At 33.5% G+C, this 72,089-nt stretch overlaps 1 long non-coding RNA gene across 1 annotated transcript; it reads left to right on the top strand.

The window, feature by feature from the left end:
* The first annotated feature begins 24,259 nt into the window (after window positions 1-24,259).
* On the top strand, window positions 24,260-38,718 carry LOC124360233. The gene is made up of 2 exons (XR_006922224.1): window positions 24,260-24,387; window positions 38,638-38,718. It is a non-coding gene; the product is annotated as an uncharacterized LOC124360233 (long non-coding RNA).
* The last annotated feature ends 33,371 nt before the right edge of the window (window positions 38,719-72,089 follow it).

The following is a 72,089-nucleotide window of genomic DNA, read 5'->3' as shown; positions in this document are numbered from 1 at the left end:
CTACAAAACATACTACTTCAGATTTAATACTATAAATAATTTAACAAAATTGGCTCACTTAAGTGATTCCAATGGTATTTCAATGCACGTTTTATTGATAACATCCAGAACTAGTTTACATCGAACTAGATTACTCTGTAAAACAAGAATGTTGGTTTATTAAAGATACAATCTTTGATGAAGCTAATAAATTCTATTCCGTTTTGACTATAAAATTTATCTGTGGCGACTTTTATAGTTGCAGCAACTTTTAGAGAACAGGTTACGGTGCCAGATGCCTGGCCTAGACCACATCTGCCACTGTAATACGGTCGAAATATCACTTCCTTTGGCACACACGATATTTCTGCGCTATTGGGCATTCAAGCGTTGGGTTTAACATGTCAAAGATACTACTCCATATGCAAGACAAAAGGATCACTTGTACATCAGCTGTACGACAGGGGCGTACTCAGAATCCTAAATTGCGTAGGGGTAACAGAGTTTAACCTAAACTGTCTATATGATATTTCCCCAAATTATTTGTTTTTAATATTATCTTGACAAGGAAAACGTTATTCACAACTAAAAATACTCAAAATATTCCATTAATTTTATTAAAATTTGAAGAGAAGGAAATGAGGCTTGGCATCTTTATTTATACACATCCACCTCTGCACACACCACAGCATTAAATACAGTTCCAATTATTGATTAATAAAGATAAAATGTTGAGTATTAACGGGTTTATCAAACGTCACTGAAACTGCACATATAAAATTGCTCCACTCCCGGACTTTAGATAGCAAACGAAATTTAAATTTACATTTGGAACTTCAAACCCAATGAATGGCTCCTTCAAATATAACAAAGCTTTTTACAATTCATATCTTCAAATCCCAAATAATACTTTAGATCAGATCCACCCCAAACTATCTTTAATATCTAACACTATTTCTTAAATAGATTTCAATCCCTATAATACCATATATTTCTATATACCATTAGGCCAACTATTCTGTATTAACTGTGTGGAACCTACAAGTGCGAAATTTTTATCAGATCTTGAAGAGCTAATTTGTATAACCAATTTTAGAAAGATAAACAACCACAAATTAATTAAGAAACATCGTTCGAAGGCATTGAAGGCCTGTTGCAGGAGTAACTTGATCATTTTGGTAACAAAATTCGACCTAGCCTTGATATCTGATCGTAGTTAATTTTCACGTTTAAACCGCAGCCTCTGTAAAACCTTGCTAATCCAGTTAGACAAGTTCTAATCTCTATTCTACTTCTTAAAGTTGGTCCGTAATAACCCCAGTGAGCAATATAAATATGAGTAGGCCTTTTTCTAGTGATTATCAGAAAGATAATATTAATTATAAAGTCTCTAAAGACCGTCTGATCGTCACGGAGTAACTGATCCCAAGGGTGACCGATCTTTACGAATTACGGATCCCTGAAGGGTAACCGATGTGATTTTGATTTTGAAAAAGTCTGAGTTTGTAAAATACTGTATCTAGGCAAAGGTAATGTTATTGTTTAACCACTCACATCCTGCCCTAAGGTGTGCGAGTCTTGCAGCGAAAATCTGCTGCTTCCACTAATTCTTTGTAAAAGACTGGTTTGTAGAGATCGGTCATCCTCTTGGAATTCGTTACTCCCCGATGAACAGGCGGTCTTTTTTTAAAAAAAACAAACAGTACCAGCTGTAACGTAAACTCCAAAGTTTCATGGTTACTTCGCCATGCTAATGATTCATAATTAGTTGAACGAAAACAAAATCAATCGCATATTGGGTCTGAACCATTTCCCACTTGCACGACAAACACTCTTGAGCGAAAAGATCCTTGTCACAAAGAGGACATTTACCCTTCGTGGGATCCGTTGCTCAGTAACGGCCAAAACTAATTTTTTGAGCTAACGCTCTGAACATTTTGCAAGCACTCTTTCGACTTCGATTCCTCTCTTCAGCTAAAAAGTTCATGCGTTGAAGCAGCAGATTTCGCTGCAACACACACACCTCAGGACAGGATGTTTATGGTTAAAAAGTAAAAATTATAAGTATTTAAGAATAACATCTTTAAATTGTGAATTTTCTCAACATGATATGTAAAATACATTATATTATGTTTTACGTTTATTAAAATACTTTGAAGTAAGTAATGAAAAAGCAATGTTGAGTTCGATACCCAAGTATCGAATCATGCGTAAAAGTATTAACCCTTTTAACCCCGGCCATTATATCAAGTTATGTGCCAAAAATCTTCTCTTAAGAAAATTTGTTTTGTAAAAATGTTGTACCTAGGCTTTGTTTTTACATTTAGAGCTAATTCTTTTTTAATTGTACTTCTTATTAAATGTAGTTCAGTAGAATGTGAAAAAATTAAAATAATCTCCTGAAAATGTTTTATTTTGTAGTAATTAAATAATAAGTATAAATAAAGATTGTAAAATTTCAAGTTTGTTGATTAAAACAATATAGCTAAAATAACATTTTACACACAAATGTATTCATTTTATGTTAAATATAATTCTTGTTATAATGAAAAAAAATTAACCTAATTGACAAGTTGAGTAACATAAATTTTTGTAAGGACGTGTCATTTTTCCTTTTTGTGCTAGAAAATGTAACACGATCTTTGACATTCATAGTCCTTAACATAAAACCAAAGTTATTTGTTATTTCTGATCAAACTGTTAATAGCCTGTATTAAAAAAATAAAAAAACCCCTTTTAATATATTTACATATCTAGAATATGTTTTCAGAAATTTCAAGATAGCTATCACTCAAATCGTAGTCACTGCCCACAGTAACGTGTATTTTCGATTACGGGACACTTCAAACGATTCCTCTTACTCATTTAAAAGTAAAATTAGTAACAATATAATATTTAACTGCCGTACTTTATACTGTTTTAACCTAATAATTTTTAAAAAGTAAAATATTCACAACGTAATGAAATACAGTTGTATGTGACAATCAGTGAGCAGTCAGCTAAGATGAACAGCAATTTCTCAATAGTACGAATAGTACAAAGTACGAAATCAAAGCTTCACGAACAATCACATTTCGATGCAATAGATATGTTTACATAAATCTGTGGAATTTTAAAACGTTTGGTAAAATAGGTTGCCAGTAAAATAATAAAAGTGCACATCTGTACTATACGGATGACGCAATAGTTACGACGTCCGTATAATACGGACGTCGGGGTTAAAAGGGTTAAACTCCAACTTATTTCAGATTATATTTTTCTTAGCTGGACACACTTAAAAATAAACCTTTAGAAAAGTTAAACTGTAAAAGTTTAAAAACCTCGCGTATATGTGAGGGACTTATCACAGCGACTAAATCAAGACTGGAACAAGCCTATAACAAAGTTCGACGACCACATCACTCATTCCTAAGATTACATAGTTAGAACGTCGTAAAATATATTTTTCCATTAAATATATACACAGGCCATTAACTCAGATTGAACTTGTACTATCAGCGATATTACACAACATGGCCGCCAGGGCGTGTGAAATTATCCGTCGTTAAACATAGGCTAATGCTAATGCAGGCCAGCATTGATATGCAAATCGACACATTATTTGAATAATTTTTATGACATTAAGACCCTTATATTTACGAAGCAATTTCGATTAATGGTTGTTTTAGCACGTATACCAATATTCCTATGTCTGAACAAGATACAGTTCCTCAGTCCGGTATTTCTCCTGATATGAAGAAACAAGTCTCAACCTAGAAACTCTGACGTGGTTGGAACAAACCTATTACATCAAATTAGCTTAAAATGTTATTGAACGGAGTGACAGCAGCTGATAGGAATCTAATGCAATCCGTGTTTATACTCCAAAAGCAATAAATTCTATTATTTTATTATATTATACTATCATTGTTTATTTTTACCTTAAGATTGGTTTATTTTACTTAAAGGTGTGTACGAGTACATTATTGTTTATGGAGTTATGATTAGCCTATTATGAAGATAAGTGGACCTTTTAAGATAACTATAAACATTTATTTAACCAAAATATCTTGAAAACTGCGATTGTTGTAAATATAAATTCTAGAGTCCTCTCCTTTTTGAACGATGTTTATACTCATTCAAAATTAATTGAAAAACAAAGTTGGCGTCGGATTTGTTGCAAATTGTTGAAAAATTCAACTGTAGAGATTATCCACATCTACACAAACAACACTACATATGTTTTATATTTGAGCTTTTATGCTTTAAAATGAATAAATATTAATACACTTTTAAGGCTTAAAAAACACGCATTTCAATATACAACTACAATAGTTTAATAGATTTATTATAGCATTAAGACTTACTGTATTTTTTAATTTTAATATTGTCTTGTTAAGAATTTAAATTGAACAATTCAATATGCATGTCATATATATTTGTCATTTTGAGTATGTTTTTAACTTTAATAGCTCCATTATGGATGCCTAAGATTTTAATAATTTTTTTTATTCCTAGTAATGTGGTTTTTATTCCTGTTAATCAGCGGTTAAAGGTGGTCGTCTTTGCCGTTTTCTAGAAAGTAACAAGTAATCTAAAACTTATTTAGAGCAAACCAAAATGTTTTTAAAACGCTGAAAAACGGTACAAAGATTTTTTAGTTATGATCACAGCATTGATAAAATAAATAGAATATAAAACAACATATCGTCTGACCAATTAATTTGTTGCATTGGGCCCCTACATTTTGGAAGTTGTTACCGAACCTTTGTACATGCATGATTATCTATCTACATTGCTACAAACCAAATGCATTAATAAAAATAAATTTTTTATCTATATACTCTCCTTTATAACCCAGTTTTATAACGATGGAAAATGTTAAATGCAAGCTTTTGCCTTATTGTTCTCCATATTAATGTACTTTGAAAATACTATATAACTTATCTAAGTACTGTAGATAGATCATTTATGAAGTTCAAAAAGTGCCAGAAATATATATTGATTGTTACAAATATTCACAATGAACATACTCCAAATATATTAATTTTGTTGTAAGTTTTGTGAACGTTATTACAAAATCCACAAACGTGTTGCCAGGAAGGCTTGAAAGAAGCTAGGCGGCTGCGATGAGTGATTACATTATTTGCGGTTTAGGAGACCTTGTGAGGAAACCTTGATCACGAGACCGACTGAGGTCACCGAGGACGTGACCAACCATCCTTACCTTCACAGGTTATACGCCCCCATCTGGTCTGCGCTTTGCATTACAGCATGTTCGTAGCTGCTTTACCACCAATCCTCACCTCCACACGTCTTCATTACGCATGCTTGCTTCTTGTAACTTTCAAATTACCTTGAAAATCACATAATCCTTTTTTATTTGGAATGTAACATTGTATTCAGACAAAAATCGATATTAGCAATAGGTTGTAATGACCAGAATTACACCTAAATTTTTTGAATCTTACAAAAGACAGTATTTATACACATGCGATAATTGGTATCGTTAAAAAGCTTAAATAGAAAAAAAGAGATGGGCGAAAGTGACTTAAAACGCTCTCTTTGTGTCTGAGTTGTGTATTGTCTGGTCATGTCCACTCTAATTTGGACATTTCATAATTTACTAGCACGTAAACATTGAAATATTTTTTATATTTAAAACCAACAATATTTTATCGAATTAGAGTCAGAGTTTCAGAGATAAAAGTTTTACTGTCCCAAATAAAACAATAAAATAACAGCATCTTGTTTGACGACGCAATTATGAAGGAATTTTTGTCAAAATGGAAATGGGGCCAAATAGTTTAAATAACTTCACAACAAACTTTGAAGCTTAAAATATTATATATAAGCTTAGAATCTAATCCCAGTCATCGGCAGGTGTGAGGCTATATGCCTGCTTATGGCCAGGTGGCTCGGGTTTCGATCAATTTGGCCGGGAAGCCCTTCAAATTAATCCGCGTTGGAACATTAGTGATATCATTTCTGTCTCCGAGGAAGTGGTTTTCGACTGTAGGCTCATGTCTAATCCATCAACGATGTTAGAAAAAACTACTCTGTTCTCTATATCACTTACAATATTGAAAATTCAAAACACAGTTTGAAATAAGTCAACACATACTCGTATATTTCTTCTATAAACTCTCCTCATTAATTCACTTCTCATCATTGAAACAGGTCATTAAATAAAGGGAAATTAAAAGAGACATTGTGGTTTTTATTGACTGTGCTTGGATCAGTCCTTGTTATTGACCACATAAAAAATAATGCCTGAACACGATTCTATAATCATCGCTCAAACAGGTCTCGATTTCCAAGCAAAGATTTTATTCCTCTAGCAAAGATCTTGGGAGAGACTACTTTATGTTGTAAGTGAAGTACCGTATATAATGGATTAGTTATACATCACCTGATGCTTGTCAGCTTGTATAGTGTATGGGCGATGTAAAGAAAAATATCCTGCGTAGCAGGCCGGTCTATCTACTTGTTGCTATAAAATGGTATTTCACATGGATGTCCGAAGATGCGTTTAATACTTTTGGATGAGATCCTGTAGGACAAGACTTGGAGATAAACCAAAGTGGACGTGTTTGCATGATTTATTTTTTTAAGTCGGGCCGGTGCGGTGTTTATAAACATTTATTGCATATCTTGGTTATTTCATCTTCATAAGCTGATCTCAAACTGGTTCAAAGTAGCCTCCTCGTAGATTTTTTCTTTCAATTCTTTTTAATGTTACCACTGCTGACATATAAAATCCCACTCTAAAAATCTTTTTCTTTAGATTGTACTCCGCGGTAACTGAAGAATTGTATAATCACTCGTTTTCTACAGCTTCCCAAAAGTTGTGGAAAGTTAATCATTTAAGACTCTTAGCCAGTTTAAGTCAAATGAATTGAGCTCCAGCTTAGCGAACGAACATGACGAAGATAACGGCGTGCTGATAAAGAAGCAGACTGACGGATGTCAGCAATCGGTTTAATCTTGTGATATAAAAACCCTCGGAGTTTCATTATTTGGCTATACAATGAGAATTTTTCAATGCTCGTTCTCAATAATGGATAGCGGTAGTTTACACAAAATGATGGTCTGCATTTTTTTAGGTTTCTGGTTTGATTACGAACTGTGGTAAACTGGAAGAATTTAATTGAAATGAAATAGATACATTTCATCAACGAAATCTGTAAGAATTCCTTCACGGACAAACCCAATTAATGAGCAGTATAATTGAATTAACCCAGCACGGTATGTATAGTTTTCTTTTTCATGATGCACATCTACGTCAGTAAAAAATAATTAATCCAAAGTCTCTTTGGAAATATTTTCAATTAGTCGGAGGAAGAAATAAGGGCCATAGGAGATTTATATGCAATGCGAGCTTTGCAGACTTCTTCTCTACGACTTCAAATTTTTAACAAATCTGAAATTATATTGAAAAATGTATTAATTTGACGATAAATTTCTGATCAACAGTAAACGTATTTAACGGATAGTTTGTTTATGATTCTTCGTTATCATAAGATTTTCTTCGCCAGTAAAAGTATTTTAACCAAGTAAAATATGTTTGACTGCTATCTAATAGAATGATACTTTTTACAATAATATTCCTAGCATTTTATACTAATGGACAACAATGAAATCCTAACTCCTCATCTGAGAAGTGAGTGCGACATTCTTGTGCATAAAGGATGTGTATGCAGATTGTCCTGTTGAATAGTATTGTGCTCCCGTTTGCTTGAATACATGCACGAGTTTGGTAACAGGGCAGTAACACTACTCGGTGGCAATAATGGCTACCCTCCATTTAACTGATTCCAAACTGTTCAAACAGCTCTTGTGCAAAAGGGAAGTGTATGCAGATTGTCCTGTTGAATAGTATTGTGCTCCCCGTTTGCTTGAATACATGCACGAGTTTTGGTAACAGGGCAGTAACACTACTCAGTGGTAATAATGGCTACCCTCCATTTAACTGATTCCAAACTGTTCAAACAGCTCTTGTGCAAAAGGGAAGTGTATGCAGATTGTCCTGTTGAATAGTATTGTGCTCCCGTTTGCTTGAATACATGCACGAGTTTGGTAACAGGGCAGTAACACTACTCAGTGGCAATAATGGCTACCCTCCATTTAACTGATTCCAAACTGTTCAAACAGCTCTTGTGCAAAAGGGAAGTGTATGCAGATTGTCCTGTTGAATAGTATTGTGCTCCCGTTTGCTTGAATACATGCACGAGTTTTGGTAACAGGGCAGTAACACTACTCAGTGGCAATAATGGCTACCCTCCATTTAACTGATTCCAAACTGTTCAAACAGCTCTTGTGCATAAAGGAAGTGTATGCAGATTGTCCTGTTGAATAGTATTGTGCTCCCGTTTGCTTGAATACATGCACGAGTTTTGGTAACAGGGCAGTAACACTACTCAGTGGCAATAATGGCTACCCTCCATTTAACTGATTCCAAACTGTTCAAACAGCTCTTGTGCAAAAGGGAAGTGTATGCAGATTGTCCTGTTGAATAGTATTGTGCTCCCGTTTGCTTGAATACATGCACGAGTTTTGGTAACAGGGCAGTAACACTACTCAGTGGTAATAATGGCTACCCTCCATTTAACTGATTCCAAACTGTTCAAACAGCTCTTGTGCAAAAGGGAAGTGTATGCAGATTGTCCTGTTGAATAGTATTGTGCTCCCGTTTGCTTGAATACATGCACGAGTTTTGGTAACAGGGCAGTAACACTACTCAGTGGTAATAATGGCTACCCTCCATTTAACTGATTCCAAACTGTTCAAACAGCTCTTGTGCAAAAGGGAAGTGTATGCAGATTGTCCTGTTGAATAGTATTGTGCTCCCGTTTGCTTGAATACATGCACGAGTTTGGTAACAGGGCAGTAAACACTACTCAGTGGCAATAATGGCTACCCTCCATTTAACTGATTCCAAACTGTTCAAACAGCTCTTGTGCAAAAGGGAAGTGTATGCAGATTGTCCTGTTGAATAGTATTGTGCTCCCGTTTGCTTGAATACATGCACGAGTTTTGGTAACAGGGCAGTAACACTACTCAGTGGCAATAATGGCTACCCTCCATTTAACTGATTCCAAACTGTTCAAACAGCTCTTTTTTGTGCAAAAGGGAGATACTGTAATATCCGTTTATATATCTAAATCCAACAATAAAACTGTTTAGCATGAACATGCACGGCATTAATCGCTACCGATCGGATCTAGTTGATATAACAGTTGAATGTTGTAAATGAAAAGGTATTCAGTTATAATAATCACAATCAGGTTTTTTAGGAGGCAGAAGCTCTTAACGAGAAGGGAAGGTAAACATCCTGATTTACATAACTTGTATATCCATAGTTAATACTACATGCATTATCTTTATAATCGTGACCGACAGGTCTTCTGTCGCTGTTTGGTTACGGAAACATTGATACGTATACAATGGAATGTAGAAAACAGAAAATCAAAATAATATATAATAAATAAATAAATATTTTAATTTTCCAACATTTACACACGTTTACAATAAGTGACAAACTTAGGAAGTCACTGACCAAAATTAAGTAGCTGGTCAGTGTAACAGATAAACAATACATAAATAAACAGTTTATAGCTTATAGTTTGCTCTCACATAAAAAAATTATAAAAGTCAACAGACTGCTTTCCGCGACGTCTGCTTAAGACTACAAACTAAACTACAACCAAAAGAAAGACGTATAGTAGATTTTTATACAATATAAAGTGATTATTAGGAAGTAATTAGATAATGTAAAGAATAAAAAACAGTTTTGAAAAAATACAATCTTATGCACTAAAATCATAAATAATTTTTCAAAAAATGTATAAACGAATATATTTAAATAATTGAAAATTTAATTAATATATTATATAAAATTACATACCAATATCAGAAAAATCACATACGTACACATGCATGCATACGATAGAACATCCACCCATTCTAAAACAAACATTCACACGCACACGCTACTACAATTATGATAGTTTTACACAATCAGGTTAAAAATTATGTAAATAATGTAACAAGTGGTTTCATAAAACCAGTAGAATTAGTACACTCGTTAAAGAAGCGATATTAGGTTTTATAAATAGTTAGGATTTTAATAAGGGGCAGAATTTTTTAAAGTTAATACTAGATTTAATTTCATCAGTCATTTGATCAAATAATGTTTGCCTAGTAATGCAGAAAAGCACTAATTACTTACTGATGGGTCACCTGAGCTCAAACACTGTGATCGAGTAGCAGTAGATAGTAGTTATCAAGAGTCTGATTGTGACTGGTCAAACTCTGAGGACGGGAACACATGGGGTGAAGATATAGTATTATCCCATCACTATAACAGAGGTCTTGTGTTTGATACACGAGACAATATCGAGAAAATCGCCAGTTTTATACTGGAAGCAATAATTTCAACCCAGATAAAACCAATAAATCCTGCTAAGATATAATTGTTCCTATTAGCACAAATGACGAAGATTGACTAATGATGCCAACCCAGATAAGACCAATAAACCCTGCTGTGATACCTATGTTACTTTTAGCAAAGATGAAGAAGATTGACTGATCTTAACAAACTGTCAATAAATGGTATTCATCTTCCAAGTGGACGTTCTCAGATACATAGCTTTAACTTATAGCAAATGTTTGACTTAGGATTATCATTTAATTAGTGTTGTACATACAGCCAAATTGACGCCCTTGTGAAACACTGGTTATTAATTCCTGGTATTGGAACCAGTTCTGGCTAAATGGATCTACTTCGCAATCACCAGCTTGTCGAATAAAGACGTTGGCGTTGAGACTGAAATCATGAAAAATAGACGATAGTCATAAAGTCATTCGCTTTCAAATGCAAGATTTTGTTTGTATTTTTGTGACCTTCACCAAAAATTCACTGACGTATTGGAAATGCCGTTATATCTATTGTTTTCTAATACCTTTGTCAAAGCGAAAAGAAATTGCCAATAGATTAGTGATAGTCACCAGCATGTAGTGAGCACCTGCAGTTGACGTTGGTCCTTATTCTGAATTAAACTTGACACCTGAAGTTGAGCAATAAAGAACGCTTTCACCACCTTGCTATAAAAATGAACGAGGAATGCAGTAGCATTCTTAAAAATTCCAAAATAAAATATTTCATTCGCAGGAGCATCTCATTGATTATTCCGATGATTGCGTAATTAGTCCTTGAAAAGGATTTATGACTTTATAAAAAAATATATAATTTTCCAGATATATTATTGCGTCATCTTGTTGTGTGCTTCTTAGGGTTCAGGAAAGAGTATTAAAATAAGCGTATCGTAATCATTTTGATTAGAATTAGAAGAAAAAGTATCGAATATGTTACGCTAAGTGATCCTTCCAGGTATGTCTCAACCTGTTTGCGAGACCTTTCAGACAGCATTGAAAGCCAATATCTATACCCTTATTTAGGAACATAAGATAATCTGCATTCTATTAATGCTAATTTCACTGCAACATTATCCGATTGAAGATCTGACTGAAGAGTATTAATGTACTTTATCCAAGTGTCTTTGCAACCCGACATAATTGCTCTAATTGCTCAGCTGTTTCTTCTTGGGCAAAACGTAGGATCCGCATAAAAACGATCCATCATCATATGGAAACAAATAATTCCTCTTAAGTAAAATTGGTATTACTTAGTAACTAACTCAACTGCTCGCTTCAATATGAATATCGAGAATAGCTCCAATTCCTTCCTCTTAGTGCAGCGCCTGGAAACTGACGTTGTCACAGACTTGACTCCTGGAATCTGTGACCGAGTTCTCTACACATATGAGAATATAATGCAATCTCGGTGAAGAAGTATTTTCATATGTGTAGAAACTCTGTTGCTGCACCGTGATTAGAGATCGCATCTAAAAACATTATAGTACACTCAATTGTGCACCTGAAGAGACAGTGAGAATATCTCCTCACACTGTATTTTTATATTTTGCTGTCTGGGTGTCCCTCATGTCGAAATGATGTTAAGAGTACATTTTGAGCTTCTTTGTCGCCAACTTTTTAAATTTATTTAGATGAATTAATTCCAGATTCCAGGCGTCAAGTCTGTGACACCGTCAGATTTCAGACGCTGCACTAAGAGGAAGGTGAACTGGGGCTAATCTCAACATGCATATTGAATCAGCCCTTCCCACCCTGATTAGTGAAAGAGCTTAGGACTTGCTTAGGCTTGTGTACACTCCCGGATAAGTCTATAAGAAATTTGACCGGACTAACTGTTCTAAGGGTGTTCTGGCTGTATGGGAAAATAAAAATACGCTTACCAGCGTAGGATCTTTCAATCCTTTGCTGCGTGCAGAAGAGATTGCTTTCTGGAATAACATTATGAAAGATGGTTCTGAAGGATCTCCTTGTGGACTGTGACTGAAAAATGCAACTGCTGATTCGGATTTTCTATTAGGGAGTTATCAGCATACATACTATTTTATATAATGTAACAGCTCGTTATTTTTACCCAGTTTTCCTAAGGGTCGATGAGGACTGAGGAGAATACGACAAAAAAACGATACATCTCTTTTCTTGATATATCGTCCCTCGCACATGACACTCGGAATATTCTTCGATTATGAAAGAGTGTGGCTAACCGACTAGGCTCCCTCTCCTTGTAGAACTGTGGTCTTGTGAGCAGAGCCGGACCTAAGGTATTTCATCAGGAGGGGCAAGCTTAAATTTACCACTTGCCGCTATAGCTCCTCCAAATTAAATATACAGTACAATTAAAAGAGTAAATGAGACGTATTAAATTGAGTTAGAAAGGAGGAATGCGAAAAGACCCACTATAACGTTTTTCTAGCCCTTCCTCACATGGCAATACCTCAATTAAAACAGTTATGCCAACCTTGCCTACTGAAAGGACAATAACCACTTGAATGGGGTGAATAAGTAACTCATCTATTCTAACTTACTGTCACTTTAGGATTTTGGTTCTTTTTCTTTGTAGAGCATCACATTCCACAGATGAAAGGAGATGGAGTTTTCTTCATACAACTATGACTGGATTTAGTGAAAAGAATAAATTTCACTGACAATCTCAGGATTCCGCTGTCGTTGTGGTGGCCGCATGAAACCGGTCCTGGGGCTTTGAGACCGGCTAGAGTGCAGAGAGGAAGAATTCTACCATTGGCTACAGTACTCTCATCGAAGTTTGACGTTAAGTTGTAAAGATATATAATAAAAATGTAGTCTTTTGGTCATCGTTAAAAGATATGTTTTTCTAACTTTTGGAATTATGTTAACTGTACCTTGATCAATTACATTTGTTAAGTACGGTAGTAATAGTTATTTTATTTTCTTAAGATATAACTAAGAACAAAGTAAATTCACTTATTCAACTGGGTAATTTTTTACCTTAAAAACAAACCAAAACACATATCTGCCATTATAAAATTTGTGACCTCTAATACGCGTGCCCGTATTTAGGCGCGTACTATTCTGTGCTCACGCTAGATTGGGGGGGGGGAAGAATTTTATTTTTCACATTCATAATAAAATATTTGCAAAGCAAAAACTATATTAAGCTATATACCTTATTAGTCATACAATTATACGGTTGTTTTAATAAGGACTGTTCACCTTAACTTATATAGATTTATGTTCATTAACATGTATTATACTCGTAATTCTAGAGGGAATACACTGCCGGGCGTCACACTGCTCACTATTATATTACTCTAGATTCAAAAAGTATAGAAACCCAACTTTTATCTACTACCAGTTCGAACCATTAAGTAAAATTCAACATCTTTCACTAAAGCTGCAATTAAATCATTTAAAAATTTAGCTAGTTTATTTCTGAGTTTATAAATTTAAAGCAAATAATTTACAAACAATGGCTTCTATTTTTTATTTCGATAACAAAAATTATACAATTTTTGAGCTTTTAAAAACTACACTTTGACTTTGAAAATTCGTATCTTGGAAATTTGTGATCCGATAGTTATAAAAGATAGTTACAATTTTAATATTTTAGAATGTTTAAATTATACGAATAACAGTTTATATGAAATTACCATTCTTGATCGTGCAGTTCATAAATTCAGCATTAGTCTTCTTTATGAAGCTCTTAAAGTCTGTCTTGGGCGTATGATTTTGTAAAGTTCTATTCAAAACCTTTTTTAACACCGGTTATACTGAACATATTTTGTTAAAACTTGCAACCGCCGGACTGCTGAACGGTGTTGCAACGATGTTGCTCGCAACCATGATTCCAAGAAAAAATTAACTGTTGTTTTAATATATTTCACCACTTCTTACGAGGGCTTTGGACCGGAAGTGACATGTTTATAAATTAATTGCTTGCTAAAGAAACCTTTCAAATGTTAATATTAATTACAATATTTATATTTAATCTGGTAGTGCGGCAGTGCTTTGTATTGAATCTGACATAACAAACAGTCATGATGAATTGACGATTTTGCCTATATGCAAGCTAGAAGAAAATCTCACTTAAGTGAGTTAATTCTAAAATTCAAAGATAAAGCTTTTCAAATTCAACAAGTTTTATTTAATTTTTGCTGTAATTATTGTCCTTGTTGTTTATAAAGTTATGGAAATAAAAATATAGGCCTACAACTTAAACAAAACTCGATTTTTATTATAAACTTTAAAACTAACAATCGATTATCGAAGAAGTGTAATTGTAATATTAGAAAACCATGAAGTAAACATATGTTATAGGTATGTTAAATCATAGATGGGTTGCACGTGTGTAATGTGTAAATTAATGTATGTGTTACAGTACGGGGCTGACTGATGGGTGGATAAAGGGAACGGGTAGGTAAGAATGGGGGGGGGGAGTGACGGTGAATGACTGTTGGCACAGGGGCGCTCAGTTACTAAATACGGGCATGCTAAAGTAAAGTAAATACGGGCATGATAATGTGGTACTATGAAAATCAACATTTGAAGATTATTCCTTAAAAGTCTCAATACACTCAATATCTTTCTTTCAAGGTTGATTTTAATTATTGTGAAGGAAACGGGGTTTTCGGACGTTTTCCGTCGTTCAGTGATACAAAAAATCAGTAACACTACGTTTCGAGTTTTGCAATCTGATCTATTCCTCATGTGAATAACTAACCTAACACATAACTGCAATCTAGGTTAAAATAAACAAATCATACAAGAACGTTAGGAGTGTCATGTTCATTTTTATTTACAATACTATAATTTAATGAAAATACGTAAATTGTACAATAAAATGAAACTAGTATGACTGCTGACTAGAGACAACACATGTACTACCCATAAAATGTTTTATGAAAAACACTTATAAATTTACTCTTTTCACAGTCCTGTATAGTAAGTATGCATTTTTCAGACGAACAAAGTCCAGCAACTTATTATATAAAACCAAGGTGTTCTACATAGACAACCATAAACTGCTTTTACAAACTGTCATGTGTTACGGAACGTGTCTCCTGTTCACACGACATTAGGTTTGGACATAACGACGATAGATTAACATATGACTCGGTTCTGCGTGACCTTACCTTTCAATGAAATAAATAGCGATGGTGGAATGCCTCAATGATCCGTCCTCGTACTTATTCTGTTTTTCTATTCATTGATGAATTGCCACCCAGCATTATAATGAGCGTACCGTACTAAAGACGATATCATCTCCTCTGCTGTTTAGTCTAGCTCTGATTGATATGGCCCTGAACAATTACTTGTATAATTCAATGAGGCCACTTGACAAACAATTACTTAGTTTTCATATACTCTAAACCAAAAATGCTCAAGCTCCACTTTATAAGTGACATGTACTAATAATACCATGAAATCAATTATTTCCTGAATTATAATCTCATAAGGTTTGATCAAATTAATTTTAGCACTTGTATCTAGATATTAACCTGAACTTTTTAACTAATTTTTTCAGCATCTCATTTAAATAAAGTAAGTTAAATTTGTTTCAAAAGTTTGCAAATACCGTACTTACTAATTAATTTCCTCATTACCAAGTATCACCATTATTTGATTGTCATAACTAACTCAATACTTAGGAATTAAATCACAAAAACTAACATTTCGTTTCATTTGCAACAGAAAGCAATAAAAGTACAAATTTTGGCATACATAGACAACAATCTTGAGATTTCTTTTCTTTCCACCAATTTGTTGACACTCCCCTCGCATATTATATATGGCCTGTTGTTACACGCTATAAAATTTAAAGATCTTACTTTTTACAATTTACAGCACAACTGATTATAGTTCTAAACTACTCCATGTTGTAAATATAAAGGTATGATGCCAGATTATTTAACATATTTAAAATTTTTTTACTACAATAAAAATTGTACAATAATTCACCATATGCGCTGAAACTGGAGTCAAACTCTGGAAAAGTATATAAAAAGATGTATTAGTAGCTGAAATAAATACATTTGGGATATGCAATTACTTAAAGATGATGTAATAGTGTGCCACAAATAAACAAAAAATAGTGACAAAAACTCATCAAGCAATTGTGGAAACAACCATAGAGGATGAACAACAACATGAAAGAGTAAACAGCTCAATCAAAATCATATGAGATCCATTAATACTTTTAGAAAAAGCACGAACACATAATAAGCAGAGTCTACTTTTCATAAGACAGAGCAGTAGATCATCTACCTGGCTACTGAAACCCTCAATAATGTAACCTATACCACTTTTATAAGAATATATGTGTATCTCGTTCCAATGGCCCACTTGGAATCTTTGTCCTATAGATTCCAGTCAATGGAATTTACTGCCTTATGGGAGCTTCGAGAATCCGGAATTTTCACCTGTACAAACTTCCTGACCTAGGGACATCTAGAGCATTGAAAGCTTCCTGTCTCATTTACCCTGTAAGCTTCTGCAGTTTGGAAGATTCCTGAATCCAGATTTTCTTTGACCACGGAATTTTTTGAGATCTAGGACTTAAGAGGATTTAGGCCATTGGAAACCACCATCCTCTAGGAACCCTAGAGGATTTAGGCACATCTAAATAGTTTGCCGGAGTGATATTTTAGACCCCCTAGCATTGGTATCATTCCAACATTTTTTGGAGTTCTCTGGAACTTCTAAACTCCAAAAAAGTCTCTGACTTTAGAAGCATCCATAAAATCCTCCAATTGAAGGTCATCCTGGATGACTCACCCCAGATGCCACTTGAACAGAATACCAGCCGACTTAGACTACTTTACCACCAAAATGACCAGACTACCGACGAACAAACTTTCAGAACTACAAGAAATGAGAAGTACTACAAGACATCCCACCAACACCTCACTGACTACACAGCATTAATAGTCCCACATGGGACTGGATGCACAGCGGATAAGCAGCCATTCTACTTGTTGCAGAGATGCTGCCGCCAGCAAGGGGCATGAATCCCAGCCTACTCACTACCTGCCTGCCCAGAAACATCTTATCTTTAAAAACTTCCTTCACCTGAGAACTATCAATCTATTGAAGCTAAGTATTTTCTGTCACTGAAGATTTAAAAAGCTGCCGACCTTTAGAATCTTCCAGTCTTTAGGACCTCTAAGTCTATGGGAATTGTAAGCCTCTAGCAGCTTTTGAGCTCTGGCACCTTTCAGATTTGTGCACCTCCCAGAATTTATTGCACTATGGCGGATTCCACCATATGGCTACTCTCAACCCTTTTGGAGCTCTGTTGAGTGGAAATAACAGCCTTTGGGAGTTTCCAGACAATGAGAACAACTCATTGAGCTTACAGCCTCTCGGCAGCTATATGACAGCTCTCAGACTCTTAGAGTTAAATTTTCTTGAAGCTTAAACCTGTGGGACTATTGTTCACCGGGATGCCCCATTTTTGACTGCTCCTGCCCTCCGGCAGTTCCCAGCCTTGAGAATCACACTGCCTTAAGATATCTCCCAGTTAGAAAAGCTCTCTAAGATATCTCAGTCCGAACGAGTCTGAGGTAGTTTTCAGAGATTTTGGGATTTGGGAGTTTTCGATCTTGAGAGCTTCCGGCCGCTGATAAATCTCGATCTCTGGGAGCTATTGGTTTCTGGTGGGTCCCAACCATTGGGTATTCCTGTTCTTTAGAAGTTCTTTGCATGAGAGCAGGAGCTGCCCAAGGCCAGGAGCTGCCAGAGGCTTGGAGATTTCAAAAGTCAGGACTTTCCAGAAGTCAGTAGAGCTCTCAGGCACCAAGAGTTCTCAAATCAGCTGTCAGAGTCTCAAAGCTCTCAGAGTCCAGGAACTGTCAGAGACCAGTAGCTTTCTAGAGGTGTTCTGAAGGTCTGGGAGCTTCCAAACTGAGAACCGCCAGAGATGCAGGGCTTTCAGGAGCTAAAAGCTTATAGTGTTTCAAAATTAGTTTGATTTTCATTCTAGAGAATAAAGAAAATCAGATGAAATAAAAGTGGTTTAGTGCCAACCCCAATACCGTATACCAGTTTCAATATAAGTTAACAGTTCTATGAACTGTTATGAAAATCTAATTGATAATTGTGGCCAAGTCAAGAGATATTGTTTTTCTTCAATTATATTTTTTAGTTCCCATACAGGAACCACAAAGGAGACATATTTTTTGGGAGAGGTGTTCTGAAGGTTATAAATTATTCTCCATTTATGGCACATCATATTTTAATCCTCTTTATTCTTGGTTCACAATATGAGTTTGCTTTTATGACAAATCGGATACATTAAATATATAGATTATTTCGTTTGCAGCATCAAACAAATTATTTAATTCATTCATTGTGGGTTTCCATTTTCATTTTTTCATTCATACCATTAGCTTGCAAACTCTCTCTGTGTGTGTAATAAAATGATAAATAACAAGCAAATATCCTATTGAGAAATATATTTTTGATCTCATTTCGTTTAACATAACCATCTATCTGTGTCTTTCCTTCAACATTTGATAGCTCTGAAATGTTTGAAGGCATAATAGTGTTACAATTTGGTATAAATATTTATTCAATTTCTACCATTAGTTTACTCAATCTCTCTCTTTGTCCATCGCCATGATGCAAAAATCTTTGTTTAAATTGAATTGTTTTCATTACTCAATCAAGCTGATATTTTGCATATAAATTCAAATTCATGATGTATTATTTCTGCAATCTCTAAGAAAATTAAGAATGAATTTCAGATTATAATTAGGAAGCAAACAAGGTGACTTGAAGCTAATAGGTTTAAGGGGATTTCAATGACCCTCGGAGTCAAAATTGTTTAACTTTTTTTGCAAAAATTTCTTCTACATTTATTCACATTTGTTTTAAAAACAAGTTTCATGAAAATCCGTTGAGTACAACTAATTTTATATAAGTTTTTATAAAGCAGTTTATAAAGTTGTTTAGCAGTTGTGTAGCGACAAATCCCAAAAATCAAAAATAAACTATGAAAGTTATGATCGTGATTATTTTCGCATACATGTTACTATCATGACTGAAATAAAGCCTATTTTCAAAGACTTGCCCTCTTCAGAAAGCCTCAAGAAATATGTAAATGGTGGTACACAAAACCCAAGCGAGTCTAAACAATATGATCTGGTCTGGAAGAAAACATTTATTATGAGGAATACACTTGAGTATGGTGTGTACCTGTATGAGACTTTAGCTTGTTTCTATTTGGGAAACATTGCAAGGTGTAAACTCTTGGCAAAGCTAGTATTGTCTGGGAGTGAAATGTGTTAGAGTACTAAAAAAACTTGATGATTCAAAATCGCCAAGACTGAAAAAGCTATAAATGAAATGGAGAGGACGAGTCTACAAAAGTCTACTCCAACAAAAAGGCGGTTGGAGGATGAGTACAAAGCAGAGGAGGGCCCAGACAAACCAGCATATGAAGTTGGAATGCACTGAGGTACATTTATGTTTTGTATTAGTGTAGTATTTAACTTTAAATTCAATTTTCCAAAAGTTTTCAATTTTATTACTTGTGTAACTGTTAATTAAGAACTGCTACAGATATCTTTATAATTTCATTGTACTTTGTAGGATATGTTAAGGTGTACATTTTGACCCGAGCGTTTGGCAAAATATTCAAATTTAATTTTTAATTGTTGATTGTTTTCAAAAAACAACGTTTTTGAGCATTTCGTAAGAAATTTGAAAAACATTTTGTTAAATAAAAATGAAAATCCTCTGGGTGGAAGTTTTAAGAAAAGTGTATTAAAATAAATAAATCATATTCTTATCTTCTATAGTTTTTGAGAAACAGGTATGTAAACTTCAACAATTTAACATTAGAATGGTAGAGCCGGACTCTGCTTAACATTGTTCAATATAAATACAACAATTAGAAATAAATAAGATTATGTACATTTCCTTCATATTTCCAAAATACTTTTGCGTAGCCCTAAAATCTAAAATAATAAAAAAGAGATCAATCTAGCCATTTTCATACTTAATTATGTTATTATAGATTTGCCTTTCCAGAACTCCAATTCTTAATGTACAACTGTTACAGAACAGAATTTACAACTATTAAATTTCACATGGCTCAATCATAGATCTCTTTAATTGTTGTTATACATAAATAGTATTTATAAATTCGGTAATTCTCTTAAGTAACTGGTTTTGATTAGCGGATACCACAAACACAAGAAGCAGTATCCCGTGACAAACATCTTTAAATGTTTTCAAGCTCATCAAAGGCATGATCAAATATTATAATAATCACTATTTTATTTAGATATATTATAATAATTGTCTTATCAGTTTTATATAATTTCAAAATGTATCGTCGTTCAATTTGTTAATTTTTTAAGATTTACAATAAACGTGTGTGTAATAAACCTTTTAGAAATAACCAAATAACTTTAAAATTTAGAAAATGTAGTTTGAATTTAGCTATTTGTACTATGTTATATGTTATGCATTTATTTATAATCATACATCCCAACACATTCTATATTGTCATAATAGATAATCTTAGATAATACATAAGGAATTTAATACTGGAAATGCAAATCTCAGTCATCTTACCTATGTATAATAATTGGATTAGATCTTCAGTGGCTACTTTTTAGATCCAAATGAAGCAAATGCATGCTATTATTAGAAAGATTACATTAACTCTGCATTGTATCATTTATTCACGTTAATTAGATTTTTATGCAGAGAATTTTATTATTCGGATCAATTGTGGTATGAAGTATGGAACAACCTTACTTTTGGTTAGAAGTTTTCATTATGTGACAGAAGAGAGGATTCGTGGGTATTCCCAGAATGATATCTGATATCCACTTAGGATACATCAGGACACATTCAGTGCAGTCAGTCCTTAGAAGTTCATTGTTGCAAGTCTCTCAAGATGATTTCTTTTGTAGTCTTTGATGCTTCGCCACAACAGTAGGGGATTGTGAATTTATTTCAACAGTTCAAAAATGTTCACCACCATGATATTAAAAGTAGACTTATATTTAGTGGGTTCAAAATTTGGCTCCACAGATTTAAGTTTGTATAACATGTTCATTATTAAAAGTCATTATTCTTTATAGTTTCTGTCCGATTAAGTGAAAGATTACATATGATCTTTTACCTGAGCTTCTCCTTCTGGATCTTCGTCAGGCATGAAGTTGCTGATATCTTATTTCTATCCAAATTAATGAACGACTGTCCAATGCTCTTCTCCCAAGTGGATTTTCGTACTACACCAAAGACTCGGTCATTTGATCTGCTCAGTAGGCATCACTGTAGAAAGTAAATAAATAATTGCTGTTGAATGCAATTAAAATGTTAGTGCCAGATAAAATTATCAAATTAGATGTGTAGTGTAGATTAGTGATGATAACTAACAAAAGTTAACAGATCATGTGACATGTATTAATGTCTTCATTAATCTGCATCATGATATCCAATACTTCAGCTTCTTAAAATAAAAAATTTATTTTATTAAAATATTAAACAATATCAACTAATACATAAAACCTAATTGTCAAAATCTAATTTTATTAGAGCAAATTTTAGTTTAAATTCACTGACTATAAAAAAAGCTATTGTAAATCAAAACCTAGTGTCATAACTTAATTATGATAGAGACTGGGTAAATACACTCCAATGGATCAAATACCACAATATGAGAAATAGAAGTGTCATAGAGGTGTTGAACAGTTATTAGAAATTTTTAAATTCTTGGGTTGTAAGGTCAGTTTTAAATTGAGTTGATTTTTATTTTTAGCGACAGCCCTTTAAGACAAGATTTTTTTAAAATTTGATTACTTCACATGGAGTTATCACCATTTAAAGTTGCTATATTGCACTATTTTGTAGTCAGTGCAATGGAAAATGGGTATAAGTAAGAATATAATTGTTTACTCCATGTAAGCTTATATGAATTTAACCCTTTAGTCATATTCCATATTCATACCATGACAAATATACATCCTTCATTTTCTGCTGTTTTGTGTGGGTCTGATTACAAGACAGCATATTAAATTATTATACTAAATATTCACATTTCTTCTAGAATGATAATGTTTTAAATAATTTTCTAAAGTGTAGTGGTTAAAAATGTTAAACAGTTACTCAAATAAAACTTCACTGCTACATCTTAAATGACATTAATTTACAGATAGTCTTTTTCACAAGAAAGATGATAACAGGTGTTGACTATGAGAGTGGTAGCAAGCTTTTCCCTATCAAAATCATTGTTGACAGTCCCTCAAGTGATGGATTTCTCCAGGGTTGAAACCTTAATACAGTTGTAATAATTTACCTTTTTTAACAAAAATTAGTAACAAACACAATAAAGAAACCTGAACAGTACGCACGTTAATTGGGCACGATGATGCTTATAAGATCGAGTCAGTTATTAGCGGCTGTGGTAGAAGTGACGTGAACGAACAGTTTTTTTAATGACATTGGATTCAGTCATATTATAGATTTGTATTTCAGAGTCTATTAATATTTTGAGTTTGCTTTTCAAGAATGCGCATGAATGTTTAAATAAACCATTGTTGTTCGCGATACTTTCTAAAGATTTTTTTATAAGTCAAGAAAAAAATACTATCGTATCATATCCTATAAAACCTATATTTGATAGGGCGAGAACTCTTGGCGTTGTGCTAGACAGTGGCCTCACGTTCTCTGACCATGTCACGCATGCCTGTCAACGAGCACTCGGTAGACTGAGGGGACTCTACAGATTTAGAGATATTTTACCTGAGTCTGCGAAGCTACGTATCATGCAGTCACTAGTCCTGTCCGTTTTCGCCTACTGTTTCCCAGCCTACGGGAATAGCATTTCTGGAGAAGACATGCATCGCATTGAAAAGTTGCAAAACTCTGCTATCCGTTTCATTTTTAATTTGAAACGATTTGAGCATGTCTCTCCTTACAGAGGTGCCGCTGGGATGATGTCGGTAGAGACCGTCTGCAGGGTCATGACGTGTTGCATGGTACACAAGGCTCTTGTTAATCAGGAGCCTCAGTACCTTAGTGAGAAGCTCTCATTTCGGGATGAGGTCTCTCAGCGCAGAACCCGCCATGGGAATCTTCTTCACTTTCCCAAAGTTAGGCTGGAGTTGGGAAGGAGGAGCTTCTCTTATTTCGGCCCGAAATTGTACAACGACCTCCCACCAAACGTGAAACAATGTTCAATAGCTACATTTAAGAATAAGATGAGGCAGAATTTGCTTAATGTATAGATTTTATTTATTTATTTCTATTTAATTTTCATGTATATGTTGTATTTGACGATAGTTGTTCTGAAAAGCAGTTGTTCTGTATTTAACTGAGAAACGCTTGATGAAAATAAAGACAACATTATTATTATAAAAAGAGATATTCTAAAAAGCAAATGTTTTAATATTTAACATAACTAACAATTTTATAGTAGTTTTTTTATATAGTTTGTTTATTTTTAAACACCACGTTACAGAATTTATAACATAACTTATAATACGTTCTGTTTTGTGTGTATAACAAAATACTATTTTATATCATAACTTTGAATTAATGGATGAAAATGCGTTAATAACTTACAACACTCATGTCTCTGAAGTGAACATTTAAGTTAACTTTTTATTTGTTATAATGATGTATATATTTTATTTATATATTGATTAAATTTACTTTAAAAGATTTTTTTTAAGAATATTATATAATGGTTTGCTAAAGCATGTCTACCAACTGTTAGGGCGCAGGTAGGTTCAGCTAGAAAGGAAGTGGGGAAGAAAGAATTCCTTTGCTCTGGGTTGTCGCAGTGAGTAGGTTTTTACCTCACAACCGGTTTCCCCCTCCACATTCTACCTGAGCAACTCGAGACAGGAGCCCTCTCTCTGTTGCGTCGGATGTGGAGTGGGGAACGGACTCGACTGTAGCTTGGCTAGATAGTCAGTGTCTTTTAGTTATGTGATGTGTCTTCGTGTCCTGGACATTTTAATATCAGTTGGACGAATCCACTGCCCAACTTGAAAGGTAAGGATATTCATCAATTTGTTTTTGCATTCCAACATCGCATCCATTTCTGTATTGAACGGTGTCCCATCTCAAGTTTTTCAGGGTTGAGGAAGGGTAGTAAATTGTTTCAACTGGTCAGTTGTTACATTTGTTTAGCAAAGTCTAACTCAAGTTCTTCAATATGGGTTGACTTAATTTATAAATACAATTTTAGATACTTGTTAAAAGTATTGAAATGTATGTTTTAGCTGATTTCGCCGGTTGCCGGCTTTTTCTACTTTATTAGACTAACCACGTGCAGAGTACATTTTTCAGAATCAGGATAGTAGGAAGTAGAAAATCATTATGAGGGATTTATCACTAGGTAGAGCTAGCCTATATCGTTTTCTTATTTCGATATAACTATTCAGAAGTTATTCTTACATTACATAATGTTAAAGTACAACTGCTCTTTGAGGTTAAGTTGCTAACAGATTATGCCTTAATACAGTTACTCTAGGCCTGATAGGATCATGTTCTCATGCTTATAGTCTATCGAAAGGACAAATTAACTTATTTGAGGCAGGTTATCCATTTTAGTATCTAATCGTGTTGTCCAAAGTTTGACAATTTCTTCCTTGAATTAATCGTAGCCTACTAATTTACAAGCAGGCTAGTTTATGTTAGGTTAATGTTAACAGGTTATTACAAATTCAATAACAGATTGATATACAATGAAACTCGTCCTCAGCTTTTTCCATGCTCTAAATCCGTTAACTTAATTACACAGAACTAAGTCTAGTGTGACATTTTTCCAAGGGAAATATGTCTTGCTAAACAAAGTTAACCCTGGACTTGGCAGTTGAAAATCCTGTATTGGACAGACTTCAGTAACCGGTGCATCTAAATAGCTTAATCAGTAACTTAAATGTTGGATTTGTATTAAATAAATAGTTAATATATAATTTACTTTCCCCTCCAATTGTTCACTTTAAGTTATATGTCACATTTGTGCCAAATAAATTTGTAATTGTGAACGTAACAGCCTGGAGTGGCAAAATACGAGTTTCTCATTATTAATTTATTACTATCGTCTCCCTTAGCAAAATGGTCTTAAGGTTTTAAAAGGTGGAAATGACAAATAACAAAGTTATAGAATATTAAAAGTGCATCTAAGAACTTTTTATTATTAAGTGGGAGTCTACTATTCTCCCACAGAGTAATTGTTATTGTTTTGTGGTGGTCTTGTTATGATTGTAAGTCATCATCCTATTGGTTGCTGCTGACATCAGAGCGGTTAGCCTATACCATTTTTAGATGGGTAAAATAATAATCAAGTAAAATTAGACCCAAAAAAGACATTTACGTTAATTTATACTTAAGAATAAAAGTTCATTTCAGCTTGCCACAAGTGCCTCCGGCAATGGTGACATACAAATAACATCCCTCGAGGTAGTTCCTATCAGTAAAAAAATAAATTTCTAAAAGTTCTGATCCCGATTGTCTCTGGCCATTACTGATTTATAGGAAATGCAACTTAAAAAACCAAAGAAATATTGTAAATTCACCTAACCATAACTTCCTACTAATTGTATCAAACTTTTAATAAATATTAAATAGTGTTAAAGAGCAAATATAAGTTTAATAAATAAGCAAAACTAACTTAACCATAACTTCCTACATGTAGGCTACTTAGCCTACTTACCACATGGTAACTTCCGGTTATTTTAAATTAGCTTTACTTGATTTAAAAATAACACACGATTACACATCCAACTTAAAACTCTCACTCAGAAGAAACACGATGACCTACAAGAAAGAATCATTTAATTTCTTCATATTTTAACTGCTCACATAAACAGCAATCACATTAATAACTGTATTAGAGTTAACACGCCACGAATGAGGAGTAATAGACACCGTTGTTATTCAAGAGTCCGAGAAGGGTACTGCATGAAACTGTTGATGGTGCTTCACTAAAATGTTCTGACCGTGGAACACTCAAATAAGCTATCGGGAGCAAATAAAGCTGAATAATAAGAATCACAGTACACAAATATAATCACAAATTTACATTTTAATTATTAACAAACAGTTATTTGTTATTTCCACCCCATAAAACCATATAATTTCTTGTTCAGAGGATGAGCACAATATGTTGGTAACATTGAAATTTTGATTTGGCTACTCAAGTCATTAACCACACTGATACCAATAATTGTTAATGTTCCCCTTTACCCCTCCAATTACTTTGTAATTCCTTGGCTAGAATATTGTGCCTGTCGGTCACTCATCAGATGCTTCACTTCCAACATAAAAAACGGTCTAAAACTGTGTTTTAAATAGAAACTTCCCAAATTCATAAATGTTTTGCTTTAGAGGTTATATAGCTCCATAGTATAATTATCGAGTACAACCAAAGTTGTATTAATAGGCCTAATTATACTAAGCTTGAACTATACTAGAGTTAAGCCTATCAGGGATTAAATATTTTCTTTTGTCACTTTATATTTAGCTATGTAGTTTGTCAACTAACTAATCAAAGTCACGATCTACAAAATCCCGAACTCGTGAATCACCCTGTAGAGAAACCATTTGTAACACTTATACGTGTTGTTTCATAGAGGTGAAATATTCTAGGATCTTGTTTAGCCTATGAAATAAAGTATTCATGTCATGTGGAAAGGATAAGAATTTTTATTATGTTCATAGGAGTGATCCTGTCATAAATCATCCCAAAGCTTCCCTAAATGAAAATACTTGGTTAATAAAAATATTAACTAGAACTCGAATATCACAGCTTAAACTGTGTCATTGTTCCTGAACTTGACATTACCATCAGTCATGAGATAAGGAAGTCACGTGATATGAATAAATAGGAATATTGCAGGTTATTTTCATATCAATGGATCCATCATGAGTGATGTTGAAAATATAACGATGGACGTATTACAGGATAGCTCATTTTCAAGGTATTTTCGGATTTCATATGTTACTGTACTGTAGCTACTAGGACTTCTTAGTATACAAATTTATTTTCTCTTATTCTAATACGTGTGAGTGTGAATTAAGAAATTTAAAAAATATCTGTTTTTTCCAAAGTTAAATCTATTTTCTAATTCCTACAAGAAGCAATTTCTTTAAAAAAAACCTCAAACTAGTTTTACATATAGATACACCAAATATGTAGGTGCACTGTACAGTTATAAGACGCTACGACACATGTTAAGACAAAATGTCAATAAAGAATAAGGACTGGTTTTTATTGTTTTCTTTTATTATACGCAATCCAATTTGTTTCCCAATGGTCATAAATCAGTACATTTACACATTTTTAGCATTATTGTGAATTATAATCCAAACAATAAACTAAAATAAGATAATATGGATATTCCTGTATGCTGCGTTACCACAATTTTGATGATATAGACCGCAGTTTAGGGGTTAAACCCCTAGTTTTATTCTACATAATTTGAACGTGTGATAAGTACTATACTCTGTAGATTTATTTTCTCAAATAAGGTGCTATCGAGGTAATTTGGTGCTATCAAGGTAATTTATAGTGGGGGTTTACCTGATGTACAATAAATAGCATCAACAAACGGCATTTTTATTAAATCAATCTCAATATCTGGATATTGTTACATTTGTGACGATAAATAATCGTGTTTATTATAAAATATTTTGAAAACAATGCCACAGCTTCTAATATTAGCAGAGTATAATTTCCTACCTAATTAAACTGTGTTTTCCCTAATTTTTATCTGCAATACAAGGTCTACTTGATGTTTACATTATTTGAGAAAACGGTCTAGCAAGAGAAGTAAGTGGTGTTGTGGTAGACAAGTCTGAAGATTTTGCTTACTACTTAAATTTAAGCTCATTGCAGGCAATATTTTCATCCTGTTCTTCACTGAACTCATCAAACATTTTCTGATGAGTTGCCTTTTCTCTGATATGGTTTTCTTTTTTTAATGCTGTCTATAGTTCAAGCTTATATGGATAGCCTGTTTAAATGATGGCTTCTCGTTATCGTATGTGAACATTAAATCTTTTATTCTTGTCTTACAAAGTCTGACTTCAAATTAAATTGAGGAACGTTAACACCATCCCGCCTACTTCTAACTTATTGTACCAAACATTACTTCGATATAATGACTAGCATTCTTGACTCCATGACTGGTGGTCCATGTTAAAGGTTCAAAGCAGAGTCCTAAAACAAAGAAAAATAATATAATATATTACTATAATAATTTCTCATAGATGGGTAAATGGACACATAAAATAACCTTTAAGTTAAATAAGACCTCTGTGTTAGTGTTTAATGTACTGTAGGATAACACTACAAACAATCTATCCTCCCAAACCTGAGTACTATTCGGTTTAGCCACACACCTAGAACACAGTTTGACCACACACATATAAACATGGTGGATTTACATAAAGCTAAAGACTTGACTAAACTAGTACAAAAAGCTAAAAACAATTACTTAACCCTATGCACTTAAAGACAGTATTTATAATTTGTCCATAGAGCTTGTATGCTAGCTCTACTGGCCGCCGCTATTTTATTGGGAGCGCAGATTAATTTTTGCTGTAATGTTGTCTCAGCTCGTTTGTCCAGCTGTACTGGCCAAGATATAATACATCCATAGCGTGTATTGCAGCACCACTGGCCACTAAAAATGCAGTTATTTTCTAATATTCTCTTTGTTTTATAATGAATGGTGAGTGCTGAAGTCTTTCGAGCAGCTTTATTTTAATGTAATTATTAAATAAAGCAGTAAATTTTAAATGGGCCTATAATTCTTCTCTTAACATTGACTGCAAATACGACGAATAATGCGTAGTGGGCCTATACACTGAAGTGATAGAAACCTAGAAAATTTTACTAGAAGACTTGTGCTAACTATTCTTGATTACACATAGGTAAACTATTTTTAAATTTTATTCTTAAAAACCGTAAAGGCTTACTTTATAACATTTAATTTACATATGTTAACAATATATGAGTAAGGGTTAAATTTCCCTAATGTATGTTTATCTTTGTATTAGAAAAATTCATTAAAAATACATTCTAAATCATTTTTCATTTCCTCTTTATACATTTTTAATTAATGTGCAAATAACATGGAGGAAATTGAAAAATAATTCCGATCTGGGGAGGCAAATAACAAATATGGCCACCAAGCTGTCAATGAAAGTAGCACTGCCATCTGTACTGGCTGTACAAGTTGTGCAGACAAACTAAGGCAAAACTAACGTGAGCTGTCCGCAACTTTGCAGTCCTGCTTGCCTTACGAGTGCAAAGAGTAAAGATAGTAAAGGTAATACCATGTTTTAAAATGAGAGCTACCTACCTTAACTCACTCTCTTTTGTCTAGAAATGCAGCACAGTATTCAATTATTTTTCAAAATAATAAGCAAAAACCACAAACCGAATTTACTTCACAGTAGGAAAACTGTGTGTGATTACTGAATTTTGGTTGTTGCCACTGCTCCTTCACCAAGTTGTTGTGTAATTCGTCTATTATACGTAAGACCATGATGTTGCTTATAACAGCTAGGAGGAGTGTCTGCTATGTACGGTGGTTTTATACCATATATACCATATGGTTTTATACCACCGTCCTACATATTCCTTGAAAGTAAGATGATAATATTTTACTATAGACTGTAATAAATATTTTTGCTTTATCACACTTACTATAGACTGTAATAAATATTTTTGCTTTATCACACTGAAGCGACCGTACAAATAAAGGTTACTATGCCTTTCTTTGGGTTCTAAAGTAGTGTTCTAAATGGCTGCTGCAATCAACTCTCCTAACAACTCTATATAGCGTCATAAAATTTCTTTTGGTCAAAATACAACCAGTGGAAATTCATTATGAATTGTGTTCTGTGCAAAGAGGAGACATTGTGCGCTTTACTGCAGTTAAAAATAACAGTGCTAAAGTAGTTGAAAAAATCAATCATTAGGTTAGTGAAAATCATAAGTTCACAATTGTACATCTGTCAAAGCATTTTCCATATATGTAAAAAAGTGTATGAAATTATGATTAATTATAAATTTTGTACCCAATTCGTATCCAAACTCTTGACTGATGAACCCAAAACAGAGAATGTGACCGGCTCTTAATTTTCCTATTCAATACCATGAATAAGGTGACAAATTTCTTCACCACATTAGTCACTAGACATGGGAAAACCCAGTCTAACATTGGTTTAACATTTTGAATCAAATACCTTAGATTAAATTGATGGAAATAAAACTTAATTATAAAATGACAAACCAATACTTTTGTCGTGACCATAACATTAACAGAAGTCTTTTTGTTATTTACTGATTAAATTTGAAAGTTAGGAAGCCAAATTTAGAAACAAAAGAGTGTGTTGTTTATTGTCAACTAGGAAAGGTCAATAGTTTAAACTGATAACACAAGATTAATCCTATCTCAGACCTGCCAAGATATGGTGCTCCTGTGATATAGACTGAGAAATTCTAAAATAGACTATTGTTTATAATAGATAATTAACTAAAACTTCTAGAAATATAAGTTTTAAACTCAAATTTCACGTATTTTTAGGTACCCTGGTCCACATTGCAGGCCAACCATCCTATAATTGAGAGTGCTTGTTTTTTTATCCTTTTTAACATTGTATATACTTAAACGTGTCATAAACATCTGAGACATGGTATTAATGTAACATCTCGATTTGAAAGTTGAATGTGATGTGCAATTTGAAAGTGTGAAACTTCAATGTTTAAACGTTCTTTAATAGTTATAGGAATGGAATAGTTCCTTAACCCTCTCCTGGTTGACTTTCATTGATACGCCTTAGGGGCTACAGAGTTTAATTGATTGAGCTACTCAGTTGTGGGAGAACATACTCGTGCTTTTATTATTTTAACAACTCTATTAGAATAAAATTATTATACTATACATAAATGTAAATATTAAACCTAAAGGTAAACTAAACTTAAATGAATACTTATTTGTACAAGAAATGTTTGTACTGTTAAATTAAAATAAAATTACATGTATTATGGAAAGAACTAAAAACAACAACAGTGTATCAGTAAAACGTAGCTGCAGGAATTTACAAGCAGATCTAGTAATTCTATAAAATAGCTAAAGAAGTTGGAAGTTAAAGAGTTGATGAAAGTCAGCTAAATCACTGTCAATGAAGAAAGCAATAAAATGTTTCATATATTATTATTCCTAGGCACAAAATCATGACTAGGCAATGGACAAAGACAATAGTACTGTGATTAGACATTTCCATTATCAATTCCAAAAGTAGCCCTATGATGGCAGCAGAAAGCAAGAGAGCAATGATAAAGCATTTAATGATGATCTGTGGTGATTGGATGTTCGTGGTAAACTCCCCACCATGGCGATTTTGTGTCAACTGCCAAAGTGAGGGTTATGGTAAGAATAAAAACAATGTATATCAACACAAGTTTTGTTGTTATTAACTGCCTCAAAATTTATTTAGCTGATTTCATAATTATTTTTACTTGTTAACCAGCTTAGCCTTTAATTGAATGAAAAACTATAAACAAGATCATAAAAGTGCATGGGGTTTAACATATTTCTTATGGGACTATAATCAAGATGTCCCACATGTACAGAGTGAGTTGGCTCTTAAAATAATGCAAATAGCTCACGACTTCCCCACTTTTTAATTTATACAGCTTCTGCTATATACATCTGTATCTGTTTATTTTTCAGTCTAAATTTAAAAGATCAAACTGATAAGAAGCTCATCATTAAAAACAAAATATAAAATAACACAATATAACTCTGCAACATTGTTTAAATCCAAGTATTTGTTTCTACACTCAATACAAAGGGTTTCATAACAGTTAAAAACATTTAAATTGTGTTCTAACTTAGTAGTAAATGGTAGAATAATTTTGGTACGAGTTATAAAGGAAAAGAAAGAATTGTAATTAAATAGATACTCAATTAATATAAAATATTTTAACAAAGTTATGGAATGATTACGTTTCCTTTCCAGCCCGCTTGAATATATTTTAATACTTAGTCTTAATTTTTGGTTGTAGAATTATGAGAGATGTCTAGTGCATCAAAACGCTTATTAGTTTTTGTTGTTAAAATGTACCTATTCTTTTTAAATATTCAGAATATGTAGAAATTTAGTTATTTGCTATATAGGTAACTAATTAAAATATAAAATTTAAAGTCTTTTGAATGAGGTTTAATATTTAAAATGAGAGATCTCCCCTGATTATGTATTTCTTATTAGAACTTATATAGCAAGATCCTACATCAATTTCGAGCACCAGCACTATTATAAGCTAAGATAGTTGGAGCACTAACCTATCAAGTTATTTCCTGAATGAAGCATGAATTGTTTTCGTATGATGGTGATAATTGAAACTGGGAGAGAGGCCATAAAAACACATCTTTGCTACTGCATTTTGCATGTTTTGGTATAATTTGTGTTACATTTTTTCTATAGTATGAAGAACATTTTTAATTGTTACTAAAATATCCACTACCTGTTGTCTGCCAGTGAATAATGAATTAGTCGCTTAAATTTTCAGGTTTATAAACTATCAATATCATGTAATAAAACTGCTTTGTTATATTTTAAGTGTTGATAAAATTACATATAGTTCCACAGATCTCTAAAACGTAACATTTCATAGACCAAAAACGCAATTTTCACCAGTGAACATAATACATTTAAACGCGTATTTATATAGTTCTTTATAATTTGATCAAATCTAGGCACAATCAGACAACTCAAATCTACGGAAGGAACTGAATTCTGAAATTAAACTTTTTACATTATTATTTAATTTAATATTTTATTCGACGTTTAATAAAGGGGTTTCGTTCAGATAGTACTTTTTTTATTTGGTGTTCATCACGATCGTCATACGTAGATTCCAAGTTAGTCGGTTGGGGAATAAGCGTGTTGCAGATCGGGTGGTGGCACCCCTGGCAGCCTGCAGGTAGGGCGCTCACATCACAATAGATTCCCGCCAGTTTTTGGCGCCACATTCCCTGTTCGTGTTCGCCATCTGTCGGTCGGTACAGTCCGCGCTACAACCTGCCTCACGTTAGTTCACAGTCGGCCTTGCCTTCAGCTTGTCGCTTAGTCCCAACGACTTTCACGCGTGTGAGAATTTGTTATTATTAGACGTGCTTGTAAATGTGCTTCCTGCCTTTTTCGAAATATAATAGACTAATAATATTGGACCATGTGTTGTGTGACTGTTTGTTCTGTGTGATGAATAACTGACGGTAAGTCCCTGCAGGATATTTGTTACACCATTACATCGATTTCTTTTTCATTTCCAATTTGATAATTGCAGTTTTATTTATTATACAATACATATTGTGGATTTCAATTCTATTAAACATGATTAGTGAAAATGCTTACATTTTCAATTCTGTCTACTGTATTCACGTTTTAACTTGTTTGCATTAATTAGATTGAAATATCAAACTAAGTTCCTGTTATAACCAGAATATCTACATGTGCTGCTGCATTATATTAGTCAATTTTATACTGAAAATACAACTAAGAAATTTAGTTCTATCAATAAAAAAGTCTGCTAAGAACAAAATGTGAAACTAGTGTGACCACATTGAGTTAAATTATTTATATAAATTTGAATAGGCTCACAACTATACTATAAACCTACAGCTGGTATTGGCAACATTGTATGACTGCCTTGATTTATTATTTCACATAGCATTCTGTTAAAGAGTTGGTGGGCTTAGGCTATATAAAAAAACTCACTGTTCTTCTTAAATTGTTACTTAAATCTCTTTATTGTCATTATTTAACAATGACACAGTTTAAATTATTTTCAGCTGGTGATAAGCCTTTGTATTGATGGAAATCAACTAAAAAAGTGTAGTTTTAAGTGTATACTGTTTACAATTGGTAGTCAATTTTATAAAACCTACAGGAAAGTGCTGATCCAATGGTGTTGAGTTTTATCAGGAATCATTGTAAAATAAAAATCAACTGTTAGTTAAATTATGAGTATTTGTAGGAAATTATGGTTTAGCTTAAGTTGGTTTAGAATATTTGTTTGAGTTTCTGGCAAACCCCTTAAGAATTTTGTTGATATGGTTTTATATATAAATATATATTTCGCCATCAGTGTAGGACAGGTGCTGCAACCTGAAATGATTGCTTGGATCTGGAAGCTTTTGTAACAGGCTATTCATAAACTATAAACACTTATTAGGCAAAAGGCATTGGTTTGTATTTATATTTCAATAAAGTAGCCTAAAAGTTCTGGAGATAATGAAATGTAACTAGCCATTTTCATTGTTTGTGTTGGCTTTTATTTTGAAATTAAATAAGTTTATAGAATTTAGATTTTTTGTCAACTAACCAAACTTAGAGCAATATAATTGTTGGTCGGTATAACTTGCTGTCAACTATCATAAAGCATTTTGTTGCACAAATGTTCAAACTCTCAACCTTTTATTTCCAGAAGTATGTGGTTGAATCTGTGTAGAACACAGTTACATAGTTTATTTCAAAATTTTGAACATACAACTACAAGTGTGCATTTTTGTTTAGCATGACCTGGCGCTTCATTTTAGTACTGATGGCCCAAATCAGTCCCCAAATTCAAAACACAACCTATTTAATAAAAATAAAACTCAAAAGCAGTTTTGTGTCATAACTTGCTTTTTGTAGTAAGTAGTCCTGTATTATCAACTCTAGAACTGATATATGAATCAACATTTTGTTCTACTTAATTAGGCTATATGAGTTACACTATCGATTTTGTGATCTTTTCAAGTTTAAAGTCCAATGTGAATATAAAGTTTCTTACCCTTATCCAAATATTTGTCTATTACAAAATATGTACTTACACATATAATTTATATTGTAATTTGACAATTCAAAGTATGTTTTGATTATAGTAAAATGTAAGGTTTGAAACCAATGTTTCAGTGTATTTTTGAAAACTCGCATTTTTACTGTTTTTCTCATAGTACCACATACTTTATATTAATTCATAGCTCTGCAAATGTATTATTTAAATTGTTCTTTGTTATTGTTACTCTTCATGTATTGGTTACTTTCAGTGTTATAAATGTAGCCTTTTTTAAATTGGGATGCTAGAACGAAATATGTTGGGTAAAGAATTTCACAATATCTAAATTTCAAACTGTTTTTTGTATATATGTAGGTTTATACCGTTCCTTGAAAAAGACTATCTACACAATAAATATTTGGATATCATATGTTTGGTGATAAATTTGATGGTGATTTTTCAAGGATTAATATACAAACCTAGTTTTCGACAATAAGAAGTTGCAAATTGAAGCAAGCCCGAGACCTAAGTTCAATACAAGGTGATTATTTTTAACTTGACTACCAACGCACTAATATTTCAGATCAGTGAGCACAGGTTACATAATTTAACTATATAAATTGCATTATCCTGTAGGATAAAATATTGTCTACCGGCAGTGGACGGACGGCAAGGTCAAACGGTAGCTTAATGATTGCAGTAGTGGCAGTGGCAGTCGCAGTCTCTCTGATGGGGACAAAGATAGTCTGTACGGCCGCATCCGGTGCGTATATTTAGGTTATGTTGTGGTGCAGAGGTGGGCAGTGAGCGGCCTTGGGCCCTCATGTCGCCAGGCATGCCTGTCCGCCCTGCCATCTGCCGGGTCTCGCTCGGCCCTCGCCGCCGCGCCGGAAGTCTACCAAACAAGGGGGAATGGCCACCCCACCCCACACTGCCATGTGCCCTGTCCGCTCACACTTGAAGCACTTTCTTGGAACTTCACTTCAGCAACGTCTTGTGCAACACTCGGTTTCTGGCTGCCTGCTAGCCTACATTTGTGATCACGTTGTTAATTATGTCGTATATTCTATATGATTGTAAAAGGCAAAGTATTTAAAGTAATCAAATTACTATATTAATTTGGGTCATATTTTAGTAGCAGATCCTGAACTGTAATATTTCTTACTTTGCTGTTTTTAGGACAATTATCAGTAAGATCTTATTAAAAATACAATTAACTAAGTTATCAAGGAGGTAAATATAGATTACGAAAAGATTTTAACTTCTAAATCCCTTATTGGTTTTATTTTGGACAATCACTCAGTATGATGCAGAACAAATTAAAATGGATACCCATATATACAATTCGATATTAATATGACGCGGCGGCCTCTATAAAGATCTCTCGTTACTAGTTACAGACCTCGTTCATACAATTATTTTATTAGGTATTGGTATTACATGGAAAGGCCAGGGTACATTTTGACGATTTGAACGGTTCTTAGCAAAGCAACATTTTTACATACTGGACACGTGTATTTGCAGCAACATCTGTTCTCGGAGAGTTAAGTTCGCGGTAGGTCTGTTATGTTACCTTGAGACACCAGGTATAGAGTGCCGTGGGCTCGTGCCTGTGCACGTGTGTACTACTCAACTTGCCTTTATCGACTTTTCGCATGTTCCACGGTATTTATTAGTTTGAATTATTATAAACTTATTGTCATCAGGAATCGTGAAAGTTTTATATCTATAACAATGTTCGCCGAGTTGGATACTGTAACTACTGTGAACATTTATAAAATAATTCATACGAATCCAATGATATGCAATTGTAATTCGACTGTGAATATCGATTAGGTCGACTGCTGTTAAAGATTGTATGGTTTTAATTGATTCGTCAAGTTTCGGCGCGGTCGGATGACGCGGTGTTATCCCCGGAGTGACGTCATCGCGAGTCACGTGGTCTGAGTTCCCGCTGACTGAGCCGGCCAGCCACCCTCTCCTCTATATAGCGTTCCCTCTGGTCGTGGCGCCAGTCTTGGCGTGGACTGTACCCCGCTGTGCGTGTCTTTGTTTCTATTTGCAGTGTAAGTAAAGATCGTCTGAAAGTAAAGTTTGTCGGTCTCTGTAACATTGGATTATTCATCTCGTACGATACGTCAATTTGTACTGTGTGGCGATATATCTAGAGGTCAACATTTATGTGCATTTTGTATATTTAATCCATTCGTAAATTAATATTATGTCTTTGAAATTTTAATTTACGTAACTTTTCATTTCATTTTTGTGGCATGTTTTAAGCTTTTCTATTGTTTTTTCTAGCCTAGGTTTTAAAGTATAACAAAACTCTTCCTTCAGTGCAGTAATATAAAAACCTATTACTTGCTATTTTCAAACATTAAGTTAATTATGGAGTTTCATAGAAATACTGTAATTCAAGTTAACTTGAAACGTCATTGAGGCTTAAAGGAGCGAGCTGAACATTGATTATAGTCCTGTACCAAGGTGTGTTGGGCTAGGTCTGGTCTAACTAAGGCCCCCTTGTCTAGCCATACCACACACATGGTGAGGCACTCTCACTCACACCCTACAGTGTAAACATGATTCGTATTTGTCTTGCCCATCTATTAAATAGTGATTGGCATTTTTCTGTTGGTTTAACAAGCTTTGTGGCAGCACTACAATTGTTCACACTAAGTGGTGTTTCAAGTAAACGAAATACCGGAAGTACGTTTCTGCTTCGATCGCACATCCTGTACCTTCGCATTCCCGTGTGATTCTTACGACCGTGAATCCGGCAGTAAACCCGTTGAGACTTTAAATGTGATTCCATTATTTTTAGTCTTCCTTATATAAATTGGAAAAACCTTTGATTCCTCGCTTTTCAATTATACAATTTAATTGTCAGTATTAATTGATTGTATATTTCTTGTTTTCTATGTAGAAAACAAACATTATATTTTAATTTATATATTTTTTATATAAATTAAAATTATATATAAATTTAAGTTATATAAATTTTATATTTATACAACTTTTGTAATTGGCTTTAAATATGTATTTTTAAAATTTGTTTAAAAAAAATGTTCTTTAGTGTATATGTGTCACAATAAATGTTTATTTTGTTCCTACTCAAGGCCTCAAGAATGTAGCCTAAAACTATAATAATTCAAGTAATATTGATTTCAACTAAAAGATTGATTCCTTCTTTCTTTCATGGGATACAAAGGTTTAATTTTGTGCATATCTGTCCTTCCTTTTAGTTTGTTCAATAGTATGGATTTCAGTTAGATGACATTAAACAATGTTTGATCTATTCTGATTATTGTTAGTGTGTTAATCACAATCAATATAATGAATGGGCATGCTGTTCCTCTTACTACTAGGCCTATGTCTACTTTTTGCTTCATGGCTCATCATACATAAATATGTAATTTACTAGTAGATAATATCTTTATTAAGACATTTGTTATTGGTTTCAGGTGTTCCTGGGTTTTCTGATCACTGATCACCTTTGTAACATAACTGGTTGGGTGAGTCAATAAAAGATGTTTTAAAAGCTTTTTACTTAGCAAAATCTTTTAAATAAAAACCAACTGTAACTGATCAAAATTATAATCTACATTCTTACCTAGATTAAAGTATTTTTTCTATTTGTGAAAAATTCACTTTTATTTGGAAGTATACTGGATTGAGAATAGTTATAATTAGTTATTGGCTAGATGGCTTTATTAGATATTATTAAATAACATAATATATATTTATATATAATCTCAGAGAAGGGGTTTAGTCAATTACTTATTAATTTGACAATTTCTCCTGGGGTGTAATGGAAACAAAGCTGTATTGTATACAATTTTAAAGATAAATAATTTATATTTTGTTTATAAGTGTAATGTTCAACTTACTTTATATTTTACAATTAACCCTTTGAGTGCCGCAGCATTTTGCTATATGGTATGTATAAAATGCCGAGCAAAAATGCCTGATTCTGCAAGGGTCTGGTTAAAAATTAATAACAAATTTATTTATTGGTATAATGTCTTGGGGTTTTTTTTTTAGGTAAATATACTTTCTTTATACATATAATACATTGATCACTTATTTAACGTTTTTATACAAATAAAATATTTTATTTTTTCACTTTTAGTTATTCTATCTTATACTCCATTTAATTCTTTACAAAGACATATACAAATTTTTTTATACTTATAAATAAAGTTTGGATAAAATATGAAAATATGAACCACTACAAAACTAGAAATTTTCTAACCTAAACTAACACACTGTGTGTTGTCTACACTGCTAATGCTTAAATCTAATGCCTGCAATACTAGGTCATCATTGTCAGAAATGTTTTTACGACTCATTGTTTATAAATATCACTGAACAAACACAAAAAACATAAAAACTATACAAACGTATTTAGTAGAGTACTAGATGCTTATGATCGCCGTAACTCACGGTCAAGTCATTGTTCTACTTACACACAGACTAGAACAACATACACAAACGAAATTTGAAGATACTAACACTCCAAACCCATTTACACTTAAAAACTTTCAATATCATTTGTGAAATAAAAAGCAGCGCAAACAAAACATGTGATGGCTCGTCCACGTAGCAGTCGATTCTAAACTCGACTGACACGCTCACTTTACAACCACCATAAAAATCAGAATGCAACAAAACCTACATCAAAAGTTACGTTGAAGCCTTTGGAATGCGTATGTATAGTCATTGAGTCAATTTAGATAAATACTATATAAAATATAAGCGTTACTGTAGAAGTCTCTAACAGCGATTCTGGCATTTCTTGCATATAATGTGGGATCGCTGACAGCGATTCTCTGGCACTCAAAGGGTTAATAGCTTAGTTTTAGGAGTGTAATTTCAGTAATTTTTAAAATAGTCAAAGAGAAATCACCAAGTGAATTAAATATTGCATTATAAGAGTTGTTATTAGGAAAATATGGTTTGGGCAAATCCTAAATTTGTAGAACATTTCATGAGTATATGTGATTGTATTTCAATTATTTTACATTATATACCTGTTTAGTTTTATTATCGTATTACTCGAACAGTTATAAAATAATTAGCATTGTTTGTCACACAGATTGGATTGATGCTTAAAATATATAAAGATGGGTGGGATGGGATTTGTTAGTTTATAATTAAGAGTTAATTATTGATTTTCGATTTATTAGTGATATTGTGTTCAAATATTGATGGAATTTTAGTTACTATGTAACTAGATAACATATTACCAGAGTTTTGATTTTTTTTGTGCTTTACTATTGGTTCTTACAACTTGTATGTATTGATTTGGAAAAAAACCATTTGTTAAATACAGTTTCCAGTTAAATTAATTTAAAGAGATTTTCAATTCAATTTTTATTTTTGTGCTACTGGCTGTGGCTGTGTGTAGCCTGTTGGGTAATGAAAAGAAACAACCAGGATTACAACTCTCAAGAAGGCATGATTTTATTTAATTTATATGTACTGAATAACTTGTTTAATTTGTTGAATCAAAGAATTCTGTTATGTTTGATCTAATTTTAAAAACAACTGTAATACACAGTGCCTTTCTATATTGTTGTAAATAGAAATCATTTCAGTTATTACATAAGTATCTATCTGTAATTTTAATGATATATTTTTATAAGAAAAATGATAATGAAAATTACATTTTATTAGTTTATATGGGGGCTGGGTAATGCCCACAAAATGGATCTACATTTCTTGAATATATTTTCAAAATCTTATCCAGTTTTAGAACTTAGTTTCATGGCCATATTTAAAGAAATTTTATGTGGGTAAAATTTGATATTAAGACTTGAATTTGCATTGTCCTTGTAGCATGTTATAGTGAACAAGTTATTGTTTCGTATTGGAAAGAATATTCCGTGACATCAAAATTTAGAAGTAACATCATTTGGCAATAAAAATAATTTCTGTAAAATTTCCACTTTTAATATTTATAAATCCTCAAATTCTTACATGTCAAATACGAATTGTTAAAAGTTTTGAACAATGTCCAAATTTTGTTGGGAAATTTCCAGTTGCACTTTATACATCATTATGTAACTTATTGTTTTTGTTTTCTTGTTTTTATATTTACATATCTTTACTCTTATATATACCAGGATATCCTATTTATATATGTACAAAATTCTAGTCTATATATAAATTATTTACAAAATAGTTCATTCACAACAATGATAAGACTGAAATCCTTTATTAATTGTTGAAAGTGGTAGCCTGATGATGATATTTCTTCAAACACTAGTTTTTTATACTTAAAAACATAATTTTGTAAAGTTAAGCAATTGTATTTTCCTAAGATGTGTGTTGCCTTACATCATTGTACCACGCAAGTGGTACATCTAGACTGACACTTCACAGGTAAACAAAGTATGAGAACTGTACATTTCTTTATACTACAAAATTTCATAATTCACATTAAAATAAAGGAATTTAATCTGTCATTTCAAGGAGAAAACAGTATTATGTTACTACCACATATTAAATAGCTGTAAGAAGCCTTTACAGAGTAATCTAATAATTATTCAAGACTTTCCTCGTTTACACTTGCCCATTGACACACATTCTCATCACCAATTTAGAGCATTAATAGGTTTCTTACACAATATCAGTCAGAAATCAGTTTTCTGGTAAGATTACGAGGTATTTTTATGGGAAAGTAGTTTATAAGAAATTTATCCAGAAGAAATTTGAGTGAAAAAAATCATGGCTGCTTGCAGACGTTTGCACCTAGGGGTGGTAACTCCACACCACCGTTGGCGTTGTTACTTAGCCAATGGGTGCGGAGTTCCCCTACCTCGGTGCATGTTTCTACGAGTTGAACAAGTCCTTCACTTCTTCCAACGCCAACAGCTAGTACTAATATTCATCTACAATAGTTAAAGTTTAAGCTGTAATAATTTGGTTAATCAAATCTAGATGTCAAAAAGTTAGTTTTGTCGTTTAAGATTAGTTAATTTTAAGATGGTTAAATGTATCTTAGCCTATATATATATGATTTTGTTACATTCATAAACATTTTCATTGTAAACTCCAATAATTAAGTACCAACCTAACCTAACCTTAGTCACAAACCAATTATTGTTATAGATTTCTTATAAATTGATGTACAGTAGACTCTGTTCATCTCGAGTGGTCTATACAAAATGGCTGGATGAACTGGTGGTATTCTGTAAAAGTAAAATGCCACTCTTTAATCGGAGGCCTGTACATACAGATAAATAAATTAAAGCATGCCAACACTGTTCCACATAAAATAGTTTTGCGCCTTACTGCTACATGCCAAGAAAATACAGAACTAGGATGTAGGGGAATACTATTGAGATAATGTAATAACTTCCAAAACATTCTGCTGTATTTTATATACACATGATAAATCTTTAAGTTCTTTTTAGTAGCCTAAAACAATTTATGTGATCTATCATAAAGAACTAAATAAAAATGTCATACTTATTATTTATCTGGCTATGCTTCGGTGCAATCTTGGAGGGTTAAACAATTCAGTAATTATATTCACTTGTAAAGTGCTGTTATTGTCTGCTAGTTGAATCCTCATGTCATCCCATTCACATACACTGTGTTATATATATAGTATATGTTTAGGCCTACAGCTGGCATTAAGAGAATTTTTTATGCTAAAGGTCAGTCTGGATTGGCAATTACAAATATTCAACGCAACAGTAGATATTTACAGAGTTATTTAAATTTGAGGTATTAAGGGTAATATAATTAATTTGTATTTTATGTATTCTGGCAGAACATTAACTACAGTAAAGATTTATAGTTCTTATTTCAATTATCGGACATCATTCTCAAAGAACAGCTGAGGTCTGTGATCTTAGATAGCTCATTTCGGATCATCCTATTCCTAGACGAAGAAGTTTATTCTAACATTGAGGTAAACCTGACAGACCATGTAGCAGATATGATATCCTAGTAAGTGTCCTCACAGTTGTGTGAGTCAGACAGAGAAGTTGTTCCGCTTGGTGATGTCCTTTGTTAGCCCTGCTCATGAACTTGTGAAACTCCCCAACTCAAATTGTCGCATGTATGTTAGGAATAACATACGTGAATGAAATAACTTTTCAGTATGTTAGGAAAATCTTGAAAAAGAAAACCAATTTCTTTTGACCTGGATGTAATTGTGGAGTTCACCCGTAAGTCCTACCATCTGCTCAAACACTATGCCAGACCAGTTCACAGTGATGCCGCAAACGCAGGGTGAAAGATTTAATGACTCTTAGTGAAAGATGAAACTTTGTATATATTGTACACATGTAAATAAGGTAGGATTCAAATTAAGTATTTCATTTTATTTTTTTTTTAACTATAGTATATATAAGTATAAATGCATTCATAAGATTATTTATAAATATTATTCTTGTAGAGGTAAATATTATCTGCCAAGGTTTTTTATTCAAAGCCGTGTAACAAATTAGTTTTGAGGTAAATTAGAATAACTATATATATATTTTTTTTGAATTGGCACAACATTTTGAATATGTTAGACAGTTACAATTTTGATGTAAAACTTTTGAAGCAGTTACATAATGTAATATTTACATTTTTTAACAATTCTGTTTGATGAAATTATTTTTATGGGAACTAACAATAAGTTCAATAATTCACCAAATATATATGAATGAATTGACATATATATGTTACATTTAAACTGACAGTTATGAAATGGGATATATTATAAAAAACCGTCTTTGTGACTGTTAAAATAGAGTTGCCAGTACAAAGTGATACCATTGTCAGTCACTAGCATTAATAGATTTTAACCAGAAACATCAGTTTCTGCTATCATCAGATAATGACTCATTACTGACAGATAGAAATAGTCTTATCTTCTGGACTGGTCTAAGGTTCCTGAGAGAGAATCTATGTACCTTTTTGTATTTTGAAATATTAACTAGCTTTTTAAATAATTTATAATTTTGAAAAATAATAGTATTGGGTTTTCAAAGTATGAATCTTCTCTTGAGTTCCTGTAAGAAGGAAAATTTATTGGTCAGGCTTAAGAAAAGAAAGTATGGGTGATTCCTTGCTGATGATGGGTATATTATAATGAAGTTAGTGTGATTCCTAATTTTTGTCCTTTAAAACTAATCATATTATGAAGGGTACAAATTATTCAAACTTATATGTCGTATTCTGTTATAAATTTATGTACAGAGCCAAATAACCTCTTGAAACTATACTTAAATTTATGTACAGAGCCAAATAACCTCTTGAAACTATACTTAAATATCTCTTATTGAATCACCATAAAATCTTGGTTACCATCTTTGTTGCTGTAGCTCCCAATTCTGTCTTTCTAACTCTCACGGGTTCATGAAGTTGTTCTATTTCGATTCAGAGCACAGTAGAGCAATCCCAAGAAATTTTTAACAAATTTATTAAAAACATTTTTGTTCCTTCTCTCTCTTGATGGACCTTAGCTTCCAGAATGACAGAAAATTCAGGTTTGGTAAAATTGAGGATAGGCACCTAACCCTGTCACGAGATCCCATGTTACATCCACCATCAAGAGATTGAGATAGTGTAAACGATCTTTGTCTTGCCAACTTGGAATGAGAGCTGACTAGCTCTGTTCCAATCTTGTACCAACTAAGAGAGCCTTATACAGTCCAACAGTCGTACTCCGCAGTAAACTAAATCTATTGACCAATTATCTGGATATCTAGACATTATCTGTTAGTAATGTGATGCTACAGGACATCCATCATTGAATTGCCCAGATATAGGTGAAACATGGGATTTTGCTATAGACAATGTAGTTTCCACTGGTCAGAAGGGAACACTCCTGCAGTTTTTGCTTGAAATAGAGGTATTCAGAGTATTAATAATACTGCTATATGAGTATTGAGAGATAGTATCTTCCTTAATCTATATGGGGGTTTCACTAATGTAGATTTACTGGCGTTCCATAACATGAGATTGCAGGGGTAGAGAAGTCGTGTAGTGATGGTGCACATGACCCTCAGTTGGCAGGCTGGACGTTACATAACTATGACCTTGGCTCTGAGGCGTTGTCTCGGACACCTAACCTCCTTTTCCTGGCTACATTGTCATACATGTTCTTGTATTGTGGCTTTACTTGTTCTCTAGGACAAAGTACTGTAGAACTGTGATGGCACTGTGTACATTGCCTATCATTTACATAATCTTTGGTCTGAGGCATTGTTTTAAATACCTTATATCTTCTCCTCAGAATAGATGTACAGAAATTTTGCTTTGTTAATTGTTACAACAAAAGTAAAATAAAAATAGTCAATAATGAACTCACCTCTTTGGTCCTTTGTATTTTATTGTGCCGGAATTTCAGTTGTATTATACTCATAGAGTAGTACAATTTTATAGAATTAGTGTTTGTTTTAATTGGTGACATTCCTTACATAGTAGTTTATTAGTGTCACAATGTGATATATTGGACCTTGTTGTACCAGGGACAATTGCAGCCATCCAGTATATTGAATTGCTTACTTTATTCGTTGTTTTTTGTCACTTCAACCAAATTTTTTAAATTATTTAATCCACCCAAATGGAAATTAATATTTAATAACTTGAATCTTATATTATACTTAACAGAACAAATACGCTGAGGTTATTACATTGCCTGTTCTTTAGCAGAAAGTTTTGTAATTATTGTCAGCATATGTATGAAAGTTCATAATGTACACTCTGCTAATATTTCTTACACATTTCAAAGTAAGAACTTACTATTTTCCAAGGATGTTATAAAACAAACTAATAACAAAATAAGTGTAAAATTAAACTAAAATTCCTGTTAAGTTTTATAATTAAAAAGTTAAATTTCATTTTCTATAATTTAAAGAATTTTTAGTAAATTCATTAACATTTACTTGCTTTGCAGGGTAATTTGGGAAACTTTGGGTGCAACTGCTAGCTAATTATGTAGCCTAATCTTGGGCACTCAAAAGTTAAATGATAATTCATATTCTCTTTTTTTTGTCAGATACAATAACTATTAGTTTTCTTTTAATCCTGCTTTTAATGTTGCATTATTATTTTTCATTGATATGGTGGTCTCCTAATTATAGAAATCTGTTGTGTTTTGAAAAGAAAGTTGATATATGATTCCTATGGATTTAAATGCTGTATTATGTGCTATGCTGTATTACATCAGTAGTCATCTGTATTACAGCAAAGTAAAGCCATGATTGTACGATGATGATTTGTATAAATTATTAAACAATGTTAGTGTACATTAATGAGTAAAATAGATTTATCAGATTCAAATTATATATCAGATGTTAATATAGATATCGCTATAGTGTCCATTTATATAACGCAATGTTAAATTGAATTGTGTTGTAGATTATTTATTGCTTTAGGTTTATAGTTTATTTGTTATAGTCTTTACTCCTAGAACTCTCTGGATACAGTATAAGAATGTGTTTTTGTAGTTAGTTCAGAAGCATAAAAAAGATTTGGATAATTACGTTTTTAATGAAATAACTTCCTCTACAGTAGAGATTAGACACCATTGTACACCAGAATATGAAAGTTACAGTCTATTTTGAAGAACACGCAAGTTTTCTTCTTTCCTTGATTCTGCCCTATCTAATGTCATAGGCTAGTTCAGCTTGTGAGCTAATCTCCAAAAATGTTGGTAATTGTCATACTTTTTTTATTAATTTTTCAATTAGTTAAAAAGTCCAACCAAGTTAGAACTTTGTAAAAAAAACCTTTTAACATTTGTATTAAGGTTTTATACCAATTTTGTTGGCCACCCAGGTACGTCATACATTACCAACTTTTTGTGCTATTTGTCAGCCATTCACATTTTTAAAGTCACAGCTGAAAAAAATTCATTATGCACAACATTTTTGAAAAACGGAAATGTTTTTCTTTGCTGGGTTTTGAGATATTACATGTAAATTCCATTAAAATAAATTGGTAATATTTCAGTTTTCACAAAATCTACCCATTTCTTCCAACTAAGCTGGAAGGGTAATTTCAATTTAATTTGCTGTGTGGCAACACTAACACATATTTCGAAGGAATTTGTATATAGACTTTTTCTCTAGAGCACTTAAGTTCTTTGTTTGCACAAAGATTCAAACTGACACATTACAACCGTTGAATTAAAATCTGATTTTTTATAAAGCCACAAGATCGTGCTGAACTGAAGCAGTGCCTTAGAACCAAAATCGTAGTTATTCCTCTGTCAATGATGGAATATAGCAGAAAGTATAGAGAAGAGATAGGAGGCTAATGTGCTTGTAGAAAGATACCACTTCAATGATATAATTTAGTTTTTTAGAAATAGCATACTCGTGTAAACATTTTTTTATGTCCTTGGTGACTTAAAGTATCAAACTCATAAGACTTTAGCGTATCTCAATTAACATGCACTATGTAATTATTATATAAGCAGACTAGCTTTAAGCGAGTAAGGTATCAGCCTCTTGAATGATTTTCTGTCGGGACTTGGTAACTCCACCACCGTTGGCGTGAAATGTAAGCCAAGGGTTGTGGAGTTCCTTCACCTCGATCAGTTTCTACTTCTGTGATGTCATCTGGGAACTCATCGTGCCAACCACCACTAATAGGTTTTTTATTACTTTCTTTTGAAGTTAAGATACAGTTTTGTTCATGTTATACTAATAATTAAGTTTCATGTGAATTGTATTGTAGTATAAGATCTTGTCAATTAAAATCTAGTTTTGTTTCTAATAAGTGTTCTTCAGTTTTCAAATCAATCATAATCATTTATCTGATCTTAAAGTTAAAGCTTCTTGTAAACTTCATAATTAACTATGAAGCACTTAATAGATTTCATTCCATGTTTTATGTCTACGTCTAATTGATAAAGTTACTAGTTTGTACATTCTGAATAGGCCATTAAACTTGCAGAGATATTTTTGAACGCAAGATTAAAGATTTTTCATTTTTATTATTTATCATTCTGTTTTATTTATTTCACAATACATAATATCATGCTTAGGGGTTATGAACTTGTATAATTTTAAAATTAATTTATATCACACTGTGTTTTAAACAAAATGTTATGGTTTTGCATATGTAATGTTATATTAATTGTTTTTATTGTATTGTTGGTAGACCAGTTTTAAACCTATTTTTAAGGATCTAAGCAAAAAAGAACTGCTAAATAAATGCTTAGATAGCAATACAAAACCCCGAATTAGTCTGTCTGTAAATTAATGTAATTTTAAGCAAACTCCCAAAAATTTTGTAGCCCTCAATATATTACATTCTTTCTTTTTGTTTATTCTGTTGCTTGTTTATTCTGTTGCCTATTTCGATGATTGTAATATTGCACTATGAAGTGCTTCTTTATGAAAATGTTGAAGATTGGGGTACATTGCTCCAAAATTTTAAAGGAGTTAAACGACTTACCAAGACAATGAAAAATGACAGATGTTCTGAGATACAAAAAAGTCACAGTTTGATAATTGAATAAAGACAAATAAAAGATTAGTTTGAGGCTGAGGATACAAAAGTACTGGGGACATAATGCAAGGAATAGAAATTTTCCAGCCCTTGGAAAATGTCATTCACACTCAGTCCATAGGTAAGTATCAAAAATTCCTACAAACATTTTGTCTTATAGTGCATGGTTTTCCGTTTGTTTCCCTTTGAGTTTTACTTAAACATGTATTGCTAATAATCAAGTTGTAGCTGTCTATTCTTATTTTTATTAGCAAAACATTCTATGAAAAAGTTTCACATATGATTTGCAACATTGTGTAGCATATATGAGGACATTGCTAAACTACAGTATTGTGTTAAGTAATGTAGAAATACGAGAATGCACTTTTTATACTTTGGCGCACCTGCTGTGCTTAATATTATATTTCAGCATATCTTAGATTATGTATGCAGTTTTGTGTTATGTTCATTTATTTTGTTGAAACTGTGCAATCAGATGTAGCTCTTTCTTGATATGGATATCATGCCTAGGAAAAAGATAAAGGATCATAACACTGAACACTTAATGAGTGTACAACAATGGCAAAGGAGTGTTGTGTAAGTTTGGGTGCCTTAATTGAAACAAAAAAAGAAACAGGGTTCATCGAATTGCAGTGGAAAGAAAAATGGGGGGTTGAAAACAGAAGACTACTCTTCGAGATGAAGCTTTTCTTTTACATGATAGCAAACATCATCCCAGAAAAATAGTTATGATCCAGCAAGATTTAGAAAAGGCTGGAGGAAACATTCACAACGTATGCAAATGACTCTTAGGAGGAGGGAGAAGAGTCGTGAGACCGCAGAAGAAACAACTTCTGACAGCACCTGCGATGAAAATGACTTAATTGGTCAAAATAAGGTGCTCCAATGAGCTAGAAGATTGGAGAAAAGTGTTTAACACTGCCATTTGTGGGGCCAGCAATCGAAATTCGTTCAAAAGGCCATCAATTAATCACTTTCTGCTCGCCATTTTAACAAAACAGTTAAATATCCCACCAATAAAATGTTCTGTGGTTGTTTTTTTTATACTCAGGAACTGGTACTCTTATTCCTATTGAAGGTATAATGAACAGTGAAAAGTACAAAGCATTGCTGGGACAATGTTTAGCTGTAGAGCTTCACAAAGTCAAGGCCGAAGGGAGGACAATTTTTTAACAAGACTCAGCTTGACTCTTGGACAACAAGGATCTTTTAACAAGGACTGATACTTCAAGGATAATAATATTACCCTTTTTGATTGGCCTGGGAATTCACCTGATCTTAATTCTATTAAGAATTTGTGGGCAATATGTAAGGCAAAACTTCAAAAAATGGACTGTACGACAAAAACAAAACTGGAAGCAATTCAATTCGTTTATTGCTGTTAAATAACATATGTTACAATAGGCTTTGTCATATAAGTAAATTAAATGGTAGCACAATGATATAAATAAAATAGTAGACATTTGTATTCAGTGTAAATTTGATGTAAGATAATTTGTTGTTTATCAATGTGTTTTAATCTAAATATAACAATAAACAATATATAACAATGAACAAATATAACAATTAACAAACATAACAATTAATAAAATTAACAATCGATAAATACAACAAATAATAAAAAATTACTAAATATGAGAATAAATTATGATATATAAATATTACACCTAAAATATTATGTCATCTAATGAAACATTATAGAATTTGTCTAAACTATAAAAAGCTTTTTTTAAAAAACCATTTCTTAAGAAATAATTTAAAACTATTTACAGACAAAGACTTTACATTTAGAGGTAATTCGTTAAAAAGCTTTATGCCAATATGTATGTAATTACTTTTCGTCTTACTTAGACGTACAAATTTTTCATCAATAAGGTTTTTATTTCTGGTGTTATATACATGTTTACTGCTTCTTAAATTAAATTCTACATAATGGTCTTTAACATACATAATTGATTGAAACATGAACACACAAGGTAACGTTAGAATACTCAGATCAATAAAATGCGGTCTACATGATTCAGTGTCGCCAATTCCCACTATACATCTAATCGCCTTCTTTTCCATATAATAACCTGTTGAGCCCCAGAGGAGTTGTACCGTATAATAGGAAGTTCCGTACTGGTACATGTTTTTTGTTTCCTTAATAAGAAAAGAACTTTAGCCAATTTTTTACACAATTGATTTGTATGTTCATTCCAACTAAGCTTGCAGTCTAGATTTATTCCTAGGAGTTTAACAGATCTATTCTCAGTGTTTTTAAGCCCAAAAACAATTCTTTCAGTCTTATTTTTATTAGGTAATCATTTATTATTTTCAGGCCATATGCAAGACTTTTTAAATGTGGTTTCATTGTCTTCGAGTAATATATTGAGATCTTTTCCTGGATTTAACAATGTTGTGTCATCAGCATATAAAGCACATTACTGGATAAGAAACTAGGGAGGTCATTAGTAAAAAGTGATTCAGGTGTGGTTTATAGATCGCAATCACAAACAATTGCAAAAATCTTGTGGATTCAATGTCAAGAAGTGTCTAGGAAGTCTTAAAAGTAAATGGGGGGCACATATTCCATAATTAATGGTAAAAATCTCATGTAAGTATACCTTAAATATAGCTTTAGCCTAAATATATCATATTTACAAATAATTCTGCTTGTTCACATTAATTTGCACAATACCGTATATTCGTACGTGTTAATACCAGTTTTCTTAAACTCATTCAGGAATGAATTATTACTAAGGTTTTGTAATCTTTTGACTATAGTTCCAAAATTCTAACCATCATTGAGTTAATACGCTTTGTGTAGAACCCATGCAGTATCGGAGTAAAAGAAGAATACATGATTACAAAAAGTAAAAAATATATAGTAATTGAGTCGTAAATCTATGAATGAAATTGTTATTTTAGACTTCAATCTTCTTGTCCCATACATGTGTAGTACCTTAAAAGGGAGGTTATTACACGCAAAGTTTGGCTCACAAAGCAGACTGATGAATTTAGAGAATTGTCATATTATTAAAAAGCAATAATAATCATTTGCAAATTATCTTGCTGAGGGCCATTGCTGTCTCTTGATACCCAACAGTCCTATTTTCTGTTGAAAGTGATATATTATTTAGGGAATTATTATGCCCACCTATAAAATCTGAGGCAGGAGTACATAGGACAGCCCAGAACTGTAACCTATGAAAACTCATCTGTGAGGGCATGTTTTGTCAACTTCATGAATATCTCTTAAGTATAAAAAAGCCTCTGGTGTTTAACCTAATCTGAAATGTTTTTAAAGAAATTTTAGTCTGTAGGAGAGAGCCTTAAGTGTGACTCAAGCTTTATATTAATTGTGCAATGGTATAGCATTGAACATGTGTTAGTTATGTTCTTGTGGGGAGACAGTAAATTTAAAATTGGACTAATGAATATAATCCCAACCCTATACTCAAGGGTTCACCTAGGATGTGGAACTTAAGCAGTATCATTCAGGCTCTCTCAAAACCATCTGAAGAACTCTTGCTCACTTCTTTGCAAGTATTTGTTAAATTAATATCTCTACAGATTACACAAATGACAAATTATAAAAATGTTCCCAACATTTGATTAAGCCAAATGGCAATCATAATATTACATTTTTCATATGTTTATTACAAGTGTAATAATGTTTGCAGTAGACATTTGCTTTGTATCGAAAGAAACTAATAACATTGATCATCCGAGGATGAACGAAACTCTATATATCTGAACAGAATTTTGTGTGGTTCCAGTATTCGTTTATAATATTTAAATTTTTTACAACCATAGAAAGGAGATATAGCCATAGAGGGAAGATAAAATGGATTATAGATGCAGTGTTAAGAGTGGATAAAGTGCTAGACGCTTACTGAGGGCAGGTATTACCAAGAATCTGAACTTTGTGGTGGAAACTGATGTGGCAGGTATATGTATATCTGTGTAGTATTTGCCTTGTAATTGTAGCTCAAACGTAAAGGGTCTACTCTTGATCTGAAGCTGGGCATGAATCAACTGTCTCGTATATAATAGTTAAATATCATAATGTATTCAAATCTCTGTTTTCATTTTTAAAGTTTTGAAAAATTGAAACAAGTACACAGCTACTTTAAATTAAACTGATCAAATGTATTTGCAAGCTTCGTAACTTACATATTGAGAATATTCTGATGAATTATTTTTAATGTATGAATAGGAATGAACAAAAACGTTAATAGTGTATCATATAACGTATCTATAGCAGATGACTAGTTGTGATTTAGTGCTGTACTATTTAAGTGTGAGTGAAATTGTCGTGTTTCAGTAACATACAGTATTACTATATTGGATGTGGCTAAAACACCTTGAGACCCCGTACTATTGCAAGTATTTTGTCAGTTGTAGGATTATATCATGAATTTCAAGAGAGTGTGACAAGCTTCCACAAGTGGATTTGGACAATGGTGGACCATGGCTTAAAACAAAGAGATTTCTTCTTCGATTTTGTTTTGAGGACCGTAGCCCGAAATGTATTGGCTCTGAGAGATAGTCAGCCAATTCTTTGGCTTTATTTGCTGTATGGCACTGGGGTTTTCGGACTTAACATTGTGTTAAACAAGCAGCATCAGTGAAGTAGCTTACCTTTTAATCCAACCAATTACATTTTTTCAAGTGGCAGAGTTAAATAGCAAAGCAAGTACAATTGTTGCATTTATTTCCTAGTGTTTTCAACCATTACTACTGGCTGGTGTCTAAAGTTTACTCTGTACAGAAGAAGGTGGTTGGAGACAATGACTTCAAGATGGATTAAGTAATAGTCTCTTATAAAACTCCAGAACCATTGAAAAATATTGGATTTTTTCAATAATCATTGAATTTTGTAACATTGTTAATATTTTGCCCTTAGTAAAGTAACATTTGGAAGGTCGTCATCAGTATGTGCTTCAGTCTGGTATGGCTAAAGCTGAAACATTGCTTTTTATTGTGTCCATGGTTCAGGGATGTGATGACGTTCGTTTGGTACGCCCTGGCTTTTATCACCCCAAGTTTGATAGTTTATAGGCTGTGAATTAATTTTATTACGATTAAGTGGCCTTATTACATTTGGCTCGAGTACCATTTTGCTTCAACTCGGAATCTCCTTACTCTTAGAATGGTGGAGACAACTTCTTGCCTACTGTAGTACCGTCGGAGAAGTTACAGATCAGTGCACCTCAAAGTTCAATAAGGATTCTATGAATGTCAATGCCTCAATCAAATACATGACTGGACTCAGATTTTTGGATCGAGATTAAGTTCAGTTCAATCGCCTCCCAATACGACAAAAAGGAAGTTGTACATCTTAATGTCCTGTTGTAACCCAGTTGCCATTTGTAAGAAAAATTGTATGTTTGACACGATTAGGATGGGCATCTCTTTTAAACGCCATATAATGTTTACGAATGTTCCGTTGTGACCCAGTTGACATTTGTAAGAAAAATTGTTTGTTTGACACGATTAGGATGCGCACCTCTTTTACTGACTATATAAGGTTTACGACGTCCTTAGCACTAAGGTGGAGTTTCAGAGCCATCTAAATGATTTGCTAGTCAAGCAAGATCATTTGGTAATTTCAGAGTGCTCAGATTTAATCTTTGGATAAGCTTAAGGAGAACCACCACAAAGGTCCGAGGCAGCATTATGGTTTTTCCAGATGACCACATATCTACAGGTACTACTGATCCACCCATATTATATCCTCGTAATATACTTATGGTCATAAATTTTAAGAGCCTTGGACAGATATAATATCACCAATTAATGAGTCCAGAATATCTGGCCATGATAAACATTCAAATAATATTAAAAGCTGAAAGGTCTTAAACACAAAGAGCAATAACGCATCTAGTTAATAAGTACCTGTTTACTGAGAAATTTTGTCTGGTCTGGATGACCAGGTAAGAGACCTGTTTTGGACCTATACTATTCAACATCTACACATACTTCCCTTCCTGTGTGAAGAATTGTACAGTATAAAGAGTATTGTCAATTAAACTTGTCATATAAACCTAAGTTAATGAAAAAGTGGTCAGACAGCAATTGTTTGAGACCCATTTATACAATTGCTCACCCATGCATACAGGATCGGAGGAAGTTGTTCTGGCTCTCAGTAATAGCGGCGTGATTTTGAATCTGGAGTGAGAATTTGTTGATCTGTGATAAGAAAGTTCTCGACGTCTTGCTTGTTAAGATCTCAACTTACCTTAACACGTCTTCAACAGTGTCCAGAAAGCTCGATAGATTGAGAGGTCTCAAAGGGTAGATGCCTAGTGCCGGAGTATGCTAAGAAACAGTCGCTAATTTTATCAGTACTTTATCATTGCTACTTTATCATTACCTTTGGGAACAGCTTATATAAGGAGGACGAGAGAAAATCCCAAAAATGAAGACCTCTGCTATCCGGTTCGTGTACCGTCTCCGACGATTTGACAGTGTATATCATCACTCTACTTATAGGCAGCCAATATCCAACGATCAAAATAATGACTTTCTTTTTGTGTGACTCACCAAACTCTGCAAGAGGGGCAACCTAGTATCTTTGCGAGAGTCTAGACGCGTGGGAACATCGCTCTTGGCAGTATCTGTCAAAACGACCAGCTTCGTTTTTTTTTTAAACTTGGAATTAGCAAACAAGTTTTTCGTACTTGAGGCCAATGTTTTAAAAAGGTCTCTCCGAGTTTGTTTCCAATTTTAAACTTCAGGCTTAATCTCTTTTTGTATTCCTAACTTTAAGACTGTTGTTAATGTTTAATCTAGTTTACTATATGCTCTGTTATAATTCTGTATTTTTATTGACATGTGATGCTCTAAAAAAAACACTATTGTAACTGAGAGATTTCTACAAAATAAATAAATTTGTATTTGTTTAGTTGCAGACCATTGGAGAGAATACTGATAGGTTTTGTTAGAATTCTCTGTCTCTGCATTCCAACTCTTCTTTATTCATTACTCCTAAAAGATAGTTGCTTCCTAAAGAAATCCCCTTCTGCCTCGTCTCTGTACAGCAGATCTGAGCCGTCAAGGATCTTAGTCGTTTGCACCTGAACTGTGTGGTAACCGATTGTAGGACTGTAGGTCCACGCCTAGTTTGACGAGGGTGGCTGACGTCACTTTTCTGCAGGGTAGGACAGTTAGTCCACGCCGACACCTGTGGACTAACTGTCCTACTTTTCAAAACTGATCTGGCTGTGCATTAGTTTTTCTACCTGTACTTATTCTTTACTCTGGTCAGTGATGCTTCCACTACATTCGCACAGCGTACTGCTAAAGCAGCAAATATTAACAATAGTTTACTCAAGCTATCACATATTAAGTGGATTACTAATAGGGAATATATCTTAACGAATTCCATATAGCATTATATTACTATCTGATTAATTTGGCATTGTCCTAATGAATCATAAACATCTACAGTAAGTTTGTATTAGTTATTCCTTATATTGGACCATCGTTTGTATAATACTGTCTATACCAGTAGACACTATAATGGTTAGACATTCTTAAGTTAGAAATGGCGTAACTAACCTGACTTTATTTTATGTATATAATTTCGTTTCATTCTTTTTGCAGCTGTCTTATGTAGTGTACTGAAAATTATTTAGCAGATATAGAGTTTAGATTTCGAAACATCCATTCAAGTGCTGCAGTGTGAGTACGACGATCCCTTATCAACCCCTCGTCAAAAGAAACCCGTGAGTCGGACAGTGAGTCCCAGGCCGGTACCGTGGACCTACTGTCCACCCCTTAAGAAGTAGGTATGAAATGCTTCCGGCAGTGTTATGACGTGGACCTACAGTCCGTTTACCGGCCCTTTAACCCTCCAACTGATAATAAGAAACTCCCAGAATGATTCCATGGTTTTTGTCTTTGCGCAGTATATTTTACGGATATTTTTTTTAATATCTGCTAAATGCTGAATAATATCATTTTTTTGTTAGAAACCAGAAAGAAATTTGATAATAATTCAAATATTCATTTACTGTATTGTTTTTTTTTAATTGTCCATAAATTGAAAAATTGATGAACGTCTGTGCCGACGGTCAATTGTAACTAAGGCTTTAATGAGTAATCCTCTCGGGTCGAAGAGACCGTAGTATGGCATGTTAGCAGACTCCATACTGGAAGAAGTCAATAATTCAAAATTCGTTGGAATACACCTCGATCGAGGTTTGGCATGGAATCACGTTTGCTTATTTTTAGCCTCTGGCTTTTATGATTTAAAGTCGTTAGCCAAATAGTACAGTTGCTGGACTTTACCAGGCCTTTACATTTTGGGATCAACTTTGCATCAAATGTCTGAACTTCCTAATAGTGGTCGAGATATACATTGGTATACGTCTGGAGGCAGAGAACTTCCTGTGCGGAATAGGAGGTATAGGTGTATGAACACTTGCTCTCACAGGCAGGTGTTCATTTTATCAGGTTACCAAATTGGTAGAAATTCCACAAGTCACTTGACATTCGCCTAAAAAGCTTTTTATCGTCAGTATTTGATAACCTGAACGAGTTTTTGGCATACAACCGGATTGCACGTAGGCTAAATTGTATATTCAACTGTTCACTTTTATGTAATGCAAATGGAAAGGAACATAAATTTAAATTACACTCGATGTGTCTTTTTTAATACATAGTTTGACTGCCTAGCCTGCAAAGGAGACCAAACCATATGTTACGGGATTTAAAGTATTTCGGTTTAAAACAATTTGAAGATTTTTAGGATTCCTAATTAATTGCACTATAGGAAACAAAACAGAGCTGCACAAAATCGAATCGTTAGTGAATTTATATCTACTATTTTAACCGGCTTTCTGAAAATTTCTCAGAAATATTAATTAACAACATGGTTTGATATTTTCTCTCTTTGGCTAGACACATTTAATTTACTTATTTTCTAACTTAAGAAACACATTGGTGTTTTTGTATTTAACATGTGCTGAAATGTCGTCTGTATGCCACTAGCGCGTATTGATTAAAAAGTATTTAGTGCTTTATAACTACCAACAATCATTAATAAACAATATGGCCACAATTTCCAACAGACAGCAGTGTAACCATGGAAATAAATGAATAAAGTATCATAAGTTATAGAAAATTAAACACGTCTTATAAATGTCATAAAATTTATTTAAATATACCTTTCCCAAATCAACTCCGATGTACAAAAATTGGTGAACTGTGACTAAGAAAATACTAGTAAGAACTTTACCAACACCTGCTGAAGAACACTAAGAGAGTGACTAAATTACCACAATACAGAGATCATGAAAATCAACACAACACTCGTGGACTGGAAGACACAGAGGTATGTCACGTAGATTAATGGCCGTTTACACTAAGTTCTACCGAGGACGCTGTTCACTTGGTACCAACATTTGTCGAAGTACATCCACACTGCTCGTCCCATTTCCAAGTTCTACCGAGGGCGCTGGTCACTTGGTACCAAAATTCGTCGAAGGACATCCACACTGTGCTCGTCCCATTTGCAAGTTCTACCGAGGGCGCTGGTCACTTGGTACCTAAATTCGTCGAAGGACATCCACACTGTGCTCGTCCCATTTGCAAGTTCTACCGAGGGCGCTGGTCACTTGGTACCAAAATTCGTCGAAGGACATCCACACTGTGCTCGTCCCATTTGCAAGTTCTACCGAGGGCGCTGGTCACTTGGTACAAAAATCTGTCGAAGTACATCCACACTGCTTGTCCCATTTCCAAGTTCTACCGAGGGCGCTGGTCACTTGGTACATAAATTCGTCGAAGGACATCCACACTGTGCTCGTCCCATTTGCAAGTTCTACCGAGGGCGCTGGTCACTTGGTACATAAATTCGTCGAAGGACATCCACACTGTGCTCGTCCCATTTGCAAGTTCTACCGAGGGCGCTGGTCACTTGGTACAAAAATCTGTCGAAGTACATCCACACTGTGCTCGTCCCATTTGCAAGTTCTACCGAGGGCGCTGGTCACTTGGTACATAAATTCGTCGAAGGACATCCACACTGTGCTCGTCCCATTTGCAAGTTCTACCGAGGGCGCTGGTCACTTGGTACATAAATTCGTCGAAGTACATCCACACTCCTCGTCCCATTTGCAAGTTCTACTGAGGGCGCTGGTCACTTGGTACCAAAATTCGTCGAAGGACATCCACACTGTGCTCGTCCCATTTGCAAGTTCTACCGAGGGCGCTGGTCACTTGGTACATAAATTCGTCGAAGGACATCCACACTGTGCTCGTCCCATTTGCAAGTTCTACCGAGGGCGCTGGTCACTTGGTACATAAATTTGTCGAAGTACATCCACACTCCTCGTCCCATTTGCAAGTTCTACTGAGGGCGCTGGTCACTTGGTACCAAAATTCGTCGAAGGACATCCACACTGTGCTCGTCCCATTTGCAAGTTCTACCGAGGGCGCTGGTCACTTGGTACATAAATTCGTCGAAGGACATCCACACTGTGCTCGTCCCATTTGCAAGTTCTACCGGGGACGCTGGTCACTTGGTACCAAAATTTGTCGAAGTACATCCACACTCCTCGTCCCATTTGCAAGTTCTACTGAGGGCGCTGGTCACTTGGTACCAAAATTCGTCGAAGGACATCCAAACTGTGCTCGTCCCATTTGCAAGTTCTACCGAGGACGCTGGTCACTTGGTTCCAAAATCCAAGTCGATGTCCACTTATACTGTCCTCGGCCATTTCCAAGCATTTTTAAAAGCATACACTTAGTAATAACTGTCTTTCGCCCGATGTTTGATCACTGTAATCACTTGTATTTTCGTGCAAAAATAAAGACATCTAAAATCATGAAATTACTTTTCTAACTTTATAAATAAAATTGAGTTATAGCTAAAATTATGAATAACAAATTTGGAGTGATACATCGAAAACAATTGTCCACAGGCCTAAAGCTCAAGATTACCGTAGTTTTCAAGATTATCATTTCAATTCATAAGTGAATGAAATGTTGGATGAATTATAATTAATTCTTTAATGTGTCACGCTTCATTTGAATTTGAGGCCAATCGCACCATCTATTTGTTTATTCCTTGTAAATCCTGAATGAGTGTAGGTGACCTGTGTAGTCTTGATACTTTATAAGGTTTACAGAGGATCATTAAATTAATAGCCCTGTAGTCAGAGAATTTAAGGACCATAAATCTGAATTGAACTTCTAACAAGCCAGGGATTGGTAAATTTGGTCTGATTGTGTTAGCCGAGAGACAAACCCGATTGTCAGTTCCTACGCTGACTCTGATTGAAATATCGCAGTCAATCTAGAGTTATTCCCTTATGTATACTGGCTGGAAAGTGGGCGCTTGGATGAATGAGCAAAGTCTGCACAGGGTAGTCTTAATCAAACCTAAAAATCTCATGCGATTCGACTCATACAATACATCAGCCATTCGACAGTGACTCAGTCTATGGACTATAAAACCCACATCTAGACGAGGAAGAGTGCTGCTCTATTAGCATCTCAATGCGAACATTTGCGCATGCCAGCATCACCAAAAGGTCTTCCGGAAAGGTAAGGATAGCCGCAGGTCTCGTAAAGGGTCCGGTTCGATTACTCCACCGATCGTTGGCCCAACGACCCAAACATTACTTTAGTTTAAAATAAGAGGGTCGTTGGCCCAACGATCAGTGGTGTAATCGGACTGATTTGTTTCATAAAGTAAAACATAACTAAAATGGGTCGTTGGCCCAACGAACCGTATTTACAATTTAAACAGTAAATTTACAATCAAGGTTCGTTGGTCCAACGATCCAAAATTTACTTACAAATACTAATAACGTATATGGTTCGTTGGGCCAACGACCCTATTGCAGTAACAAGTTAAATTGTAGAATGCAGGTTCGATTACACCACTGTTCGTTGGGCCAACGACCCGTTTTATAATTTATAGAGGTTCTATTAGTCCACTGGGTCGTTGGCCCAACGACCCGATCAAATAAAACATTGCATTTCAAATGAAAAGGGTCGATTACTCCACTGACCGATTAGTCCACTATGGACAAGGGCAGGCGGTACGGCAGCCGCTCTTCCTGCACTGTTGGAATTTTATCTTCATTATGAGCGTGAATACATTTGATGAAAATATAAATATATATAACTATAAATGTTATTATAAATTATATATTAATTAAATGCAGGTATGAGGTAACTTGTACATTATTAATATTTTTGTCGGTAAAGAAAAAATTTACATTGGTTAATATAAACGTATATTTTTAGTTATAATTTCTTCTACATCATTGACGTGACTAAACAAATATATTTTTATATAAAATTTGTATAAACGGCAAAATCGTGATTTAATGTTTATTTAAACTACATTAGTATCGATTTTTTATCATATACATATACATGTACAAGTAAAAGAACTGGCCAATTCTCTTAAAAAAGCCAATGTATAATGTTCTGAAGCATTTAAACATTTTCGTGTATCTGGTAAATTTCTTCAGATGGATATAAACTACATTTACAGTACATATTAGAGGTAACTATCAATCATTAAAGCTTAATTGAGAATATGTTGCCAACTTTAAAATAGAAGCCTCTGAAGAAGTAATGTTGATTGTTAATGGGATGTGAGAGAAGGCATTACATTATCCTATACCGGGTATTCTATATGAGGTAATCTATAAACGTAATGCAGCTGTTAGACTCGTAGTTATAAGTAGAATAGTGTAATTTGTGGTAATATATTAGAAATACAATTTTATTAGTGATGTCGCAAAAAGAATTCAAATTTCACATGCAACTGTGAAAGTACAGTACTACTAGAGCTTTAATTTCCCATAAGTTCAACATTATTCTTTTGATGGGGTCTTCTTCAGTTTATTTCCAAGTTGAAACATGCAAACTTGAATTGATGTATCCGTGACAAACCTTGTTATAATTATTAATAGTTTTAATGTGAAGTAAACGTTTTCTTTGGCGTCTTCATTGTAGCTTTATACGCTGTGATGGCTGAGGAGAATAGTGATAACTATCGACCGTGATATGAAGTCCCAGTCATTTACATGATTTTATTCAGTTTTCATTGAGCCCTGTGGTTTACTTTTACAGTTAATTTACATAATAAAAGATGGTAAACGGATTAGGTCTTCGGTTTACACGGCCGGTGTCATAACCAACTGTTTTGGTCTAACCGTGGAAAGCTACCCTCCACCACAATATTTTTCCGGTTTAAGATCTGTTGTTTAAGATAGTTCCCCACATAAAAACCGATACATTGTAAGAATTTAAGTATCGTTTCGACGAGGTGTAAACTGCACAACACATCAAATATTATCAAATCATATAGCTCGTGTTTTAGTATTTAAGGTTATTTAACAACTATCGAGAAGTCTTCCATGAAATTTTTAAAACCTTCAAATTTGTGTACATTATTTACATTTACTCTATATCATTGTCCAGTATGACTTAGACAGTGAAGCAGTGGACCTGTACAGAAGGAGAATCAATCGTGGCCATTAGGCAAACTAGGCGGCTACCGAGGACGACAGCTTTAAGGGGTGGCTAAAAGAAAACAATTACAAGAATGTGTATAAATTACTTTACAGAAACCGAGCCAAAAAATACATAAAACAGGCTTGTGTCACTTTAAAATTCAACCTTTATCATATCAAACATTACTTAAAGTGTCAGCGTAAACCTTAGGTAAATTGAATATAGTACAATAAACCTTTGTAGTTACCCTCTGAATGTGAAATTGAAGACGGCAACAGTTTTAGTGTTGAGTTCGGAGTTGGGCGTGATGTGGCCTCGAAAAGCATATTGTCGCATCGCTTCTATAACCCCATTACTACTACTTGTCTAAACCTTTACTCAAGTCGGAGGATTGATCAGTCATTAGGCTAGTTTTGAGGGTTTTTTATCGACTCTGTGTAATTTTTATTAGCGGTATCTAATGTTGCTTGATTATGCGAGCATCCCGTATGTAAGAGGACACGCTAGTGGATGCTTCCTGTTCTTCCGAGGCTCTATATTTAACATGGAGCAAAAATTCAATGGAAAATGGGCACTTGACTTGTCTCAAACTTGATTTCTCAATCTTTCATTCCACAAACAGACTTTATAGTTGAACGCCTGGGGGTTTTGACTTCGGATTACAACTACAGTGAATGCATTTATATGGTTGATGTGGTATTTTGTTTTTCAGACTATAAATTGCAATGTTTATCAAATTCTTTATCTAGGTTTTTTCATTGTTTAAACAAATTACTATAAAAATTCATCTTTGAGCATCTAGTTTTGCTCTAAATGGTATTTTTCAAATTATATGTGAAATTTCACCTAAATAGATGTAGAGAAACATCTATTAAGAACACCACTACTCTTGGTGTGTTTTTGATTATATTTAGGGTTGTCGGGCTCTTGAAATGTAGTAAAACGTGGAGGGAAGAGCGGAGCTGCAGGTGCAAAGTACAATGGAAATATGTAATATAAAAGATAATATACATGTCGCCTTATTTTCAGATTTTAGGACTGTACGTCCACGCCTAGTTTGACGAGGGTGGCTGACGTCACTTTTCTGCAGGGTAGGACAGTTAGTCCACGCCGACACCTGTGGACTAACTGTCCTACTTTTCAAAACTGATCTGGCTGTGCATTAGTTTTTCTACCTGTACTTATTCTTTACTCTGGTCAGTGATGCTTCCACTACATTCGCACAGCGTACTGCTAAAGCAGCAAATATTAACAATAGTTTACTCAAGCTATCACATATTAAGTGGATTACTAATAGGGAATATATCTTAACGAATTCCATATAGCATTATATTACTATCTGATTAATTTGGCATTGTCCTAATGAATCATAAACATCTACAGTAAGTTTGTATTAGTTATTCCTTATATTGGACCATCGTTTGTATAATACTGTCTATACCAGTAGACACTATAATGGTTAGACATTCTTAAGTTAGAAATGGCGTAACTAACCTGACTTTATTTTATGTATATAATTTCGTTTCATTCTTTTTGCAGCTGTCTTATGTAGTGAACAGGTATCAGCGTGGACTAACTGTCCTTCTTTTCAAAACTGACCTGGCCGTGCATTAGTTCTTCTACCTGCACTTATTCTTTATTCTGGTCAGTGATGCTTCCACTACATTCGCACAGCGTACTGCTAAAGCAGTAAATATTAACAACAGTTTACTCAAGCTACCACATATCTTAACGGGATTATATCTTAACGAATATCCATATTTCCATTATATTACTCTCTGATTAATTTGGCATTGTCCTAATGAATCATAAACATCTACAGTAAGTTTGTATTAGTTATTCCTTATATTGGACCATCGTTTGTATAATACTGTATATACCAGTAGACACGTTACTCGTAGTACACGTTAATTGAAATGGATGGTTTATTGTTTTATTAACATTGTTAATAGTTAAAATAACAATTTAGTTCATATCTAATATATCATTTTTTAAATTGTACCAAATTAAGTTAAATAGATACGAAGACAAAATATTTTATTACCTTAAATAGTGGCTCTTGGCATATAATCCAAACAGTAAACAAAACATCTTCCTACACAGACATACTAACTTACATAATAGTGACCTGATGTCGCTAACGATTCGTTGTAAATATCACTCAAACAGGAATTCGATGAACGGCTAAAAAATGTGTCTAGTTTCATTCAAACTTCCAATTGCTATTCATCTCTATATCCCGCTGCGAAAAAATTTAACGTTATTTCAAATAGTGATCCCGGAACGACAGGAGATAACATGTTTAATTACTAGCAGTTATAAGAACTTCGAACGCACCAAATTCTTAAATTTATTCTTAAACCCTATTAGTTTTATTCTCCTTTAAAATAAACCGTTAAGCGTTAAAAGGTTTAAAATTTGGGGTTTAGTTAATAAAAAAAGCCCTAGTTAATGTTGCTTTATTTTCTCGAACAAGGTACAAACAAACTTCTGAGAAGCCTACTTCTGTCAAAAGTCAAATAAACTATGCGTTTTATAACTATATAACAGTTATATAGTACATTCCTTTGATGTCTGCATACAGTACTCAACATGCATACTCAATATTTACTAAAGTGTACAGTTAAAAGTAGATTTGTAATAAAACTTTTAGTTTTCTTATCTAAATATTTGTCTTACTTGTGCTCAACAGTGGTCGCAAAAAAATGTTTAAATAAGAAGTGTTGTTATTATCAAGCTTACTCTATGCTTTCACGACTAAATGTAAGGTAATTTATGATTGTGCTACTATAAAACAATGTTTACACAGGACAATTGACTAAAGTTAACAGGCTCTTATACTATTATATAAATGTCTTGTTCTCTTTACCTGATTTTTCTGTGCATTCTTACGATATTTTAATCGTTGTTCTCCTAGTCGGAGCGAAAACATATTCAATAAACCAAAGACCACTATAATCGTTACAGACATTCTTAAGTTAGAAATGGCGTAACTAACCTGACTTTATTTTATGTATATCATTTTGTTTCATTCTTTTTGCAGCTGTCTTATGTAGTGTACTGAAAACTATTTAGCAGATATAGAGTTTAGATCTCGAAACATCCATTCAAGTGCTGCAGTGTGAGTACGACGATCTTTTGTCAACCCCTCGTCAAAAGAATCCCGTGAGTCGGACAGTGGGTCCCAGGCCGGGACCGCGGACCCACTGTCCACCCCTTAAGAAGTAGGTAAGAAATGCTTCCGGCAGTTTTATGATGTGGACCTACAGTCCGTTTACCGTGGTAACCCTAAGTGGTCATGAGGTACTAAAACAATGCATATCCAATTACTGAATATGTATCCGGAGAAACTCATATCTGAATTCCAATGCCCCGATATTAGCCACAAGGTATGAGTACGACACAACACATGTAGCGCAACAGGCTTTGCTGAGGTTCAAGTTTATTTCATTTCATTATTGACTCGTCAGCCTACTGAGTGATATACTTCAAATGCGTTCAGCTAAGTTCCATGGTGGGACATGCACCATCAGTTCACACTTGTTCATGTAGAAATTAAGTTTCATGCACAAATTTTAGTCTACATATGAAATCTTGCTCAAAATTACTCGCTACATGAATTCACATTTCTTTGATTAAATTTGGTTTCATATCAATGTAAAAATATTCACTACTACTAGGTCAGATCCATTGAATTCGGTATTCCTCATACAGAAATGTAGGTTTATTCAAAATTCCAAGTTCGTTTTCGGGATATTGTGCGGACAGACAGACATAAATTAAATGTCTCCATTCCTTTGAGTAATAAATAGGCTAAACGTTAGTGAAGCGTAATTATTAATAATTACAAAATCTACTAAGAATTTTAACATTTTTCAATTGAGAGCCACTTGAAAGGCAAAAACCTGGTATATCGAGAGTCATGACATGTTGTACCTGAATCCAAACCACAACATTGTTTTAAATACATAATTCAAAGTTCTGAATTATAGGAGTAATTAATATTTTTGTAAACTTTTGAATTTGGTTTTTAGTTATCATTTTGTAATTTTGAAAATACTGCATGATACTCTATGTACTGGTTGGGAATACTGATTCAATTTTACACCATCCCATAAGTATAATATATTTCAAAATTGGTTTTTGCTGTTTACAACAGGTGATATTATAAATTAGGATTAGATTTTATAGGGTGATAAGCTAAGGCGCTTGCAATTTATCTACCATTAAACAAAATAATATTATTTTGATTTGACATAGTATTGTTTTCACTGACTTCAACTATGCTTTCTCATCGTATAATGCCTCAAATCCAATACAGGGTTCAACTGACATTAGATTTCCTATTTAAAAAAATCACTTTATATCTGCAATCCAAATACTAAAGAATTAATAGCTTTCCACTTGTATTCTTGTGTTTAAAAAGTTAAAGGCCAGGCAGGAGCCGAGAGTCAATTTGCATTGTAAAAGCACAGCCTGGTTGGTTTTTCTTGAAATCGACAAGGAAATCTCCTCAAAGATCTTTCTTATCGATTATTAGCCGCGGTATGTTTTTGTAGAACTCGAAATGTGATGACATCAAGAGGGCAAAAAAGATGTGTAAGTGTCTGAAGGTCGGTTTAATTCTGTGAAGCTTATAAAAGTACGATCTGAGAGATCATTACCGTTTCGCATTTTAAGCCTTTTGATACTTTTCCACTTCGACCTCCACCGAAAACTACCGTATCTGACGATCGATTTTTTTATTTGGGGTGGGGGGGATTTATTAACGGTTCAAGAAAACCAGGTTGTGTGCTTATTCAATGCAATTAGCTCTCGGCTTATGGGATATGAGCCGTCTTATCTAGTAATTAGGCGTGGCTTTTATGTCTAATACGTGCTTTATAAATGCATCATTAAAGCTCCGTACTTCATTGGTTACAACACCTTTCGAGGACTGATTCATGTTTTATTTGAATGTGTTAAAACAAATCTATTTTTGTTTTTAACGTTTAGCAACTAGTTTTGTTTGGTAATTAAGTTTAAAAAAAAAATTTGGAACACAGTTTCTGAAGACAGGAAAATTGGAAGTGCCTTATGGCCGAGCGGCGAAGATGTAGGACCTTGGCTCTGGGTTAGACATAGTAAGACACAGATTCAAATACTCTCTGTGACAGCAGCACTTTTTATAACTACCATCGACCTTGTACTGTATTGACTCTCCCCTTATACCGTTTCATAATGTCGTCGAAAAGACCAAGTGGCCCATGAAGATGGTCAGAACAAGCCATAAAAGGGGATCAGCCGCTCCTTTTATTAGGACGATTTAAAAACATGTATACAAATATATAAATCATTATTCATTTAAAAAAGTATTTGGGGGTAAGTGGAAATCAGGCTTGGAGAAAATGACTGAAGTAAGTGTATACATTTTAATATTGTGTATAAGAATCAGGATTTAAGAAATTTAATGTAGTACATAGAGAAGATCAGTATAAGACGTTGTTCCCCATTCAATTCCATTGAATTGGGTTTAATATCGGCAATTAAACAATAAAGGTCTACACACCAAGTCAGCATTAAATGTATGTTTTAGGATAGTTAATTTAAATGTGTTAATACTCACATGTTAAACTCTTATTTAGTGTACTGAGTTTGTTGACAACTGTTTATTCTGCCATTTTCTCGTTACTATCATGGTTACACATAAGACTAATGTAAAAATATTCGCTACTAACGCTTGGCCAAATTTCGTGGAGTGGCATGCACCATAATAGAACTCAAATGTTCCTCATATAGAAATGAAGCTTCATGCACGAATTAATAGGTCAGTCCGTTTTCGAGAAACCTTGCGGAGACATAAATTAAGTTTCTACAGCCCCTTGAGTAATGGCTTCGCCAAATCTCAGACAATAATACGGTAGAAGTGTAAGCAGACTCTCAACAAAGTAACAATAAACTCTAAATTCCGTTTGTATCAGACCATGCAGAAATTCAAAGGAATGAAGAACTTGCCAACTAGCCATAAAAGAGAGCTTATAAACACATAGTAGGATTTGATTCTGAATACAACCTGAGTACTGTATTTTACAGAAATACTCGGGTGAAGAGAAGACAAGCAGAGAAGAACCCCTTGGGACATATACGAGGGGTTGCGATGAGTCAAAGTTAGGAGCTAGGAACAGGCTAAATGTACTGACGGGCTCGCTTTGAGGGCATTATTGTGAGCTCAATAAACACCTGAGGGAATCTGTCAGTTGTATTTGATGCACTGTCAAGAAGAATATTCTAAATCCCAACTGGGATCTGGTAATATGGAACAGCTACTACAAAGAAATGATTAGGTTCCTCTGGAGGGATAGGGTTTGAAAGAGTTGGAATAACTAAGATTTTCCAGTAGGTCCAGAGTTGGAGACTTCAAATAAGAGATATGTCCTTTAGGTCTCGCCTTTCATCCCCTCCAATGCGTTTCAATAAAATGCAATGTGGAGCGACCGTATTGTGAAAAGCAAATTTAACACAATGAAAATTTCTAAAATATTACACCATGTATTATTGTTTTGGAATGATAAATTTCAGTTTCATATCACTTATTTATTTTCTTTAATCCTAAAACTACAAGTAATAAGACAATTAATTATGTACATGTAATAAATGGTATACAGAAATTTACAGATATTGAACCTCCTGTTCACAGTCATATAGAATGGCGTCTGGCAAATCTGAGTCTTTGGGCGCTCCCGAGCCTTAGAATTGTCTGTCCCTGGCGACACTCGGCCCCGAGTGCTTCTTGACTCTGGCAGCTCCCTTTGAAAGTTCGACCTTCGAGATCTTGCGGCCTCAAGATATGTCCTGGCCAAGGAGAGCTCCCAGCATTTAGGATTTTTCAACCCATGATAGGTTCTAACCTCTAGTAGCTTCCATCCTCAGAAAGTACCCGGCCTCTGTATGGCGTTTGCTAGCTTCCTTCCTGTAGATGTTCCTTAACTTGGCGTCTGTAATAGTACTACCAATAAAAGATTTCTAATTTTACGAGCTCTGATCTATCAGCTGTGAGAGATTGTAAGGTTTGATACCTGAAAGGCTTATTCCATTAAAACTGGCTATATGAGTTGTGTGAAAAAAAAAACAGTTTTATTTCTGAATATAATGGACATATTCATGTGTTATTTGTGTGGAAACCTTATCCTGTGTTGGGACTCCGCTCTATTTACTGAAAATGTGTTCATACCAATTTTAATTAAAACTCTCCAACGATAATACGGTGTATAGAGTTATAGCTTATAGAATGCTTTCCATCCCTCCGTCTCAAATAATGCTGAAACTATGCTCAGTTTAATATTTATCACATAGAATTCCATTCCTAAATTGGTTAAATTCAATTCACCCATTTCAAAATGAAGGCGTGTAATGGATGGGTAGAATACGGGTAACAATTTATTGTAGCAAAAGATTGGAAATTGGCAAGATGGATTAGAATTCGAAATAACTGCTTTGTCTACAATATTTTATAGAAAGACCGTATACTTTATTTATTTACGTTCACGTTCTACATTAAAATAATTTTTTAAATTGTTTTATTTATTGTTATATATTTTTCATAAGAGTTGTGTGGATTCTTTAATGGCCTGGGATTTTTTATTATGTGATATAAAACTCCTTATGCCATTTCAGACAGTATTTTTAATTTTATTGGTTCCGTAAGTCTCCCTAGAACTCCGTATTCTGATCTACTTATATATTCGTTGTATTGAATTGGATTTTTATCCTAAATTACAATAGAAGTTCATTTAACAATTAAAAGTTTTATGACAGATGCGATCTACATAATTTTGTTTTGAACATAATGTATCAGAAATGGGATATAGTACCATTGCCTAGAGCAGAAAATCGAAAAGGTTTTAACAAAAGAATATTTTATATACAATGTTTACACATTAAAATTAAAAGTGGTCTAAATATACTGACAGCCTACTTATAAGAATTCTCCCAAATGTTATAATAATTAAGCTTGTCGGGATCACTTAATACCTGGTATCGTAAACTCCCACACCATCCAACAATACGTTTTTGAACGGTTGGGAGTTTCAAATTTCCTTTGGAATGGAGGAATACTTAATAACAACCTGATAAGGAGTTTTATTAATTTCAAAAATTACTCCCACGTGTCTACACTAACCAAACTGGCCATCTCGCCGCTTGTTCCTGACACAATTACCTCCTTATGGCCCGTTACCGAAAATATTACGACCTATTAGAGCAGTGGTCTGGCGGCAGACCATCTTCAAATTCAACCTCTCGTGAATCCGGTTTTGATTTGAATACGGGGTTTAGTAATAGGTCGTTATAGCCAGGGATGTGAAACAAAAACGAGTTTTATCACAGGATCTTTTGAAATCTCCAAGAGTGTTTAAACAATGAAAAGATCTGGTTTAGTTTATAACCATTCCAAGACTTCAGCGTAGAAAACAAAAGATGTGTAATATTTACGACATTGACGATGGCAGCAGAGAAACTCCTATTGTCAATATTAAACCAGAATCAACATCAGAAAAAAATATATAAATAGTTTGTGTCCCAGAAGCGCTGCAGAATTGGAGAGCTAATTCCCAAACATGTAGCTATTATCAGCGGCTTCTCGGACATTTTCTTGCGTTACAACAAGCTCGTCTTGGTCATAACCAGTTTAAATGACATACCAAGCATTCCTTAGGTAAGCGATGGCATTGGACGACATCCGTATATCCATAGACAGTGATAAATCATCGAATGTCTAGTATAAACAGTTCTATATTACTTAATAAAAGCTCCTAGGCCACATTACAGAATGCATTTACAACTCTTATAAAAAATTTGTAACAATAAATCAAATCATTACAAAATTATTTAAATGTAAAACGCGAACGTAAAAAAGTAATATATACGGTCTTTCTCATTCTAATCCATCTTGTAAATCTACTAATACTTTATAGATATCCCCCCTCCGATATCATCTGTCATTCATCTACATTTCAAAGTGATAACTATTTCAAATAAATTATATATAAATTTTTTGGTCGGTTTGTTTAATTTAATTTATTATTGTTATTGTTGCTCTTTCGTTTGCGTCTGAACCATACCCGGCAAAACAAACTAACATTAATTTCTGTAAAAGATAGCGTCTCTAGCCTACGCACAGGCTGCTTGCCCATGTAGGCTAATTTCCTACAAATATATATTAAGAAATTACAATATTTAAAATTTCATTGTTAACAAAAATTTGCAAACGCATTTGTAATCTCTGTACCTATAAGAAGATTGTGGAAATAAATTTATATTTCATTTCATTTCATTTCATAGTTCTACTTATGGATGCATTCTTCAATTTTGGGCTCTGTTTTTATCTTCCTTTTTGTAAATATCTTCCTTTATTTTTTAAAACATGAATCTTTTAATGTTATTATTTAAATAAAAATGTGACCATTATAAAAGGTTAAACCAGTGTTTATTTCCATCGCTGGTGTATCAATTGCATAGTCAAAGTATTAAGTTCATTATATAGAATTAAGATAAATCCTTCGTTTTTTAAATTTTCATTATTCCGTAATTTTTAATGTTTGATTCTATAAACTTCTTTTTAAAAATCCCTTTAATAAAATAAACAGCGTTATTAGCACTTTTCTCTGCTAAAACACCAACATGGCTAACTTTAGTATTATTATCGATAACAAATGCAGATACTTTATTGTTTCCTCTAGAACCTAAATTTTTCCATTCTTAAAAAAAAATCAAACTTTCTCATTTTCTTTTCAAAACTTTTTCAGTTTCAAAAAATTTATAAATTTTCCTGTTAGATTATATTGCTTGGATATGATATTTTTACTTTCCATTATCTATTTCTTCTTTATTCTTGTTTCCTTTTTCTTAATACTTTTTAAAATATATAATTTAATGTAACGATTTTCTTAAATGTATTTGGGAATACATTACTATTAATATTTATTTTTTAATAAATTCG

Source organism: Homalodisca vitripennis, chromosome 4 (genome assembly GCF_021130785.1).
Source record: "Homalodisca vitripennis isolate AUS2020 chromosome 4, UT_GWSS_2.1, whole genome shotgun sequence".
In the NCBI taxonomy this organism is placed as follows: Eukaryota; Metazoa; Arthropoda; class Insecta; order Hemiptera; family Cicadellidae; genus Homalodisca; species Homalodisca vitripennis.
This window is presented reverse-complemented; position numbering and strand designations above follow the sequence as displayed.